General features: G+C 33.2%; 3 protein-coding genes across 3 annotated transcripts; all 3 read right to left on the bottom strand.

Annotated features, from left to right (window-relative positions):
- Positions 1–7,694: 7,694 nt before the first annotated feature.
- Positions 7,695–9,674, bottom strand: LOC120151605 (CASP-like protein 1D1). The gene is made up of 3 exons (XM_039164002.1): positions 9,397–9,674; positions 8,138–8,255; positions 7,695–7,931 (listed from the first exon to the last, which is right to left on the bottom strand). The coding sequence occupies exons 1-3, from the start codon at positions 9,645–9,647 to the stop codon at positions 7,710–7,712; spliced, it is 591 nt and encodes a 196-aa protein (XP_039019933.1). The 5' UTR covers positions 9,648–9,674; the 3' UTR covers positions 7,695–7,709.
- A 10,942-nt stretch (positions 9,675–20,616) lies between these two features.
- Positions 20,617–34,906, bottom strand: LOC120151594. The gene is made up of 14 exons (XM_039163993.1): positions 34,900–34,906; positions 32,687–32,691; positions 31,005–31,009; positions 23,647–23,797; positions 23,331–23,438; positions 23,087–23,241; positions 22,909–23,002; positions 22,428–22,498; positions 22,232–22,338; positions 21,687–21,808; positions 21,303–21,391; positions 21,149–21,208; positions 20,886–20,990; positions 20,617–20,766 (listed from the first exon to the last, which is right to left on the bottom strand). Exons 4-14 carry the CDS (start codon positions 23,792–23,794, stop codon positions 20,650–20,652), a joined length of 1,176 nt encoding a protein of 391 aa, XP_039019924.1. The 5' UTR covers positions 23,795–23,797; positions 31,005–31,009; positions 32,687–32,691; positions 34,900–34,906; the 3' UTR covers positions 20,617–20,649.
- On the bottom strand, positions 27,603–34,910 carry LOC120151286. The gene is made up of 3 exons (XM_039163797.1): positions 34,829–34,910; positions 33,798–34,001; positions 27,603–27,773 (listed from the first exon to the last, which is right to left on the bottom strand). Exons 1-3 carry the CDS (start codon positions 34,908–34,910, stop codon positions 27,616–27,618), a joined length of 444 nt encoding a protein of 147 aa, XP_039019728.1. The 3' UTR covers positions 27,603–27,615.
- Between the last annotated feature and the right edge of the window lie 37,179 nt (positions 34,911–72,089).

A 72,089-nucleotide genomic window follows, 5' to 3' on the forward strand; every position in this document is an offset into this window, starting at 1 on the left:
CAACGTGATTTAAAAAGAGAAGGCTTGGGGCTGCATAATTTACATCGGCAGAATCAGGCGTTTTTTTTACGAAAGTTGCTTTTCAATTAGTCTCTAGACCGAACAAATTATGGGTTCAAGGTTTTCGCGCTAAGTATAAGTGGGAGGATCCTTTCCCAGCTACTCTCCATAATACAAATGTGTCAACGTTATGTGGGGTCTTCAGTTCATTTGACACGATTTCACGGAGAGTATATCGTGGAATATTCGGGATGGGAAAGGCACTGATTTCTGGTATAATCATTGGCTAGATAATGAGATTGGCTGGTCTTTTCATATAGGGGGAGAGTAACCCAAGCTCTTTACCTGTGTGTAAAATGACACTCCCCTATGGGTCGTGGAATTGGGAATTAATCTCGGAGGTGTTACCCAATCATATTTCCCATCGTATAGCTACGGTTCAACCTCCTAGGTGCCAGTTAGGTCCTGACATTCTGTTGAAAATTCAACTTAACATTCAAGTTGATGGCAACCTTTCGGTGGACAAAACAATCTTTCGGTGCATGTGCATTAATTGGCACCAAATTGTTGATTTTTGGAAAATGGCTAAATCATAATTTAGTCATTAAACTTTAGGGTATTTACAAATTAGTCCTTTGGTTTCAACTATAAATACCCTAGCTCATTTAGCTTCAAAATCATCCCAAAGCATTCTAGCTTTCTTCCAATACTAGAGAGAATTTAGAGAGTTTCTTGAGAGTTGTTTTCTCCTTTTTATCAAGAGAGAATTATCATTGTTTTCTCCTTGGTAGATCGAGAGAGGTTGTAATTCTTATTTTCTCATAGTGAAATTCTTTTACCGTTGTCCGTGGTTTTTACCCTATATTATTTAGGGGTTTTCCACGTAAATTTTGTGTCTTCTTTATTTTCATTTTTATTTTCTTAAATTATCAGTTGCGATTTTGCTCTATCTGATAGCCGTCTTCCGCAACAATTGGTATCAGAGCCAGATTTGAGTGTGTAATATCTGCTTATTGTCTTTGTGGTTGCCACCAAAAGATGGATCCTCTAACATAAGAAAGTAAGAAGGTATTACCCATTCTTTGAAGGTTCCAAAGAACTATTCACGATAGTGAAATAGTGAGAGCTATCTAGAAGCTATGGCAACGAAATTTGATATTGAAAAGTTAAATGGGAGAATTTCTCATTGTGGAAATTGAAGATGAAGGTCATCCTGAGGAAAGACGGTTGTCTAGCAGCTATCAGCGAAAGGCCGGTAGATTTCACAGACGAAAACAAATGGATCGAAATAGACGGGAATGCTATGGCAAACTTTCATCTAGCATTAGCAGATGAAGTATTGTCCAGCATCGAGGAGAAGAAGACAACTAAGGAGATATGAGATCATCTCACCAAATTGTACGATGCCACATCACTGCACAATAAAATTTTCCTTAAGAGAAAATTGTACACTCTCCGTATGCCAGAATCTACTTTAGTGACAGAGCACTTAAATACACTAAACACTTTATTTTTTCAGCTTACATCCTTAAGCTGTAAAATAGGAGAACAAGAACGTGCTGAACTTCTACTTCAAAGTTTACCGGATTCGTATGATCAACTCATCATCAACTTGACAAACAGTAATGTCACCAGTCTAGTCTTTGATGATGTTGCAGCTGTTGTTCTACAAGAAGAAAATCGACGCAAGAACAAGGAAGACAGACAAGTAAATCTGCAACAAGCAGAAGCGTTGACAACGATGAGAGGGAGATCAACAGAAAGTGGCCAAAGTAGCAATCACAAACATGGTAGAACGAAGTCGAGAAGCAAGAGGAATTTAAAGTGCTACAATTGTGGAAAGAAGGGTCACTTGAAGAAGGATTGTTGGAGTCTAAATAAAAACTCCAATCCACAAGGTAATATTGCAAACACTTCAGATGATGAAGATGCTCTATGCTGTGAAGCGTCAACCACCGTGGAAGGCAGAAAAAGATTTGCAGATATATGGCTCATTGATTCAGGAGCAACATATCACATGACCTCAAGAAGAGAATGGTTCCATCATTATGAACCTGTCTCAGGAGGATCTGTGTATAGTTGCAATGATCATGCCTTAGAGATCGTTGGCGTGGGAATCATCAAATTGAAGATGTATGATGGAACAATTAAAGTTGTTCAAGATGTGCGGCACGTGAAAGGCCTGAAGAAAAATTTATTATCCTACGGATTGTTGGATAATAATGCAAGCAAGATTGAAACACATAAAGGAATCATGAAGGTGTTCCATGGAGCGCTTGTGGTGCTGGAAGATGAAAAGATAACATCAAACTTGTATATACTGAAGGGAGAGACTTTGCTAGAAGTAGAAGCCTCTGTTGCCTCATGTAGTTCAGATTCTACAATGTTATGGCATCAGAGACTTAGACACATGTCAGAACAAGGAATGAAAGCCCTTGTGGAGCAAAACCTACTTTCAGGCTTAACAAAGGTAACACTTCCTTTGTGTGAGCATTGCATAACAAGTAAGCAGCACCGGTTGAAATTCAACAAATCAAATTCTAGAGGTAAAACTGTTCTAGAATTGGTTCACTCTGACGTATGTCAAGCACCAGTTACATCCGTAGGTGGAGCAAAATACTTTGTCTCATTTATTGATGACTACTCTAGGAGATGCTGGGTGTACCCTATTAAGAAGAAGTCAGATGTGTTTTCAACTTTCAAAAACTTCAAAGTGCGGGTGGAACTTGATTCTGGAAATAAGATCAAGTTTTTCAGAACAGACAATGGAGGAGAATACACAAGTGAAGAATTTGATGACTTTTGCAGGAAAGAAGGCATCAAAAGACAGTTCACAGTGGCGAACACTCCTCAACAAAATGGAGTGGCAGAGCGGATGAACAGAACCTTGTTAGAAAGAACAAGAGCAATGTTGAGGGATGCATGCCTAGAAAAATCATTCTGGGCAGAAGCAGTCAATACCACCTTTTATTTGGTGAATCGAGCTCCATCAACAGCAATAGAGCTGAAGACACCAATGGAGATGTGGACTGGTAAACCAGCTGATTATTCAAACCTCCATGTATTTGGAAGTATTGTGTACGTGATGTACAACTCCCAAGAAATTTCAAAGTTGGATCCAAAATCCAGGAAATGCAAATTCTTGGGGTATGTTGATGGTGTAAAGGGGTATCGCTTGTGGGATCCCACTACATGCAAAGTGATCATCAGCAGGGATGTTATCTTTGTAGAAGATAAGCTACAAAGAAAAGAAGATGATGATAGCGCTGAAAAGTCAGAGACTACACAGATACATGTGGAAAAGGAGTTTGAACAATGAGATTCTTCTAAAGCAGAACCAGCACATGATGAACAAGAACCAGAGAGTTCTGAAGCTCCAACAACTCATCAATCAGATCGTGTGAGAAGACGTCCCAATTGGCGCTCAGATTATGTTATAGAAGGTAATATTGCATACTGCCTTTTAACATAGGACGGTGAGTCATCAACATACCAGGAGGCAATAAACAGCTCAGATGCTTCACTATGGATGATGACGATGTAAGAGGAAATTGAAGCCCTTCATAAAAATAATACATGGGACCTTGTGCCACTACCACAAGGAAGGAAGCCAATTGGTAACAAATGGGTCTTCAAAATCAAGCGAAATGGTGACGATCAAGTTGAGAGGTATCATGCAAGACTGGTGGTCAAAGGATATGCTCAAAAAGAAGGTATTGATTTCAATGAAATATTTTCTCCTGTGGTTCGACTAACAACAGTTGGAGTAGTTTTGGAAATGTGTGCTACATTGAACTTACATCTAGAGCAGCTAGATGTTAAAACAACTTTTCTTAATGGAAATCTTGAAGAAGAGATTTACATGCTCCAGCCTGAAGGTTTTGAAGAAAAAGAAAAGAAGAACTTGGTTTGCAGGTTGAACAAATCTCTGTATGGTCTAAAGCAGGTGCTGAGGTGTTGGTATAAGAGATTTGATTCCTTCATTATGTTCCTTGGATACAACAAACTTAATGCAGACCCTTGTGCTTATTTCAAGAGGTCTGGTGATAACGATTTTGTTATATTGATGTTGTATGTGGATGACATGTTGGTTACAGGACCCAACAAAGATCATATTGAAGAATTGAAGGTATAACTGACTAGGGAATTTGAAATGAAGGAATTGGGATCAGCAAACAAGATTCTAGGGATGCAAATTCACCGAGACAGAAGTAATAGGAAGATTTGGCTTTCATAGAAGAATTACTTGAATAAGATATTGTCACGATTCAACATGCAAGATTGTAAGCCAATTTCTACCCCTCTTCCTATTAACTTCAAATTATCCTCCAGTATGAGTCCTAGCAGTGAAGAAGAGAGGATGGAGATGTCTCGAGTACCGTATGCATCAGCAGTGGGAAGTTTAATGTTCGCTATGATATGCACAAGACCAGACATTGCACAAGCAATGGGAGTGGTTAGTAGGTACATGGCGAATCCAGGCAAAGAGCATTGAAATACAGTAAAGAGGATCCTAAGATACATCAAAGGGACATCAAATGTTGCATTATGTTACGGAGGATCAAATTTACTAATCCATGGTTATGTAGATTCTGACTATGCGGGGGATTTGGATAAAAGCAAATCTACTACAGGATATGTGTTCAAAATTACTGGTGGAGCTGTAAGCTGGGTTTAAAATTGCAGTCAGTTGTGGCTACATCCACAACAGAGGCAGAATATATAGCAGCTACACAAGCCAGTAAAGAAGCAATTTGGTTGAAGATGCTATTGGAGGAGCTTGGGCACAATCAAGAGTATGTCTCTCTGTTTTGCGATAGTCAAAGCGCCTTGCATTTAGCAAGGAATCCAACATTTCATTCAAGGACAAGGCACATACGAGTTCAATACCATTTCATTCGTGAAAAGGTGGAAGAAGAGACAGTAGATATGCAGAAGATCCATACCAAAGACAACATAGCATATTTCATGACGAAGGCAATCAATGCTGATAAATTTACCTGGTGTCGATCCTCTTGTGGCCTGTCAGAAATGTAAGCAACATGAAGGTACAAGGTAGAAAGAATGGTGTGAAGATATAATTGTTCCAATTAAATCTTCAAGTGGGAGATTGTTGAAAATTCAACTTAACATGCAAGTTGATGGAAACCTTTCGGTAGACAAAAAAATCTTTCGGTGCATGTGCATTAATTGGCACCAAATTGTTGATTTTTGGACAATGGCTAAATCATAATTTAGTCATTAAACTTTAGGATATTTACAAATTAGTCCTTAGGTTTCAACTATAAATACCCTAGCTCATTTAGCTTCAAAATCGTCCCAAAGCATTCTAGCTTTCTTCCAATACTAGAGAGAAGTTAGAGAGTTTCTTGAGAGTTGTTTTCTCTTTTTTATCAAGAGAGAATTATCATTGTTTTCTCCTTGGTAGATCGAGAGAGGTTGCAATTCATATTTTCTCGTAGTGAAATTCTTCTACCGTTGCCCGTGGTTTTTACCCTATATTATTTAGGGGTTTTTCACGTAAATTTTGTGTCTTCTTTATTTTCATTTTTATTTTCTCAAATTATCAGTTGCGATTTTGCTCTATCCGATAGCCGTCTTCCGCAACACATTCCGTGTTGGTGTTGGGAATCAGATAGATGCTTCTTCACTAGCTCTGCATATCGGTTCATTGCGTAAAATGATTCGGGGGAGAGTTCGGAACCATGGGTAGTTACTTGGAAAATGGAGGTTCCGCAGCATATACGGGTGTTTCTCTGGTTCGCTTTACATGATCGGCTCCTCACAAATGCCGAACGAGTTCGCCGCCGCTTATCCTCCATGGATGTTTGTTCGATTTGTAATGGGGGTTTGGAAGATTTGGACCACGTTCTGCGTCGTTGTAATACAGCGATAGAGGTTTGGAACAAAATTATTCCTGCTGCTAATATGCGGATTTCTTTCTCACCCTTTCGTGGGGATTGGTTTGTTGAAAATATCAAGGCCAATGGTTTGTTTCTAACGGAAACATTGGCCTATTTGATTTAGCATCCTTTGTTGGCTTTTGTGGAAGGAGCGTTGCAACAAGATCTTTGATCCAAATTATTTCATGAAGGAAGATATCATTGTTAGGTGTAACCGGTTGGTAGAGGAGACTTTACAGGCCATCATTCCAGTAGGGGTGCGAACCACGTGTGAGCAGTCTTCCCAGGACATTGGTTAAAGCCGACGGCTGGTTGGGTTAAAGCGAATTCTGATGGTGCCGTCCGGTCAAACGATAGTATGGTTGCCGTAGGTGGTGTATTGAGGAACTGTAATGGTGATTGGCTCGTAGTTTGGGCAGATGTTCCGTGCTTGTCGCGGAGCTTTGGGCTGTTCACGATATCCTTTTATACGCTTGGAACCTTGGTTATAGACAGATTGAGATGGAAACGGATAACCTCGAGGTAACCAAGATTTGGTCAAATACATCTGATGCCTTCGTGGTGATTCGTTGGTGGATGCCTTGCTCGAGTTAAAGGAGCGGGATTGGTCTATAAAGATGCGTCATATTAGCCGGGAACAGAATCATGCTGCTGATCGCTTGGCTGCCCTCAGCCGTGGGGCTCCGTTGGGAGTTCAGGAATTCTTAGTGCCACCGAGAGAGTCGGAGGCTGTTTTCCTGCTGGATAGCATGATTTCTAGCTAGTTTGCTTTGTCTGTATTAGCAAAAATAAAATTGCAACAGCCAATTTTTGCAACAATTAAAGATCAAATTCATACATGAATTTGTATTGAGATGTTTAGTTCAACTATCTAATTAGACACTAAAACTTAAATAATAAATTAATTTTTAAAATTAAGTTTTGGACAAAACAATATTTAATTGCCGAAATGAACATTAAAATCAAGTTTAATATCAAAAATATATATTTACGCATTAAAATACAACAATTATATCTTAAATTTAAACGGTGACAAAGTTATGCTCTGTGACGGTGGAGAATTTTTTTTCTTTTTATTAAAAAATATATAGAAAGATAAATAAGATTAAAATTAATACTTATTTAGGCCTCAATTTAATTTATTATGATTTTACTCTTTTTTATTGTTAATTAAATTTTGTTCCTTTAGATTGGCACTCTAACTTCATCTCTGATTTTAAAAGTAATGAAAAGACTAAAATTATATATGAAGTTGATCAAAGGACACGTTTTGTGCTCAATTTGCATTTTTCGATCAACTTTATTTATCTCAACGTCGTAAATAAGAATGACCATTTTACTTAGATTCCACGAAATTTGACTTGACTCGATTTGATTAGATCAATTATTTATTTCAAGAATCTGAGTTCGAATAATTTTCTAAATATCAAAATTAGATAAAATCGAGTTTAGATTTAAAATTGTATATTGTTGCAGATGAATCCGGTAAACAAACCTTTGATCAATATAAGAAGGTTTTATAACGAGGCCTTAATTTTTGTTTTTGGTTTTGTTTTGTATGTGTATGCAGTCGAATACAATACAATACACTTCGTTAGAAAAAAAAACAACAACAAACCCTTGATGGATATTGCATGGCTCATTAAATCATTTTAATTAATTTATCTTATTGTATATTTCATGTCAATAAAATTGACTTGAAATTTCTAGTCCATTTTGAATTCCTACGTGGTTCAAAAGATGAACACGCGCACACAGTAAAAACCAACATTCTCAAACATTGTTGAAATTCAGACACAGTGAAGATCAACGAATCTTTCTGTAAAGTGTGGAGGTTGAGGTCATACTGAGCAGCACCAGCAAGATGGCGGCGAACAACGAGAGCGCCACCGCGCTCCCGATGTTCCGGCAGAACGTGTCGAAAGTGTTGCAGATCTTGTTCCACCGGACGTGGTTGTTACCTCTTAATCCGATGTAGGCGACAGCTCCGGCCGCGCCTGTGGCCGAGGCAACGATCCCCACAAACACCTGCATCATATGATCAGAATCGAAAACAAACTATCGAACCGATTTAATCGATTCAACCGGATTAAACTTGGCATATGCAGTTAATTCGATTATCTTCTTTTTCAATGTTTTTAGTTCGATCAACTTTTTTGTATCGAAATTTTAGAATCGAACTAACTGAATATTACATATATATGTAAATTTTGATTAAAACTCTGTGAGCTTACCACGTCCAATAATGCAAAGAGGAGCAAGATGGATTTGGTCTTGCGAGAGGCCAAAATAGATGCCACAGTCGTAATAATGCTGTATAAGCCCGTTAGCGATAATGCTGCTACAAAGTATCTGCACAAACATTATTATTATTATTATTCAATATCAGCAATCCAAGGGTAGTTCTGATGTACGACAGTTTTTAATATACGGCTAAGGAAATATTTTATCGAAAATGTTAATAATTTTTTTAACATTTCTGGTAAAGCGCTACCTAAAACAATATTTTTTAACCGGAAATGTTAATTTCGCTAACTAATTTTCGGTAGAACCCAATATTAACATTTCCGGTAGAAAAAAATAATGTTTTAGGTAGCGCTTTACCGGAAATATTAAAAAAATATTAACATTTACGGTAACGTCTTTTCTTAACTGTATATTAAGACTATCGTACCTGAGACATCCCATAATCTAATATTATTGTATATTATATATAATTAAACTTGAATATGAGCAGAGGTAAGCAAAATTTGATTCTAAAAAAATCAATTTTCTTGATTGGAGTTAAAAATTTGATTCAATTCGACTCAATTTCTGATTTTATAAATTCGATTCAAAATTTTAAAATAAAATTTAAATTATAAAATAGGACTTTCAATAACTCAAATTTTTTAGTAAGTGGATTAGGTTTTAAGTTCGAGTTATATATAGATGAACAAATATGAAAAAAATATGTATATTGCATTTGAAAAATATGAGAAAATGTATACCATATATGGTTATAGAAAACCATTTAAATTGAAATCTATTAATATGGTAACATTATAAATATTAATAATTAAATTTAAACAATTTTATTCGACTGAAATTTTTTTAAATGAAATTTAATTACTTCAAGTTTTGGGTAAACTACACGTTTAGTACCAAAACTAGTAGTTTTTGTCTGTTTTAATAACCAAACTTTTATTTTTTTTCAAAATTATACATAACATGTAGTTTTTGTTTCATTTCAATACCTGTTAAAAACTTAACGTAAAGTTTTTTTTTAAAAAAAGTTGAAAGTTTAAGTATTAAAATAGACAAAAAAACTAATAATTTAGATACTAAATACGTTAAAATTTTAACAATGAATATTAAATGAAACAAAAATAAAAGTTAGATATAATTTTTAAAAAAAAATAAAAGATTAAAGATATAATTTACATTTTTTAACTCTACTCAACTTAATCAAATATTCAGTTATTATTCAGCTCGATTCATAAATTAGACTTACATGAAGGCAGGTGAATGGTTGAACTTGGCTGAGAAAGGCACCCGAATATTAGGCGGTAAGCCTGGCACCGGAACCATCTCCGATTGCTTGCTGGTAACCATCACCACCACAGCACTCAAGGAGGCGGCAAACAACAACACCCTAAGCACAACGTCGAGAGGAGAATACCTGGCGGCGTCCGCCACTGGCTGCAGAGGCGCCGCTTCGGATGCCGGTGTCGAGGCGGTGGTGTGTTTATCTGTGGATTCCATTTCTTTAACTTCCCAGAAAGTCGGCAAATGGAGGGAGGGGTTGACGAAAACAGATGAAGATATGATATTTATATATGAAATTTGAGGAAAAAGAAAGAAGAAAATGGTTGTAATTGCCTGCACGCAAATAAAAATTGATTTATGATTTGGAGGGTTGAATATTTGAACAGCATGTTAGCTGTTCGGCTGGATTTTCCTTCGTTTTCTCACTGCAAATGCTTTGTGGATGATTAATTTATTCAACGTTGTTTTGTCATTGTATTTGTCTGCATTTGCATAACTTGAAGGACTATTCGGATACCACCGGACTTTAGGTGTTGTATCGTTTATATCACTGTACTTTTAATTTTGTTAATTATAGCATTAAACTTTGATTTTGTTTTAATTATACCACTAAATCGTTAAATTGTTAACGACATGATGATGTGACTGATGACTACCAACGTGACTCACGGCTACCGATGTAGACACCTTACCAAAACAACATCATTTTTTATATGATTGTTAGCGATTTAACGGTCCATTGGTATAATTGAAACGAAAAATTAAAGTTTAATGCTATAATTGATAAAATTGAAAGTTCAGTGGTATAAACGATACAACGTCTAAATTTTAGTGGTATAAACGATACATTTTCCCTTATTTATTATTAAACTTTCATTTTTTCTAATCATAATACTAAATTTTAGTTTTGTTTTTAATTATGCTACTAAGCCGTTAAAATTCAAATGGATTGGTGACGCGATTATTGATGCATAAAATGACATCATTTTAGGCACTGGACTATAAGATGATTTAAAGAATTCGGGGTATTTGTCTGAAAGTTTGAACGGTGAGAAATATTATTTCAAAAAGATGAACAACATACATTAAAAATAGTGTCATCGAATGGCCATCAAAGGAGATCAAATTATTAGCACGTTAAACTTTTAAATGGATTCTCGTCAATTTTGAGTGTATTTTGTGAAAACCAATCTTATAATAAGAAAAAGAAGTGAAATACATACATTTTGATACTTGTTATAAAAGACGACCGCTGTTGGACGATGGTTAGTTGACAATGGTGACCGAAAAAGTTTAGTGTCAAAAAACTAAATTTTTTTAATGATAAATTCAATATATCTTAAAATTCAATGTCTAAAACGACTTTGTTCTGGACACCAATAGTCACACCAAAACGATGTTATTTCATGATTTTGTTCATATCATCATAGTTATGAGAAGATCCGTCTACGTCATCGTTCCTTTAAAATTTAACGACTCAGTGATATAATTGAAATCAAAAATTAAAATTTAGTGCTATAATTAAAGAAAATAAAAGTTCAGTGAAATAAGTAATACATCACCTAAAGTTCAATAGTAACTTGTGCAATTTATTATAACTTTTTACTTTAAATTTAATTATAAAAGTAAATTCTTATTTACAAATTTTTTAAAGATAATTATATTGTCCAAATAATTTAATTGAAATGTCAAGATTTTAAAAAATAATAATTAGTTTTAATGATACACAATTACTCATAAAAAATAAAGGGTGAACTATGCATTTTGTACCTAAATTATCAGTTTTAGTCTGTTTTACTTCTTAAACTTTTATTTTTTAAAATCATACCTAATATTTGGTTTTCATTTCATTTTAGTACCCAACATTAAAAACTTAACGTATTTAGTACTTAAACTATCAGTTTGCCCGTTTTAGTTCCTAAACTTTCATTTTTTTTCAAAACTTAACTTTAAATTTTGAACGGGACACTGAAATGAAACAAAAACAAAGTTTTTTAACGACGTGGTACTAAAATGAAACAAAAATTATACTTTAGGTTTGATTATGAAAAATCTAAAAGTTTAGGAACTAAAATGAGTAAAAATTGATAGTTTAAATACTAAATACGTAATTCACCCAAAAATATATCATTGGTATAAATTTATACATGATTGGGGAAAAAGATCAAAAGGTAGATCATAGGCAGAATGTTAGGATTTGAAGAGGCTCAATTTGAACAAACGAGAGAGTTGCAAAGGGGGTGAATAAATAAAAATGAGTTTAGGGAGTAAGGAGATAAAAAGATAAGACAATTGACACAAGGATTTATAGTGGTTCGACTTATCAACCAAGTCTACATCCACTACCTCCTCACTTAGGATTTTCTAAAAAAATCCACTAATTTGTTCTTTCTTTTTAAAGGATCAAGAGATAACCTTTACAACTCCATATCTTTTGAATTGGCTAAGATAGAACCAAAACCCCTTTACAAAAGGTAAAAAGAAGTAAACAAATAAACCTCTCAAAGGTAGGGTGTTTATAAGAATTCAGCTCACACAAACACAATATTTACAAGAGAAATAAAAATAAGAATGAAAAACTCTTCTCTTGTGTTTGATTGCTTGGATAGGTGTTTCTAACCCTTCTTCAAGTGTCCTCAACTTGTATTTATATGTTGGATTGTTGTTGTGGTCGTTTCTAGCCGTTGGGAGTGTTTTGGAGCCGTTGGGGATCAAATTTCGTGCAAAATAAAGCTGCCCAGAACATAGGGTATCAATACTCCTAAAGGGAGTACCGATACTACCTTTGTTATATTTAAATCAAATAGCTATTACTAGCCGTTTGGGGCCTAATGGTATCGATATTATGCCTATAGTATCGATATTACTATGTAGAGTAGTATTGGTACCCCTTTGGGTATCGATACCATTTTTTGCATTTTAGAATTTGAGTAATGCTGGTAATATCGCTACTACCTAGTGAGTATCGATACTTTCCTTACCTTTGATATCGGTACCATATGAACAGTATCGATATTGTTCATTAGGTATCAATACTGTAAGAACAATATCGGTACTACTTGTCCAGAAAAATGTTTTGTGCTCAATTTTCAAGATAAGAGGATTTGAATTATTTTTGAAAGCTTTGAATAAATTCAATTCAAGTCCAAAAACATTTTGCCTTAATTGTTATATCAAAATATAGTTCAACAATCTCCCCATTTTTGATATAACAAAACATTTGAAAAATATTTTTTGGCAAAACTCCCTTTTAGTAAAATATTTAATGAAAAAGATATCAATTGTTTGGAAATATGTGAAAATGTTCAGCTCCCCCTTTTTCATTAAGAAATTGAATTTTGCAAATCCATTGATCACTTGGAAATGTATATATTAAGGCAAGCAATTATGTGCAAGTATACACAATCGAATCAAGTAATAAAGGGTAAGTGAGTTATCGTCTCCTCAGGAATTGGTCGGTTCTTTTTAAGTTTCACCACAACCAAAACTAGTTGTCACAAGCTAATTCCTGAAGTCTTGTCAAACTAGAAAATTGTTAGTAATAAAATAAAGCAAGAAAATATTATAAAGTATGGTTGCAGAAAAGTTTAGTCGAGGCTAAATAAATATGAAAAACTATCGAATAAATAAGGCAAAGACAAGCGTTGATTTAAATATATTCAAAACAACCTCACATATTCAGACTTTTCATGGAGCACTCATGCTAATCTTTTGTTATGGAAAGTAATTATTCTAAGTCTAGAATGAATTGTTATGATATGCTTAAGCTGTCCGACAGGATTACTGAGTTTTCTTATATGGTTGTTATGATAATAATACTCAGCGTTAACTACAACCCTTGGTTTGTCAGACTGTTGTTGTAGCAATACCTCTCAACGTGAACTATAATCGTTGTCTATCCTACTATGGTGTCTATCCCTTTTAGTCGATTGAAACCCTCTCCTTATCTCTAAGGTAGACAAGTTAAAACATCATCATCCCAGATCAATTCCATTGTTCATGTAGATCTATCTTAATTCTCTCGAATCTAAGAATTAATATCTAGACAAACGAAACTCTCTCGAAGCTCTTACATTGTCAAGACGTGTTTCACCTAGACCTCAGGCAGTCTCTTGAAGCTCTTACAGTGTTAAGGAAAATTATTTAAACAATGAACAAAACAGACATGAGCAAAATCATAATTCATCATTCATAAAACATAAAGTAATTGTTTCAACAAAACAAAGATTAACACCAAGTAAAGCAGTTCATGGTGTTGTCAAAAAGTCAACCAAAGTATCATCGTTTTACTACAACCCCAAACAAAGTAAAGAAATTAAGAACAAATGAAGAACGACTCCCAAAACCAGGGGCTCTGTCGTGATATCTCTGATCAACACTGTGCCTGCCCTGGCGGCCATCCTCTCTCGAGGCCTGACTGACGCTCTGCTATAGCCTAGCTATGGAGGACAATAAGAACGGTCAGTTGGAAAACAGTGGAGAAGTACTACAGTTGCTTGCTCACGCTTCAGTTAAAACTCTTCTTACTTCCTTACCTTCGTTGTTTAGCGGCTGTGGCTGGGTATTTAAAGGGAAATATCCTAGGGTTCCGTATAAGTGAAGATTCCCTAAATATCCGTTATTTTCTTGTCCGGGCTAAAAAAGGAAAGTCGGCTAGTTGTTGTCAGAATCTTGAGGGCTTGCTTGCACGTGAGGGTAGTCATACAGCTGGCATGTGACATAGGCAATTCGTTATATCTGCTTCAGACTTGCAAGATAAACCTTGCCTTGATGAGATAATTTTGCTCCTCGCTGTCTTTATATTCCCCATTCCACTGGCTCTTGCGAAATACTTTGTCGCGACTGAAATGTTATTCCTTAGCTAATTTTTTGCACATACATAATCCACACAGGCCCTTTCTCCTCGGCAGCATCAGTCAATCCAAATAAATGTTGCCTAAACAACACTTATCCACGACAAACAAATATAACCTAAATGCAACTAATATGTTGTGTATACTTTATTTAGACGAGCAATAACTTAAGTAAAAAGACTAGAAATAGAGTCTTTTTATGGAGTTATCACCCATACTTCTCCCCCCTTTTTGTTATATAAAAATAATTCAACTTTAAAGTTCTAAAATAACTTTGGAGAGTAAGTGTTAAATTTTATAATAAAATCATTTGAAAAATCAAAAGCTCCCCCTCAAAAAGTGCATTCCAAACAAAAATTAGCTTTAAAATCTTGACACTTGAACAAAATTGAATTTCAACAAAGAGTAACAAACATGTTAGTAGCACATGAAATTCAATATATCGAAGTCTAAAATACTTTATGCAATACCAATAATTGAAATTAAGTATATGTGCATAAAGCTTTCAAAAATGTTATGCATTTGAAGAATTTGATATCAATTGTTTCAGAGATATATTTAACATTTAAAACATTTAAATTTAGGTCAAAAATTTAAAATTTATAAAAACAAAGCTTTGAAAAGTTGATATCAATTGTTAGAGAGATGACATTTTCATTGAAAATCAATTTTAACTAAAATTCATTATGATGAACTAAAAATTATGAAAAATCATTAAAAATTTAAAATCTTCATCATAAAACGTTTTCAACATACATGAGATGGAAAAAAACATTATTTAAGATCGAAACTCATGTATGCTTAAAACTAAATGAGCAACCAAATAATCAAAATCAAAAGCATTAAGCTTAGAGGTTACCCATTCATTTTCAAGTGTGGGTAGAGCATCTCAATTTCTTCATTTTCATCACCATTGCTCCCACACACCTACAAGAGACATTTATTTGGATTTTGGTATCCAAATTCCTTTGGATCCTTGGACGTTAGTTTCAATGCCCCTTGTTCACTTAGGAACCCATACTTGTCTAATTTTAAAAGATTTTAGTTTCTTTATGGGACAAGTATGTTCCAAATGACCATAAAAATGACAATGTGAGCAGTTTTCCATTTTTAAACATAATGAGTTGTTTTTAGAAATTAATTCTTTTTCTTTTGTTAAGCTCTCAAGCTTAACTTTCAAATCAAAATTTTCTTTTTCTAAATCATTGATTTTGATTTTTGAAATTTCTAAATTATTTTTCTTCATTTTGATTTTCAAAATCAACTTTGGTTTTCAAAATCAAATCATTTTCAACTTTAAGTTTTGAAATTAATTTCTTATATTTGGAATTTATGGTCTCAAATTCCAAATACAACTCATTATAAGCATCTTATAACTCATCAAAAGAATGTGAATTTAAATCATTTGAGTTAGAAGATACCATTGAATATCCTTCAATGGCAATGAGACATAGGTTGGCTACTTCACCTTCATCATTGGAGTCATCTTCATCACTCTAAGCTGCCACAAATGCCTTTTTCTTTGATTATCCCTTCTTCTTTAGGAGACATAGGTTGGCTACTTGACATGCCTCGTTCTTTGACAATTGAAGCACACCGGGGGACCCTTATTCTTGGTTGATTCATGCTTCACTTCCTTGGAAGACATGAATCTCTTGAACTTTTTGAAGAGCTTGGCCATCTCTTCTTCTTCATCGTCTTCATCCACCTCTTCACTTGAATCTTGATAACTCTCATTGGTGGACTTGAAGGCAATGCATACCTCATTCTTCTTCTTGTTTTGCTTCTCTTCATCTTCCTTCACCATCAACTCATGAGTGAGAAGAGAACCAAATAACTCGTCGAGAGTGAGAGACTTTAGGTCTCTAGCTTTGATAATAGTCTTCTTCTTCGATTGCTAAGACTTTGGAAGAGAGTAGATCATCTCCCTCACAAGCTTCTCATTAGAGATTACTTCTCCAAATCCCTTGAGACCGTTGACAATCATGAAAAATCTATCCGTTATAGCTTTGATGTCTTTATCGGGTTTCATCCTGAAATTCTCGTACCTATGATTGAGAAGACTTATCTTGGTTTCCCTCACTTCATCGGTTCCTTCATGAGTGACTTGGAGCTTATCCCATATCTCATTGGCATTGGAACAAGATGAGACTATTCCATATTCATCTGGGCCTAATGTACAAAAGAGAATGTTCACGACCTTAGCATTGAGTTGGAAATTCTTCTTCTCTCCATCACTCCAATCGTCTATCTCACCGGTTGGAATTGTATGACCTTTCATGATAGAGTTCCAAGCTCCTAGATCGTTGGCTTGAATGAAGAGCATCATCCTATTATTCCAATAGGAATAATATTCTCCATTGAAGTAGGGTGGCTTGTTGAACGGTTGTGAATCTTCAATATAGTAGGCACCGGAGGTTGAAGCCATTTTTTTGTCAGTTGTGTCAGGAATCGGAAGAGCTTCTTCGAGGATCGTCTCAAGGTAGTTAAACCTTCTAATGAGCCAAGTTCTGATACCAATTGTTAGGATTTGAAGAGGCTTAATTTGAACAGCCGAAAGAGTTGCAAAGGGGGTGAATAGATAAAAATGAGTTTAGAGAATAAGGAGATAAAAAGAAAAGACAATTGACACAAGGATTTATAGTGGTTCGACTTATTAACCAAGTCTACATCCACTACATAAGCTCCTCACTTAGGATTTTCTAACAAATCCACTAATTTGTTCTTTCTTTTTAAAGGATCAAGATATAACATTTACAACTCTCTATCTTTTGAATTGGCTAAGATAGAACCAAAACCCCTTTACAAAAGGTAAAAAGAAGTAAACAAATAAACCTCTCAAAGGTAGGGTGTTTACAAGAATTTAGCTCACACAAACACAATATTTACAAGAGAAATGAAAATAAGAATGAAAAACTCTTCTCTTGTATTTGATTGTTTGGATAGATGTTTCTAACTCTTCTTCAAGTGTCCTCAACTTGTATTTATATGTTGGAATGTTGTTGTGGTCATTTCTAGCCTTTGGGAGTGTTTTGGAGCCGTTGGGGATCAATTTTCATGCAAAATAAAGCTTCTCATAACATATGGTATCGGTACTCCTAAAGGGAGTATCGGTACTACCTTTGTTATATCTAAATCAACTAGCCATTACTAGCCGTTTGGGGCCTAATGGTATCGATACTACTATGTATAGTAATATTGGTACCCCTTTGGGTATCGGTACCATTTTTGCATTCTGAAATTTAAGCAATGCTGGTAGTATCGATACTACCTAGTGAGTATCAATACTTCCCTTACCTTTGGTATCGGTACCATATGAACAGTATCGGTATTGTTCATTAGGTATCGATACTGTAAGAACAATATCGGTACTAGTTATCCAGAAAAACGCTTTGTGCTCAATTCCAAGTTAAGAGGACTTTGAATTGTTTTTGAAAACTTTGAATAAATTCAATTCAAGTCCAAAAATATTTTACCTTAATTGTTATATCAAAATATAGTTCAACACAGAATTTGTGAATATTATATTTGTTCATATTTTGTGTAATTTCTTCGCCGGTACAAGTTGGCTGCTGCCTATCATCAAACCATTGACTTTGACAGCACGGGAAAGTTTAGTTTGCACGACTGAGATTGCGTTCAAATGCTGAAACCATTTTTATAAACCAATTTAATCTCATTTCTTTATTCATTTAATGTTGTTTAGGTTTGATCGACCGATAAATTACCCCTAATCTATTTAAATTCGTAATTGAAAGAAATTATATATTTTAAACATTTCCAAACTTATGTTTTTAAAATTAGTATGACAACAATATCAATTAAGAATAGTCGTAGGTTAGATTAAATCGAGTTTTGGACCAATTTGAGACGATTCAAGAAGTATATCCTATTCCTATTAGTCTAAAACATGACCATGATTCATGTCTAAAAGAGTTTCATTCGACTCAAAAAGCATATCTCATCCATCCAAAACTCGATACGACTTGTATTTAAAGAGGTTTCACCTAACTCGGTTTCTAGAGTGAAAATCTTACTTAATACAAATATAAAAAAAACTCATTTTTTTCAGTAAAATATAAAGCTAATTTTTTTAAAAAAATATATAGAGTAACACTATAATAATTATCTCTAAAAATAAAAGATAATTATATTCTTTTTTCAGATCAGAGATTTCTTATCCCGAGTGTCGCATTAACCTAATTTTAAATTTATTTTTTTTTTAAAAATAATCTTATAGAATTGAATGAAATTAAAATTTATTAAATTCTAATAATTTGCATATCAATTAAATTAAGACAGTCTACTATAAATTATCCACAACTTAGATACTTATAGACATTCAAAAGCCAATTAATTCATATCCTTTCACACTATGGATGAAATCAAATTCTCCCTTTCACACACACGTGTATGTATACATATACACATACGCACACTATGTTGCTTATTTTTATAGATAATTATTAATTTTTTTATTATACAATAAATATAAAATAATAATTGTTTAATTTTTTGAATTATTTAACTATAATAACTCAAATATTTTTATGGAATCTCAAACTCAAAATTCTATATAATAATAAAAAAATTTAATCATTAAAATTAATTGATTCGTGAATTAAATATATAAATTATAATAATTTATAATTTAGATTAACTTATAATTAAATCAAGTACATAAAATTATAAAAGAAAACTGAAATTTTCAAATATGTATATTCTAAGATGAAAAAAGTAGATTAAAAAGAATAGTATAAAAATAAATGAAAAATCAGCAGCCTTGTTCTTAAATAAGGTTTTAGGTGATAATTAATGAATACCTACCATTCAATTGAAAGTCTTATTTTTCTTTTCCCCCTTTCTTTTATTACCTTGATTTTTTTTGTTGATAATCAATTAGGTGTTTAATTTAATTATATTTTAATTAATATTCTTTTCATTATTTTTTTTATTGATGATTGTAGTACAAGAGAGAGCTTGAAATTGCAATCTAAGTATTTAATCTTCTTGAAAGTGATATGATAAGTATCTTAATCCTTTCTTAATTCGAATTAGTTTGAATAGGATTCCTCTTTTAAGGAAAACTTGAATAATTTATATCTTATTAATGTGATAGTCAGATATTATGTTAAAGAAAGTTATACATGTAACGTAAAATTTTATTCACTCCGTCTTATAAAGACTGTCTCTTATTAACTTTTAAAAAGTTAGTTTTTAAACTTTGACATTGATTATTTTAAATAATTAAATTTTATAAAATATATATTTGAAAACTATTTGATTAAAATTTTTTAAAATATATTTTTACATATTTTTATTAATTATAAATTTTAAATAATAATTAGTCAAAAATTTAAAAAAATGACAAAAAGTCAATAATAGACTATTTCAATAAGACAGAAGTAGTTAATAAGCCCAAGCCAAGTTACTTCAATGGTTAAATAAATTATTATTTTTTGGTTACCCTCTTGATTATGAGACTTCGTCTTGATTAATCTAGAACTACTCGCGTCATACACCTAGTTTTAGTAGGTGAATCTTCCAACAGAGATTTTCTGCATAGACAAGGACTAGAACTCAAGACCTTACTTAAACAATATCAAATTGTTTACCACTTGAACCAACCCATATTGATAATGGTTGTTATTTTTATGAGCATTCATTATTAAAAAATTAAAAATCTTCAAAACAATACTATCATTTACAAGCACTCTAAATAAATAAATAAAAATTAGTTAATAAAACAATAACAAATTCTTCGATGATAATAGAATTTCAACTAATCATATTTATTCAGAAAGGTATTATTCTTATCAAAATATTATTTTTTTTCTTTTTAAGCTTTATTGTATTTGGATTTTAATTATATTATTTTATATTACTTGATCAATATTTTTTGTGTAAAAAAGACAATTATAATATAATACGTATTTTTATTTTTTTTAAGTAAAATTTAATATTATCTCATTTTTATTTTATTTTTCTTTATTCAATAAAATTATCAGTTATTATTAAATTAAAAAATATATAGCTAAATCTCAAAATTTAAAAATTTAGTAAAGTAGTAGAGGGATACAAATCATAATTTGACATACCATACTAGTAATAATAACGGGAATGACAGAGATCATAAAAAATAATTCCTAATTAGAACATAATTTATCAATCTTAAAAGTTTAAGAACACTTATTTTATAATTTAAAAAGAGAAAGAAAAAGGGGTTTAATTAATCTTTAAATTAATAAAAGGAAAGTGCTTAGCTTACTTTGTGAAAACAATTCTCATAAATGTCCACCATTGTTGAAGGAAGCTCTGTTGAAACAAGGTGCCGGAGTTCGGATTTTCAGGTCCGATCTTCCGTCCTACGATAGAATTTCTTTCTTCGTCAAGTCTTCCATATTTACGCTCCTTGCCAAGCCAATGTTTAGTAGACTAGCAACCATGGTAGAAATATCAGATTTCAAAGCAGCCGCCAATGCCTGGCCGATTGATTCAATGACAAACGGCGATTAGGCTTTAGATAGTTTATGCATGATGCCAAAAGAAACAACATGGTTCATGCATTTAGGGAGGAAAAATGATCATGTAAGTAGTATACCTTCCTATCTTCCTCTTTTTGATGCTTGAGAACTTCTGATGGCCATTCATTTACCAACTTTTCAACTTCAACCGTGATACCCGGCTTCTTTGCATCGGATAGAGTCTGGAACAGATAGAGTTAAAGTTTAATCTCGTGGACATTGTAGACTAGAATGCGTTCAACACTCACACTCGAGAGCGAAAAACATAGAGTAATCAATAGGAGGATAACCTAGATTACAAAATATAACAAGGCACAAATTGATATGATATTGGATTTACCCCATTAAGGACCTGAATAAGAGCTGCAGCATCCTCGGGCTTGCGTTCTAGTAGTAAACCCTGAAAATGAAGAAATATTAAAGATAAATAAATGGTGATCAAATGATCGTGTACCGAAATAAAATTTCATATTCAGCCATAGAAAGAAAATTACCTTGGCGCATGCAAAACCAGTGGTGAGAGAGTGCTGCTTCATTGTCTCGGATCTCAATTTCTCGATATTCCATAGCGAGTCAGTGTCTCCTATAACAAGAAACGATACATCAATTCCAAGTATTAGGGTAAGTCTGGAAGTAGTCTGCGCTTTCTTTCCCTCTCTCGGTTCTCCTAATTTCCCGACCCTAGAGTAGAAATTCAAGGATGAAGACTATCAAATATGTATATCTTGTAAACCGAGTAGCTTTGCGTAGGTCACACAAACAGAACATAATATTACAAACTACCACCACCACTTGAAAGAGAGTTAAAAGATGTAAATCACAGGGAAAATCTGAAGATATACAAAAGAAAGGAACTAAAAAACATGGAGATTAGAGACCTCTACGAGCAGCAAATTCCATCCATGCGTCAAATGTAGTCTGTCGTAGTTTAACACTAGCCTTGATAAACCTCTTCGAGTACTTAGAGATCAACTCCCAAATATTTGTATTGGAACAAATGCTGCAATGTTTAATCCAAATTAGTTGAAGTCAACTTAAAGGAAGCACGAAGTGAACAACATTCCATATCCCTTCTACCAAAAAGAAAATCGACATAGACCAATCTGTTAAGTTTCGGCAGGTAATGGAATAAAATAGAACATTTTAGAAAGTTAGTCAGGGATAGCAGGTCATTTATACATATCACATTCAAACATCTAGGATTTGATTGTGTTAAGTGTCCTGAGGAGAGAAAGTTGAACAAGAATCCAATGTGAATTGAATTATATATTTCATAGACAATAATCCTTTCATGTTCGTCAATCATTTCATATTAACATCAAAATTTATTCTGAAAAGGAAAACTATGTTCTTAAGACTGGAGCTGTTAGGGCATTTAGCAAAGAGAAAGAGAAACATGTGCCATAACTAAAGATCAATTCACCTGAAAACGATATCTGCAGTCCCAGCTTGTAAAGGTAAGTTATTCCTTTTCAAAAGCCGCATCACCTCCACCATGAGTTTAGCATCATTATGAACCTTAGCATAAGACTGCACTCCAACAATGAATTAAATGTTCAAAAACGAAGAAAAGAAAAACAAATCAGAATTGAACAACTTGATTGATGAGACAGTTATACCAATAAATGATGCGCAGATGCAATACTAGGAGTCAGTCCGTACACATTGTGTAGACACAAAGCTTTCTTTCCTGCAAAAGTTATCAAGCCAAATCATATTGATATAATTACATTACATATATCAGATGGTACTCGCAAATCTTTTAAATAACAAATAAATTTCTGCAAACCGGTAATAAAGAACTAGCAGTGTCAAACCAAATGATATTGTCCGGAGCCTATAAAAAAAGAAAACTAAATAGCAGGAAAAACCAACTGCTTAACATTGTTGTTCTGACTCTTCAGTTTTCTTGGATTACCCGTGTCCGAAGTATATCCAACATGGATATGCATATATATATATCCATCCAAGAACTTTCCAAACTCATAGAAAAACTTTGAAAAAAATTGAACATGCCAGAGTTTGATACAGTAGTATGAAAAACTCATAACTGAACTGAAGTAAATGCGCTAAGGATATGAGTAACAATAAGGCACGTACCAAAATCAATTGCTCCCACAAGAGCACAAGCCCTGGCAACTTCTTGACAGAGATTGCAATTAAAATTGGAATGAATGTGTAGATTCGATAACCGCTGAAAGTAAAAACCAGAGAATACATCTATAAATGACAAATGCTTCAAGCTAAGGATACAAGATGGTAAAGTTAAGGAACATACAAATCTTCGGAGATTCTGGAGAACATCAAAGAGAAGCTTAATATCTCCATGATTTTTGCAGTTACCAATCATTGACCATAGAGAAGCATTTGGAGGCATCGTTCTTTTAACATTTACGGATTGAAGCATGTTATCGTAGAGTTCTTTAACGGCCTCTGTATTCAACAACACAAACCAAGCATTGAAAATAAAACAAAAAGCTTCGAACCTAATCTCAAACTAAACTAAAGAGAAAATCAAGTACCAGTCGGATTGTTATCTGTGGTTCCAGCTTCTGTGGAAAAACTTGTCCTTGAAATCATCGGATAAACCGAATGCAGTGGCATCAGATAATAACAGCTTCCACACATCCCTGTAAAATTAGCTAAATCAATATACACACAATCGATTTGATTTTCTTATTTCTATGAAAAGAACTAGAGCTTTTTTCTTTCTACTTCTTAGCTAATAATCTAAACAATTAGTATTGAATTAAACAGAGAAGTACGGTACACTAAATCCTTTCCTAATTTCTTTTAGTAACAGAACAAAGTAACTAAAAAAAGAAAAATTTACGGTACCTGAGGAAGCCTCACCGTAAAGTTGGCATTGAAGAAAAGATCTATGAGATTGAATCAAAGACGAGGAGAAACGTTGATTTGAAATGAAAAGAACTGTCCGAGCTCCTAAAACCCTAGCGAGATTGCGAGCGTTCGAAATCACTTGCATCTTCTTCTTTTCTTCGAGTTAGGGATTGAGTGGTAGATGAGTCAGGGGACCAAACGGGTTAACTCGGCGGGTTTATATACGAAAACTCGCTGGAATTTTCCTTTTTGTCACTGTGGCTGATCAGGGTTTTAGGAGAGGGAAGGAGGAAGGATTTACTTACGTGAAGTAGCAGCCCATGTTTCTTCCATGGACTACCTTTGATTTTATGGTAAATTACGCATTTAGTATCTAAACTATCAGTTGTGATCTGTTTAATGCTTAAACTTTCAATATTTTAAAATCATACTTAATGTTTAGTTTTTGTTTCATTTTAGTATCTCATCGTTAAAAACTTAACGTGTTTAGTGCCTAAACTATCAGTGTTGGTCTGTCTTAGTATCTAAACTTTAAATTTTTTTCAAAACTTAACGTTAAGTTTTTAACGTGGTACTAAAATGAAATAAAAACTAAAAATTAGATATAACTTTGAAAAAAATTAAAAGTTCATGTATTATAATAAACCAAAACTGATGGTTTAGGTACTAAATACTTAAAGTACCCTTAATTTTTATAGTATTTTCAACATTTTCTATTAATATGATTCAATTTTATTTTTATATTTTATTTAAAAGTGATTGGTAGTGTCAATATCTTATTATTTTAACATAAAAAGAGTTTCCATAAATATTATTTAATTATAATTTTAATACTTTTATTTTTTTACATTTAAAATTTATTATATCATAATTCAGACATTTTATCTCTTAAAGTTGTCTTCCATTATCACTTGTATGCCAAGAGTACTTTGAATCAATTTAATTTCTCTATTTTTTGATCGTGGCATATATTGCCCTAGAGATCGCAAATAAAAAATATATAAATTTCGGTAAAAATTCTAAACGAAAAATGTTATGAGCAATGATAATAATAATAATAATAATAATAATAATAATAATAATAATAATAATAATAATAATAATAATAATAATAATAAAAAAAAAAAAAATTGATTATATTAGCCGCAAAGGTATAGATCTTCGTTATAGTTGTACGAACACAAAACTCTTAATTTATTAAAATTATAATATACCCTAAGGAGGTGTTTGGATGGAGGATTTTAACATTACCGGTGGGAATATTTTTTTCCTACTTGTGATTCTCATGTTTGGATAGACAATATTCCTAATAGGGATAATAAAATATGACCAATAGTAACTTTTTTTTTTTCAAATATTACCGAGAATCTTAATCCCATAGTGGGCTTAGATATTTTTTATTTTCCTACAACTTGGACTAAAATGTCTTTGTTCTAAAAGATTTATTTCAAAAATACCCTTACTTTTATTTCAAAAGCTATAGTATATTAACATAAATTTATTAGCATAATTTTATTTCAAAAATATTCCCAACGGGAATTTTATTTATTTATTTATTATCATAATTTTTTAAATATTAATTAAGATTAAAAGAATATAAGTTATATTTACTCTTTTAATCTACACATTTATCTTTTAAATTTTGTAAAAAAAATTATATAAATTTTATGAATTTAAAATTTAATAAAAAATATATATAAATTGAAAATAATACAATAATATATTTTCTATGAATTTTTATATAAATATTTTCATTTGAATATTTGGAATTCAACTTGTTAAAAAAATATCATAAGGACAATTTAATAAAATATGCATTCTAGTAATCTTTTATTCGTTTAAACAAACATTGTAATCATACATTCATGTCAAACAAACCAAACACAATAATTTAACATTCCCAGTAATGTGTAAGGTAATGTAACATTCCGGTAATCTTATTCTCGGAGGTAATGTTACATTCCATGAACCAAACACACCCTAAGGGTCTGCATCCACCCTAACGAAACCGATGAAAACATAGAATCAAAGAGACCTATTGAAGAAACAAACGAAACCGATGAAAACACAAGCTTAATTACGAAAGGAGAAAGCAAAGATGTCGATCTCGATGGAAATGACAGGGTTGAAGTCATAGAATCGAAGAGACCTATTCGAATGGCGAGTGAAACCGATGGAAACAGAAGCTCGTTAGCGAAAGGAGGAAGCGAAAACATCGATCAAGATTCTAGTGTTGATGAGAAGGACATGGTTGAAATCATAGAATCGAAGAAACCTATTGAGGAAACAAGCGAAACCGATGAAAACACAGGCTTGTCAACTAAAGGAGGAGGTCAACATATCGATCAAGATTATATATAATGTTGATGGAAAGGACATGGTTAAAAGCATAGAATTGAAGAAATCTATTGAAGAAACTAGTGAAACCGATGATAACACAATCTCATTAACGAAAGGAGAAGGCAAAAAAGTCGATGAAGATTCTAGTGTTCATGGAAATCGCATGGTTGAAATCATAGAATCCAAGAGACCTATTGAAGAAACGAGCAAAATCGATGAAAACGAAAAATTATTTCATGGACTTGGCTCACCATGCTATCTATGGTCTCAGTGAATCACATCCATTAATTTTAAAATAATTGTCAACCTCTTATTTACATAGGAAAGAGGTGAAGATTCACGTTGGAAAAAAATAAGACGGAACAATGTTATTAGTTGGGACCATAGATGACATGGTGAACCGGATTCATCTAACAATTTTTCTATGAAAACACAAACTTGATAACGAAAGAAGAAGGCAGAAATGGCATGATTGAAAGCATCGAATCAAAGAAACTCGTAAAGAAAACGAGCAAAACCGATGAAAACATAAGCTTGTTAATGGAAGAAGAAAGCAAAAATGTTGGCCATGATTCCATTATTGCAGACTATTCTAACATGTTTGATATCATATACTAAATGTTTTATTTTTTTTAAATATACCCTTCCTCACTGTACTTTACTTACTCTAGTTTTAATTTTTCTAATTTACTCATTAAACTTTTGAACTACTCCTATTTTGATCACTCTGAATTATTTTATTAGTATTTTGTATTATGTGACATTTATTTATTTCTACTTAATATAAACATAATTTAAAATATAAAATAAAGCCAGAAGGTGGTCGAACACCACCGTCGTCCTCTATCGACCATCGTATATGGTGGTTGTTAGATCTCAAATTTCATGGGTCGATTCACCTCAAACCTTGAGTCTAAATTTGGACGTTGTTTCATCCAAAAATATCTCAAAACCAATGAATTTCGATTGAAACATTTCAGCTTCCTCAGTTTTGCTCTCCAATTTGTGGACTTCAGAGTATGTTTCGACAAAATAGAGGTCAGAATCGAACTCAGGGTGTCGAGACGAAGCAACCCATAAAATTTGAAAATGAACGGCCACCATTTATGACGGTCGACAGTGAGCGACGATGGCGTCCGACCACCTTTTATTTTTATTTTTTATTTTAAATTATTTTTATATTAAATGCCACCATATTATAATAATAATAATAAATGTTACATCATATGAAAATAATAATAAATAATTAAAAGTGATCAAAATATGAGTAATTTGAAAGTTCAATGAGTAAATTAAAAATAATTGAAAGTATAGTATGTAAAATAGAAGAGAGAGTAAAGCTTAGTGAGGAATGATATAAATTACTTTTTTTAATAAATTGAAAATATGTAACCGTTTATTTGTTGAAAACAAAAGTAATAGGAGAAATCGAAGTCACAACAACAACGTATGAATCTTAAATTTGAAGTAGTATAAGGACCGCCGGTGCATTTAAGTAAGCTGCGATGCCTTTTGGAGGCGGTGATCCCTTTACTCACGGCATAAGCCGTCGCAAGAGGAACAGTAGCAATCGCATCGACAACCGGAAATATAAACGTCGGTCGTTCAATATGGCCCATGATCTGTTTACTTAAGGCAAAGCCCGTCTTGCAATGCACGGCGAAGTCCTCGCAGTTGTTCGATAAGAGGTTGTAGCTGCCAAAGCCGCCGTGTTCGAGCAAATGGGCGGCGGAGGCGAGGACTTCGTGTGGTGGCCTGGCGGCGCGTATGCAGCACGTACCGTTCTTTTTGAATTTGTGATTGAAATAGGAAACGCCATACTCAGAGACCTTAAGCTTTTTGACAGCAATGAAGCAATAAATGCAGATTTTTGCTATTTCGCCATTGATAACCCCCTTGTTTATGTATTCCTCGCATGTATACGGTTGAATCTTCTTTGCCTTTCCAGCCAGATGAATCACCATATTGTCACCCACATAGATTCCTGAGGACTCAATTGAAAACATCTAAAAATTGTAGGTTTAAAATGTAGTTATAATCTAGTTAAGATATTATTTTTAAAACGTGAGATAGATATGGTAAAATGATTCACTTGAATCAAAGGAACATGAACGTAACATTGTTTTTGCCTTCAGAATATCAAGTTAAAAAGCTCACATATGAAAGTTTATTGTGTTCACATAACGTGAGATAGGTATGGTAAAATGATTCACTTGAATCTAGATGTTTCTAGATGAAACTGGAAAATAATAGACAAATTAGCAAAATAATATACATGAGTTAGGATCATTTGCATATAATATAAATTTCTAAAATTGTTGGAGAAATGAAAATAGACAATTAAGATTATTTTTTATTTTTCACTAAATATCTTCTTATTATTCTCATACTTTTATTTATTTTTGATGGGCTCATACTTTTATTTTTACTCATCTAATGACATAAAAAATATAAAATTAAAATTCGATTGAAGAAATCCTTAGTGTAATAGATGATGTGGTTAACATAAACTTAGTCTAGAAGTCGAACAACCCTAAAATTAATACTTAAATATTTTTATGTTTTCAAGCTTCCAGTAAAAAGTTTAGTAGTCAATGCACCCCCTCTTAACAACTTTCTATTGGATTGTTCGAGTTAATAGAAATTAATCACTATGATAAGTTAGACATCATGTTCTGATTTATATGGGCCAATTGGTTGTGAATGAACGAAATTATTTTAGATAATAAAAAGTTTTCAGTTGATCAGATGTTTGATCTTGTAACGCCCCTCTTGAATTAATAATTTGGGTCAACCCGAAACCTATAATTTGAACACAACAGACCTATTAAAATAGCTTGGAAGTTTAGTAGCAATTGGCCTTGAGTTGGGCCCAAGAGAATTTTTAAAGATTGTTGGGTCTGTTATGAAATGGAAAGTAGAGGGACTAAAGGTGTGAGATGTTTTCAAAGCTGAAACCCCGTTACTTTATGGTGTTTACGTGAACTACTCCAATCATCATTCACCAAACTTTCTTCTTCTTCATTTCATCTTTTTCTCTTCCTCTTCCTTTCCAAAACCAAGATATCAAGCATTTCAAATCTAGTTTGGCTTAACTAAGGTGAGATTATAAACCCTCATTCTCCTAGCTTGAATTCAAGCTTCATTTCTCAAGTTTTTAGTCATGGAAACCAAAATGGGTTATTGAGAGGGTTATAAGAATTTATGGATTCTAACTCATTTTGGGTAGATTTGAGTTTAGAGAGTGTATTTAAATTGTATACAACACTCAGTTGAGTTAGTAATTTATTTTTCTACCTTGTTGAGTTTTTCGAGTTTTTAAATTGTATGTAAAAGTGTTGGTCATGATTCTATTATTGCAGACTCTTCTAACATGTTTGATATCATATACTAAATGTTTTATTTTTTTTAAATATACCCTTCCTCACTATACTTTATTTACTCTACTTTTAATTTTTATAATTTACTCATTAAACTTTTGAACTGCTACTATTTTGATCACTCCGATTATATATATATGAATAAAAAATATATGAGAAGGAAGAGAAGCTCACAAATCAACTTTTTCCCCATTTAGTATTTTTTGTGATTTTAGCTATACAACTATTTTCTATTTATAGTCCTTGTGAAACGTGTGATTTACAAAATGGAATTTACCAAGAAATTAAGTTGTGGAAAGAATTGCCAATAAACATTAGCCTCCGTTTATTTTGAATCTTCTAATTTGGTCCCCCCCAAATGATTTTTGCAAGGAAATTACTTCCACTTTTGCAATTTTCATTATTATTTTCTTCAGTCAACCATCGGTCTTGTAATGGGATGTCTTTCGGATACTTTTAATACTCTATAATAATTACATGATAGTATAAATAATTTTAATATTTTTAATCATTAATAATATGTACACATCTTACAAGTACGCAAGTATTCAAACTTCACGTCTGAAGACAAGATAATTCTTACAACATTTGACAAGAACCAAAATCTTTTATTTTTCTTGTTTTATAATAGACTAATAAAAAAATAGAATTTGTATTGGATTTAGGATTATTATTTGATATACACGTTTTGAAAATTTTATTTTAAAGAAAAATTTATTTTAAATAATCTATTTATTTTAATTTAAAGTTAAATAAAACACATGCCATTGAATAAAAAAAATTGTATAAATCTATATATTATATATTTAAAAAAAATTAAATACGCGTCATTAAAAGAGAAGAGTTTTGAAAGGGATGAAGAATTTTACAAAAATCCAATCTTTATCATCAGAGTCAACCAATTAGTGTTGTCTAACGCGTAGATTTCCCCAAGTGGGAACTTGTTTCCGCACGTATATGATTCAGGGAAAAAAAGATTTAATACCAAAAAATAATTAATATATAATTCAACTTTAATTAATTATGTTTTTATAATTTATTTGAATCTTATATTTAAATTTTTTTTCTTGTTGTAATTTGTTTTTATTTTAATATCAAACATGGATAATTTTTTAGAAAATAAATAAAGAATCAAAGGAACATGAATTATAACATTGTTTTTGCTTTCAGTATATCAAATTAAAAAGCTCAAATGTGAAAGTTTATTGTGTTCACATAACGTGAGATAGAGATGGTAAAATGATTCACTTGAATCTAGATGTTTCTAGATGAAACTGGAAAAAAATAGACAAATTAGCAAAATAATATACATGAGTTAGGATCATTTGCGTAAAATATATATTTCTAAAATTGTTGGAGAAATGAAAATAGACAATTAAGATTATTTTTTATTTTTAACTAAATATCTTATTATTATTCTCATACTTTTATTTATTTTTGATGGGCTCATACTTTTATTTTTACTCATCTAATGGCATAAAAAATATAAAATTAAAATTCGATTGAAGAAATCCTTAGTGTAATAGATGATGTAGTTAACATAAACTTAATCTAGAAGTTGAACAACCCTAAAATTAATATTTAAATATTTTTATATTTTCAAGCTTCCAGTAAAAATTTTAGTAGTCAATGCACCCCCCCTTAACAACTTTCTATTGGATTGTTCGAGTTAATAGAAATTAATCACTATGATAAGTTAGACATCATGTTCTGATTTATATGGGCCAGTTGGTTGTGAATGAACAAAATTATTTTAGACAATAAAATTTTTTCAGTTGATCAGATATTTGATCTTGTAACGCCCCGAATCTCGGGTTAGTACTTTGGGTCAACCCGAAACCTATAATTTGAACACAACAAACCTATTAAAATAGCTTGGAAGTTTAGTAGCAATTGGCCTTGTGTTGGGCCCAAGAGAATTTTTAAAGATTGTTGGGTCTGTTATGAAAATGGAAAGTAGAGGGACTAAAGGTGTGAGATGTTTTCAAAGCTGAAAACCCCTTACTTTATGGTGTTTACGTGAACTACTCCAATCATCATTCACCAAACTTTCTTCTTCTTCCTTTCATCTTTTTCTCTTCCTCTTCCTTTCTAAAACCAAGATATCAAGCATTTCAAATCTAGTTTGGCTTAACTAAGGTGAGATTATAAATCATCATTCTCCTAGCTTCAATTCAAGCTCCATTTCTCAAGTTTTAAGTCATGGAAACCAAAATGAGTTTTTGAGAGGGTTATAAGAATTTATGGATGCTAGCTCATTTTGGGTAGATTTGAGTTTTAGAGAGTGTATTTAAATTGTATACAAAACCTAGTTGAGTTAGTAATCTATTTTTCTACCTTGTTTAGTGAAATAGGTAAGAGAGAGTTCCAAAGCAAAGGGGAAAGAAAAAGTGACTACTAGTTGATTCGGGAGAGGCTTTAACAGCAAGGGAAATCAGGTAACACACTCACAACTCCTTCATACCTTTAATGAGTTAATAGAAATGCAAGATATCATATGAGTTGAGTTTAAACCTTGATGATCGTTTCCACAATATATTTCATGATTTGTGTGTTTTTTCATGTGTTTTAAAGCCTTATTTATAGCCCTTATTGATCACATAAGAAACTAATAACAATTGGGAACCTCAAAGTAGTAATGTAAGTAAAATTGAGTGAGCAAATAGGACCATCTCGAGCGAGGATATTTATACAATAAGAACAGTACTGATATTATTCTTTAAATCAACCTGAAATTGTTTAAGTTTTAAAAGCAATATCAATACTCATTAAAGGAGTATCGATCCAGGGTCCAATATATCGATACCCCAAGGGTAAGTATCGATACTAGAATATTTTTAAAAACATCGAAGCCAATGGTATCGGTACTTATGAGAGTATCGATACTCAGGGTAGAAGTATCAATACTCCCCATAAGAGTATCAATATTGGGCGTATTTTCAAAAATATCGAACCTAAAATTTGTATCGATACTCAAGGGGAGATACCGATACTAAAGGACCAGCATCGAAACCGAATGATCAATATCGATACATGCATATATTTTCGGGCTTTATTTTTCTAGAAATTTTAAGAGGACTATGAGGTTTCCTTATAACTCGACAATTACTTTCAAATAAGATTTCAAGTGGAAACATCAATAATAATTAATCACACTTAGAAAACGAGCAAAATCGATGAAAACATAAGTTTGTTAATGGAAGAAGAAAGCAAAAGTGTTGGTCATGATTCCATTATTGCAGGCTATTCTAACATGTTTGATATCATATACTAAATGTTTGATTTTTTTAAATATACCCTTCCTCACTATACTTTACTTACTCTACTTTTAAATTTTCTAATTTACTCATTAAACTTTCGAACTCCTCCTATTTTGATCACTCTGAATTATTTTATTAGTATTTTTGTATGATGTGACATTTTGATTACTATTTAATATAAACATAATTTAAAATATAAAATAAAGCTAGAAGGTGGTCGAACACCACTGTCGTCCGCTATCGACCACCATATATGGTGGTTGTTATATATCAAATTTCATGGGTCGATTCACCTCAACCCCCTGAGTACGAATTTGGCGGTTGTTTTATCCAAAAATGTCCCAAAACCAATGAATCTCGACTGAAAAAATTCAGCTTCCTCAGTTTCTCTCTCCAATTCGTGGACTTCAGAGCATGTTTCGATAAAATAGAGGTCATAATCGAACTCAGGGTGTCGAGACGAAGCGAGCCATAAAATTTGAAAATGAACGGCCACCATCTACGACGGTCGACGGTGAGCGACGATGGTGTCTGACCACCTTTATTTTTATTTTATAGTTTTAAACTATTTTTTATTAAATGTCACCATATGAAAACAATAATAATAAATTCCACATCATATAAAAATAATAATAAAATAAAAGTGGTCAAAATAGGAGTAATTTGAAAGTTCACTGAGTAAATTAAAAAAAGTGAAAGTATAGTATGTAAAATAAAAGAAAGAGTAAAGCTCAATGAGAAATGGTATAATTTACCTTTTTTAATAAATTAAAAATATGTAACCGTTTATTTGCTGTAAACAAAAGTAATACGAGAAATCGAAGTCACAACAACGTATGAAGTTTAAATTTGTAGTAGTATAAGGACCGCCGATGCATTTAAGTTAAGCTGTGATGCCTTTTGGAGGCGGTGATCCCTTTGCTCACGGCATAAGCCGCTGCAAGAGGAACAGTAGCAATCGCACCGACAACCGGAAATATAAACGTCAGTCGTTTAATATGGCCCATGATCTGTTTACTTTCGGCAAAGCCCGTCTTGCAATGCACGGCGAAGTCCTCGCAGTTGTTCGATAAGAGGTTGTAGCTGCCAAAGCCACCGTGTTCGAGCAAATGGGCGGCGGAGGCGAGGACTTCGTGTGGCGGCCTGGCAGCGCGTATGCAGCACGTACCGTTCTTCTTGAATTTGTGTTTGAAATAGGAAACGCCATACTCATAGACCTTAAGCTTTTTGCCAGCAAGGAAGCAATAAATGCAGATTTTTGCTATTTCGCCATTGATAACCCCCTTGTTTATGCATTCCTTGCATGTATACGGTTGAATCTTCTTTGCCTTTCCAGCCAGATGAATCACCATATTGTCACCCACATAGATTCCTGAGGACTCAATTGAAAACATCCAAAAATTATAGGTTTAAAATGTAGTTATACACTAGTTAAGATATTATTTTTAAAACGTGAGATAGATATGGTAAAATGATTCACTTGAATCAAAGGAACATGAACGTAACATTGTTTTTGCCTTCAGAATATCAAAATTAAAAAGCTCACATAAATGTTAAGATTCAATAAAAATGATAAGATATTCACGGAAAAAAAATAAAAAATTAATCTCAGTGGTTGATTTCCCTCAATCCAATAGTCCAAAAAAAAAATACAAAAATTACATTGCGTAAAATTCTATTAGTTTTACACCTTTTTATGACTTTTATTACACTGGATGTAAGTAGACCCTAACATATATATACATATAAAAGACCCTTACACTCGAAATATAAGGTGCGAAGTAGGGGATGGATGTTCAATTGATTTTTGGGAGGATCTTTGGACTGATATTCTGCCCTTAAAAATGGCATTTCCACGTATTTTTGCTCTTTTACCTCCAATTAGATATAGAGAGGTTATTTAACGTGGTCCTGCTATAATATCTTGGTCTACATATGCTTTAATAATAACATACTAGACGTATCTTAATAAAAAGAAAGACATAATTCATTCATAATTATAAAATTTTTAATTTTATATTTTTTTAAGATTATTGGATGAGCAAAACTAGACGAATGAGATTAATATTATAAAATAAAAAGATGTCTACTAAAGAAAAAAAAAACAAATATGTAATTTTAACCGTATATTATTATTTATCCGATTATATATATATATATATATGAATAAAAATTATATGAGAAGGAAGAGAAGCAAACCATGGTGATCATAGAGGCCTCCCCTTCTTTTGCAGTAGATGTGATCGCCTGCTTGAAGCTCACAAACCAACTTTTTCCCCATTTAGTATTTTTTGTGATTTTAGCTGTACATCAATTTTCTATTTGAGAAGATTAATATCTTCATGATTTTTGCAGTTAGCCAGTTACCAATCATTGACCATAGAGAAGCATTTGGAAGCATCATTCTTTTAACATTTACGGATTGAAGCATGTTATCGTAGAGTTCTTTAACGGCCTCTGTATTCAACAGAACAAACCAAGCATTGAAAATAAAACAAAAAGCTTCGAACCTAATCTCAAACTAAACTAAATAGAAAATCAAGAACCAGTCGGATTCTTATCTGTGGTTTCAGCTGCTGTGGAAAAAACTTGTCCTTGAAATCATCGGATAAACCGAATGCAGTGGCATCGGATAATAACAGCTTTCACACATCCCTGTAAACATGGACTTGGCTCACCATGCTATCTATGGTCTCAGTGAATCACATCCATTATTTTTAAAATAACTTTTAAATAACTGTCAACCTCTTATTTACATAGGAAAGAGAAGAAGATTCACGTTGGAAAAAAAATAAGACGGAACAACGTTATTAGTTGGGACCATAGAACACATGGTGAACCGGATTCATCTAACAATTTTCTATGAAAACACAAACTTGATAACGAAAGAAGAAGGCAGAAATGACATGATTAAAAGCCTCGAATCAAAGAAACTCGTAAAGAAAACGAGCAAAACCGATGAAAACATAAGCTTGTTAATGGAAGAAGAAAGCAAAAGTGTTGGTCATGATTCCATTATTGCAGACTATTCTAACATGTTTGATATCATATACTAAATGTTTTATTTTTATTAAATATATCCTTCCTCATTGTACTTTACTTACTCAACTTTTAATTTTTCTAATTTACTCATTAAACTTTTGACTGCTCCTATTTTGATCACTCTGAATTATTTTATTAGTATTTTGTATTATGTGACATTTATTTATTTCTATTTAATATAAACATAATTTAAAATATAAAATAAAGCCAGAAGGTGGTCGAACACCACCGTCGTCCTCCATCGACCATCGTATATGGTGGTTGTTAGATCTTAAATTTCATGGGTCGATTCACCTCAAACCCCGAGTCCGAATTTGGTCGTTGTTTCATCCAAAAATGTCACAAAACCAATGAATCCACGAAACTGTAACCGTTTACCATCCCTACATGTACGCAAGTATTCAAACTCGACGTCTGAAGACAAGATAATTCTTACAACATTTGACAAGAACCAAAATCTTTTATTTTTCTTGTTTTATAATAGACTAATAAAAAAATAGAATTTGTATTGGATTTAGGATTATTATTTGATATACACGTTTTGAAAAATTTATTTTAAATAATCTATTTATTTTAATTTAAAGTTAAATAAAACACATGGCATTGAATAAAAAAATTGTATAAATCTATATATTATATATTTTTAAAAAATTAAATACGCGTCATTAAAAGAGAAAAGTGAAAAAATATTTATTTATTAACCATTTGGGATGAAGAATTTTAGAAAAATCCAATCATTATCATCGGAGTCAACCAATTAGTGTTGTCTAACGCGTAGATTTCCCCAAGTGGGAACTTGTTTCTGCACGTATATGATTCAGGGAAAAAAAGATTTAATACCAACAAATAATTAATATATAATTCAACTTTAATTAATTATAATTTTATAATTTATTTGAATCTCATATTTAAAATTTTTTCTTGCCGTAATTTGTTTTTATTTTAATATCAAACATGGACAATTTTTTAGAAAATAAATAAAGAATCAAAGGAACATGAACGTAACATTGTTTTTGCCTTCGGAATATCAAATTAAAAAGCTCACATATGAAAGTTTATTGTGTTCACATAACGTGAGATAGAGATGGTAAAATGATTCACTTGAATCTAGATGTTTCTAGATGAATCTGGAAAAATAGACAAATTAGAAAAATATAATATACATGAGTTAGGATAATTTGCATATAATATAAATTTCTAAAATTGTTGGATAAATGAAAATAGAGAATTAATATTATTTTTTATTTTTCACTAAATATCTTCTTATTATTCTCATACGTTTAATTTTTTGATGGGCTCATACGTCAATTTTTACTCATCTAATGACATAAAAAAATATAAAATTAAAATTTGATTGAAGAAATCCTCAGTGTAATAGATGACCTATAATTTGAACCCAACGAACCTATTAAAATAGCTTGGATCAAGTTTAGTATCAATTGGGATTGAGTTGGGCCCAAGAGAATTTTAAAGGTTGTTGGGTCTGTTATGAAATGGAAAGTAGAGGGACTAAAGGTGTGATTTTCCTATTGATGTTTTGAAAGCTGAGAACCCCCTTACTTTTTGGTATTTACGTGAACTATTCCCATCATCATTCACCAAACTTTCTTCTTCTTCCTTTCATCTTTTTCTCTTGCTCTTCCTTTCCAAAAACCAAGATATCAAGCATTTCAAATCTAGTTTGGCTTAACTAAGGTGAGATTATAAATCCTTATTCTCCTAGCTTCAATTCAAGCTCCATTTCTCAAGTTTTTAGTCATGGAAATCAAAATGAGTTTTTGAGAGGGTTATAAGAATTTATGGATTCTAGCTCATTTTGGGTAGATTTGAGTTTTAGAGAGTGTATTTAAATTGTATACAACACTCAGTTGAGTTAGTAATCTATTTTTCTACCTTGTTTAGTGAAGGAGGTAAGAGAGAGTTCCAAAGTAAAGGGGAAAGAAAAAGTGACTCCTAGTTGATTCAGGAGAGGCATTAACAGGAAGGGAAATCAGGTAACACACTCACAATTCCTTCATACCTTTAGTGAGTCAATAGAAATGCAAGATAACATATGAGTTGAGTTTAAAGCTTTATGAGCATTTCCACTGTATATTTCATGATTTATGTTTTAAATATGTTTTAAAGCTTTATTTATGGCCCTTATTGATCACATAAGACACTAATAACAATTGGGAGCCTCAAAGTAGTAATGTAAGTAAAATTGAGTGCCCAAATAGGGCCATCTCGAGCGAGGATATCAGTATTGGAAGAACAGTACTGATATTATTCTTCAAATCAGCCTGAATTTGTTTAAGTTTTAAAAACATTATCGATACTTATTAAAGGTGTATCGATACCCAGGGTCCAGTTTCGATACTCCAATGGTAAGTATCAATACTGGAGTATTTTTTAAAACTATCGAATCCAAGATTGGTATCGGTGCTCATGGGAGTATCGATACCCCGAGTAAAAATATCAGTACTCCCCATAGGTGTATCAATATTGGGCATATTTTAAAAAATATCGAACCTAAATTTTGCATTGATACTCAAGGGGAGGTACACCGGATGACCAATATCGGTACCACATACATTTTCAGGCTTTATTTTTTGAGAAATTTTAAGAGGACTATAAGGTTTCCCAAGAACTCTACAATTACTATCAAATATGTTTTCAAGTGGAAACATTAATAATAATTAATCACACTTAGAAACGATATCAATTAGGGCGACATAAAGCAAGCCTTGATTGATGCTCAAGAAATAATTAGAACACCCGAGTTCCTTTAGCAAAGATACCAGTGTCTAAGTATAGAATTAGTCCATATATCCTTAGGTAGTGTGTAAGGCACTTTAAACTGACTAACTAGGGCGTAAGGTCTGACATTCGTAAGGGGTGAGTTAGTCGAGGGTGTTATGTCCAATGTAGAGGTTATGAGCATCATCCTCGGTATTTTAGAGAGGTGTGAACACTGCGATACAGAATCATTCAGCCACACCATGGTGTATACCATATATTAGAGAGTGGGTATACGAGTATACCCTCTATTGCATTTTTATCAGTTAGCTTGAGCATGAAATGAACAATTTTAGTATGGTTTAGTTGTTAGCGTGGCACTGGTCTAGTTATCTCAGCGTTTGAAATTTGTTTCCTTACGGATATTCATAGATAGAGCTGTTGAGTAGCTTTTGTTCAAATTAGATCTAGACCAGATTCATAGCAGAATATGTCTCGAGTTCTTCTTTGAGGGCATGTATATTTGTAAACCCTATTTTGTATATTTAAGTAAAAAATAATTTAAATGATGGTCTGTATATTTTGATTTATTATTTTGGGAGCTCTCAATTGTAAACTGATTTATATAAATGTTGTTGTTTTATTTCATGATGAGTGTTCATAAATGATTGTTTTAATTGAACTAGTATAAAAAAAAATTGTAAGCCACTCCGGTGGTTCCATGTGGCACTCTGATCGGTCGAATGTGGGTTATACTTGTTTAGGGTATTACATTTAATGGTATCATAGTGTCAGGTTTAGACGTTCCTAGGGCCCGTGGGTTAAAGTCAGAAAAAGTTTATGAATATACATGTCTTTAAGGATATAAAGAGTACTTCTGCTTCTGAAAATGTGATAGTAACTCCTCTATTGTTTAAAATTTCAGAGTTGAGACATGGAGGAGAGCCTATGCCACAGTCAAGAGGGTAAGCACGAGAGTAGGGCTTCCCTTGTAGGAGATTTAGGTGATGATTTTGTCTCTCAGACAGATTTTGAGGAGCCTAGGAAGGCATGGATCGAGGAGGTGACCTACTTTAGAGATCTTACTGATACCCTGAGGCGTATAGCTAGAGCCTTACTTCGGATCCCCCCACCTTACCTACCCAGCCAGTTGAACCAGCCCACCCGCCGTAGTATCGTAGGAGTCTCCTGTAGAGAGGGTTTAAAGGTACGAACCATAAATTTCTTCGACATAGGAGACGATGACCATGTAGTGGCTGATCAGTGGTTGAGAGAGACTCTTAAGACTCTTTGATAGCTACACTTTACCCTTGAGGGTATTTTGGAGTGCGCTACCTCTTTACTAAAAGGTGACATTATAGACTGGTGGGAGACGATAGAGATGTCTTTGGAGCCTGAACGACCTACCTAGGAACGATTCTTTGAGGAGTTTCTCCAAAAATACATAGGGAGGATCATATGGATACTTTGAGAGATCAATTTACCCAGTTGACTCAGGGGAACCGTTCAGTGTTTAAGTATGAGGTTAGAGTTTCTCTGTTTGAGTCAGTATGCACTAAAGCTGGTTTCATCAGAGTACAACTATTGTAGGAGGTTCAGGCAGGGCCTCCATTTAGATATTCTAACTCACCTAGCTGTTGATCCACCAAGAGTGTTTGTCGAGTTGGTTAGTCAGGCAAAACCAGTAGAGAGGGTATTAGGTTGAAAAGCTGTTGAGGTGGAAACTACTTCTAGTTAGACCCGAGGGGTGGTAGGGTCATCAAGACCTTAACAGTCATCAAATAGGAGGAAGGATTCTCAGGGGTCTTAGAGGGCCTCATCAAGTTTGTCTAGCAGGTCTACTTATAATGCGAGCAGATGTAAAGTTCAATCTAGTCAGCGTAGGAGACTGTTGGCCACCCTATCATCTGGAGGTTCTTCGAGAAAATAATTTCATCCCAATTGCCCCACCTATGGTAGAAGACATCAGGAGGTTTTCCGACAGGGGTATAGGGGTTGTTATCATTGTGGTTCCCTGGACTACATCGTGAGAGATTGTCCATAGGCACAGGACGTGACCCCAACCTTGACTTAGAGCTCAACACAGTTAATCCAAAAGGGTAGAAAACCCCAGAGAGGTGGGAATTTTGCATCTGATTAGATTGTTACGGGTACAACCCGATCTGGGGCCAGTGTCAAGCTTAGAGTTACCGCTCGTTAATATACAGTCCGAGCTCAGGAGGATTACGATGCTGTTGATGTAATCATAGGTACCTTTAGCATATTTACTCTTATAGTCACTACTCTAGTCGACATATGATCTACCCAGTCCTATATATGGTATGACCTAGTTCAACAAAAGAATATTCCAGTTAAGAACCTTGAAATAGGAGTTTGAGTGTCCAGTCCTTTAGGATTAAATGTCCTAGTAGACAAGGTCAATCGTAGATGCCCTGTCGAAATTTAAGGTGAGACCTTTTTTGCTGATATTATGAAGTTGCCTTTTAGAAAATTCAATCTGATTTCGGGCATGGACTGGTTATCAGAGCATGATGGGAGTCTGAGGTGTAATTTTTTATGGCTTAAACTCATAAAAGATTATGAAACTAGGATCATTATGTTTGGCAAAAAGCCAAAGGGTGCAAGGATTGTGTTTAGCTTTTAAGGATCAAATAATGTTTGAATAGGGTTACAAAGCCTTCTTGGATCATATAGTTGACACTAAAATTATAGTGTCGAGGATTGAAGACATCCAAATCATTAGAGACTTCCCAAATGTGTTTTCGAAGGAGTTACTAGGATTACCGTCAGATTAGAAGTTAGAAGTTTGACATAGAGGTAATGCTAGGGTCCACTTTAGTGGCCATTGCTCCTTATCGCATGGCACCTATATAACTTAAAGAATTGAAGTCACAATTCAAGAGTTTCTCAAGAAAGGGTTTATCTAGCCAATCATTTCTTCTTTGGGAGCGTTGGTTCTCATCGTTAAAAAGAAGGATGGGTCCATGAGGCTGTACATCGACTACCTTCAGTTTAAAAAGTTGACCATCAAGAACCGTTATCCCCTTCCCATAATCGATGACGTCTTTGACCAGCTTAAAAGAGCATGTTTTTTCAAGATAAACCTGAGGACTGAGTATTACCAGTTAAAGGTTAAAGAAGTTAATATAACAAAGACAACATTTAGAATAAGATACAGTCACTATTAGTTCCTTGTAATACCGTTTGGACTCACTAACGTCTCAGCGGTATTTATGGACCTTATGAACAGGGTCTTATAAGCGAAATTGCCCCACCCACGATCTAGAGCTTGCAGCCGTAGTCTTTGTGCTTAAGATTTGGAGGCACTACTTGTTTGGGGAAAAATGTCATATCTTCACGGATCACAAGAGTTTAAAGTACATGCTTCCTCAAAAGGAGTTAAACTTGAGGTAGTGTAGATAGGTAGAATTGTTAAAGGACTATGATTGTGTTATCGACTATCACCCGGGAAAAGCAAATGCAATAGCTGATACACAAAGTCAAAGAAAATATCAGAGTTAAGAGCCTTATTAGCACTCTTGAGCATATCTAGCTGATACACTGAGTCAAAAGTCGATATCAGAGTAGAACGTGAGTTAGTGAGTGAAGTTAAGAGACTGCAAAGTTCAGTTAGTCGCTTAAGAGCTCAAGTGGAGCAAGTCCACCGAGGTGAAGCCTAGCGTTCGAATTGTGAGATGGTTGTTGTTCTTTAGGGGATGATTATGTGTACCCAAGGTCGAGCAGTTGCTTAATAAGATCCTTCACGAGGCCCATTTTAGTCCACTTCTAGTTCATCCGGGAAGCAATAAGATGTACCAAGAGCTTCAACATCTTTAATTTGGTGAGGTATGAAGAGAGAAGTTTTCGAGTTTATTGCAAAGTGTCTGGTGTGCCAACAAGTTAAGGGGAAACATGAAGTTCCTTCGGGGTTGCTTTAACCGATTCAGATACCGCAGTGGAAGTGGGACAGAACAACTATGAGTTTCGTGATCGGATTACCAATGACGAGACGTAAGCATGGATTTGTTTGGGTGATAGTAGATTAGTTGACTAAGTCTTCTCACTTCTTATCAGTCAAGATGGACTTTACTTTAGAGAGGTTAGCGAAGCTCTACATCCGTAAGATTATGAGATTGCATGGAGTTTCGACTTTGATCATTTAAGACAGAGATCTGGGGTTTACTTCTCGATTTTGGGTAGCTCTTCATGATTCTCTAGGCACCAAGCTCCACTTTAGCACCACGTTTCACCCTTAGACAGATGGTTAGTCAGAGCCCATTATTCAAGTTCTTGATGATATGCTTAGGTACGTCATCATTGATGTTGAAGGTAGTTGGGAGGATCATTTGCCTTTGGTGGAGTTCACATATAATAATAATTATCAATCAAGCATCCAAATGGCCGTACGAGGCTCTTGCTTTTTGAGTTTACGATTTTAATTTCTCATGTTACGTGTGTTATAGTTTGGTCACCTTGAATTATTTACTTTTGCTTATTTTAATTTCCAGCATGTAATTTTAAATATTTTCATTTTGGTCCTAAATATATGTGGGTTTATTACACTTTCAGTGTTTGTAATGTATGATTCTTGTATTATATGTTATGATATTTATTTTACTTGTGACACTAAAAATTCCATTTTTATTATTTAACCCTATATTTGCATAATACAAAAAGTATGTGCATTGAATATTATTAATGTATAAAATATATATCGGTATCATTAAATATAGATATTTGTGTAATTTGTTGCATATAGGTGTAGGGTTTAATTTAAATTAATTTGCATGTAATTGGTAAGCTAATTTACTTTCCATATATTTATTTGATTATAATATTCATATATATATATATATATATATATATATATATATATTCAATTATGGGTTTTGTGTATATATGGTCTAAACGTGTACTAAGATTAAAAATCTATGTTTTTGTTACTTATTGTATACTATATTTAATACGTGTAAGTTATATATGTTGAATTCTTTAAATATATAATTTATTGTATGTATAATCTCGTAATATATTAGTTCACTAATACAACAACTTTTATTTTTTTATTTGCATTTATTAGATTTGATAAGTAGTCTTATTTTTTAGTACTTTCTTAAAATATGTATGTTACATTATTAATTCATAAATACCTATTATTAATATTAAATATTTTTTTTTGAAAATAAATTAGATTACTTAAGTTTCATCCATCTTTGAACTTAATCATTTTTTATTAATATATTACTTTATATTTTGATTATATTTGTGTGTATATATTACACGTAAACATATCATATACTTATGTTTATACTATATTTTTATATATGCATATTAGTTGGCATTTTAGTTGTAGTGTATTGTACTATGTGTTATGTTTTCCATGTAAAACATATATAGTACGCATTTTAAATGATGCATATTTTTTTATCTTTTAATATTTATAATTTAGGTGAATGTACAATTAGAATTAATTACATGACATCATTTTTGTAAAATGTATGAAACCCTCATAAGCATAACTCGACTTAATTCAAATAATTGGACTAAGGGTAATACATTTTCATTTTAAGGTCATTGTGAAGTGATTGTTTTAACGTATAGAAAGTCATTTTCGATAATTTTAAAATGAAAGTGTGCCCCATCAAGTGAAACCCTAAAATTTGACCACACCTAAAATTTAGGAATGAGAGAAAAAGAAATGTCCATCTATTTAAATTCTTCGAGAAAAGATCGTTAGAACTTATAAAAGGTCCGATCTCGACATCTTTAAACAATTGAATATTCTTCTTCTTTATAAAAAATAGGTAATTTTTAATTTAATTTGTTTTATTTTATCATTATACATGCAATTTAAATTAATAATGAATTTTATAATAAAATAGTTGTAACACCCCCAACCAGCATCCAACCTGGATCCGAGTCCGAGGTGTCATATTGACTTTTCAAAACGTTTTCTTTACCATCCAGCTCAGTTGGTAGAGCACAAGGTTCTTAACCTTGAGGTCGTGGGATCGAGTCCCATGGAGGGCATTTTATAATTTGGAGGTCTCTTACGGAAGCTGCTCTCAACCTGGTGTTGGGGGTAGCCTACTATCTTATCTCCCCCTTACCCCATATGTATGGGAAAAAGGGACAGCCATTTTTTTTAAAAACGTTTTCTTTACAAATTGGTAAAATTTTGTATCCATAATTAAAAAAATGAATAATTTTCATTAATTAAAACATTTGGTTTTAAAAAACCTATCAGAGTATAACTAATACAATTTTCTTAGTACATGCCAACAAAATATAACAATCAAAATTCTTTACTGATCTGAACTTCGTAAAGGAGATTCTGATCTGTCTTGCTCCACTTTGCTTCTCTTCTCGCTTTCCAGAACCTACGTGTGAAACACCCACACGCTAAGTCGATGACTTAGTGAGGCATATAAACATATAATGGAAACTTTAACTTATAATCATGTATGAACAATTACTACTATCATGTCATACACAAGTATATATCCATTCATATATCAAATCCATACATGTACATATATAATTATCTTCTTTCTTATCATTATCATATACTTATTATCATTGATACCTCTTATCGTATAATCATGTACTTATCATTTATACACATCATATATTACATATACCATGTTACAAAGGAATACATATATTATCATACGATTTCTACAGTTCATCTCATGTCATATAAGCATATAGAACATACTTATATAAAGTATTTGTTTTTATCTCTATCTTAGCCTATGTACACATATGAGAACTAAAGTTATGCGAGTACTTTGAGGTTGTGTACGCATATGTTGTCACCACAGCTCGTATAAAATCCACTAAGTGGCATACGAAATCTGTGTCCCGAAGAACATAGGTAACTGTCCATATGTCCCGAAGGACATAGGTAAACTATCCATATGTCTCGAAAGACATAAGTAACCCTCAACTCTTGGCATACCAATTATACCTTTAGCTCTCCTGACACTTAACATGGGCATTCTCTTTTATATTAGTCATATCTCATATGCTCATAGCTTTTATCATATAATTCACATCGCATAGCTTATCTTTTGTGATCATGAAATCACATAACTTTGAATCATATTTTCATATAACTCATATAATCCTTTCATATAGTTCATATTTTATTGTCATATTTTGCATATCACATATACTATATTCACATACTTCAATATCCTTGAACTTATTTCACTTTATTATATTAAAACATATATGTTTAGTCTTATGCCTTATCAATACTATCCGTTCATATAATCTCATTTTACCTTATAAGTAAATACTACTTATTTTATCTTACTTTTCTATTTATTCACTTAATTATTTATATCAGTTCACATGGTTTATTATACAACTTATATCACCTTTTCATGTATTACACATATCTTATATCACATAGCTCTTAGTCATAATTTTATATGTTCATATAGTCACATAGTTCATTTCACATAACCTCTTATATTCATATTATATAAAATATAAACTACTAGTTTCTTATCCAGAATATCATATAATATACTGGTAAAGTCTCATAATCCACTTAAACATATCGACTTTCCTATATAACTTATTTGACACATTTGTATACTAATTTATGCCAATATCTCTTAAAGTATATTCTATTCTCATTTTTCATTTAATCACTCAGACTTAATTCATATAATTTATACCTTGTTATCATATAACTATTTATATATCCTTATTCACATGACTTATTACACTAACATATACTTATACAAATCATATAACATACCTAATAATATGTTAACACATATACTCATGCATACATATAATTCATAGCAAACACACATACTACTATCTATGAATTCATGCATTTTACTATTGGAAATAGACTTATCGCAAGTCTTATTTCCCATTAAAGATCATATAATAAATAATGTGCACTCACCTTGGCCTCACTTTCTATCAATTACCCCTATGACTTTCTTTCGTTCGATTAAATTCTAACTCAGTAGTCGATCTGGAACTTGCTTACACTTGATGTCTACATAATCATACATTGATACATATTAGTATTTCAAATGGCATACTCTACTGTTTCATTTCTTAACTAAAGGAAATGTTGCTTTCATTTCTCATTTAAAATAGGTATCGGTATACTATATAGGGTATCGATACATCCCTTAACGTGTGTATCGATACCCTACCTATGTATCGTACACAAATTACATTTGAAGTTTTCATTTTAAGGGGGTATCGATACACTGCCTATGTACTGGTACCCTTTGAATATCTTTTTTGTATTTTACTCCTGATGTATCGGTACCTATTGAATGGGTACTGATACACCCTAGCCCAGAATTACATTTTGAGCACGAAAATCACTTCATTCTAGCTCAATTGTGCCATATTTCAACCCCTTTCATATCCTTAACTTACATACACTTACTTAAACCAATTAATACTTATTCAATACCTTTTTAACTTTAAAATTCAACCCTCTATATAAAATTCAAGAATCATAATCAAATTTCAACATGTTCTAAATCCTATTCTAACACTTCATATTCTTTAATTAGGTCAAATTTAGCCTCAAACTTCAATTACTAATTCTTTTCCAAGATTTCACTTTGAATCCTCTAATCTTTAATCTCTCATAACTTGTTAATCTTTCAGTTTCAACAAACCTTAATCTCTCTTTAAACTTTCTTACTATCCCAAGAATCAAATCCAACTTTAAAACGAAAGAAAATCTTAACTAGAGACCAACTTACCTTATGCATAAACCCACGGTGGAGAGGAAGAAGAAACTAAAGAAGACTCTGGAGAAATTCTCTCATTTCCCACGTGCTTATGTTATTTAAAGGGGAGGATAAAATCTTTCCTTTAAAAAGACCATAATACCCTTCCAATAATCCAACTTTGATATCAAGTCCTAAACAAAATTTCCAAAATAAATGTTTGAACATTTCAAATTTTCTAATTAAACCACTAAACTTTAAATTCTTATAATTATGTTACTGACTCTATTTTTTGGGATGTTATAATAGTAATATTTCTTTATTTAGATTGGAGTGAGAATTGACTACTATAAGGCATGAGATGTAACATCCCAAAAGTTGAGTTAGTGACTAAAATGAAAGTTTTTGAAACTTAGTAATCAATTTTGGAAAAATTTAAAAATTTAGGAGTTTAATTAAAATTACTTTGTGTAGGACTGATTAGTTAAGAATGAAAGATGAGAGGGTATATTGGTCTTTTCCCAAGAAATATTTTTATCTTTCCATTTGGTGGGTATAAAACACATGGAGAAGGAAGATGAAAATAGAAAGAAAAGTCTGGAGACTTATGACTTCAGCTAGCTTCTTCTTCTTCTCTTCCCGTGACTCCTTAACTAAGGTGAGAATGCTTTGAGTTGGTTAATTCTAGTAAGTTTTGAGTTGGTTTTATTCTTGGGATGTTAAGAAAGCTTAAGGGAAGTTTATAGTGGCTAAACACTAAAAGAATTTCAAGTTATGGGTGATTGAAAAAAATGATTTTTAAGTGAATTGATGAGAAAATATTAATAAATGAATTTAGAAGTCATATTTGACTTTTCAAGTGTTTAATTAAGAAGTTAAAAGTAATAGAAGTGAATTAAGAACATGTTAAAAATCTATTAAGATTCTTAGTTTCAAGAATTATTATGAGATAATGAAGATGATGATGTGTTATATGGATATAAAATGATATAAGTATAGTTGAAGTTAATGGTATGAAAGGAGTTCAAAATGAGAGGTTTAAGTAAGCTTTGGTAAATTCTTGGGTTAAAGAAGGGTGTTCTGGGCATGAGGTATCGGTACTGTTCATCCAGTACCGATACTTCAAAGTAAAATAAGTAGAAATTGAGTTTGGGGTATCGATACTGAAGGAATAATATCGATACCATATGATAAAATGTAATGAAATCTTTAAGAAGTATCGATACCTAAAGAGTGGTAACGGTACTAGTTGAAGAGGGTATCGATACCAAGTGTCTAGTATCGATACCATTATCATGTTACAAATTCAGAATGTCAAAATGGTATCGGCACAGAGGAGGGGGTATCGATACCAAAAAAGAGTAGTATCGGTACTGTATTGGGAGTACCAATACTATTGAATATAAAATGTTAAGTTAAATGTTTCATTCAGCTTAAGTTATATTGATTGATTATAAGTAATTCGAACTCCGATATTCAGATAAGTCGTATATTCATGTAGATATCGATCGAAGTAAAGTCAAGAAGATTCGAATCTATAAGAATATACAAGAGTCATAAGTATTCGAATTGGCTAGTGAGGCCCAGGTGAGTGCGTACTAGTAGGAAATATTATTTGATGGAAATTAGACTTGCGATAAGTCTGTTTTTGAATTTTTTTAAAATATGATTGTATGACTAGAATAATGATTATGATTGTCATGTGTGAACATGTCTTGTATGCATTATATGTTATGTGATTATGTGAAGAATAATATAACTTATGTGGTTATGAATTATATGAACACATGTTATGTGATATGATATATATAACTATGAACTAGGAGAATGTTATATGATCTATACAATGATCAGTTATGAGACTATATGTGAAATAAAATGAGTAATATGAGTAAATGTATAAGTGATAAAACAGTTGACTATATGAACATGTGAATATATGTCTATGAGAAGACATAAGAACAAGATAAAATAAAAGTGACAAGAAATATGAAATTACATGAAAAGTTGAAATAAGCTATACGAAAGTGATCTACATGACTATATGTATATGTAATACAAGTTATGTGATATGATAAGTATAAATGATAATGGCCATGTTATGTGATATGAGAGCTAGGGGTATAGTTGGCATGCTAAGAGTCGAGGGTTCTATGTGGTGATTCGGGACATATATGTTATATGAGGTCCTTCGGGACAATTTTATATGCCCCTAGTGGGACTTTATTCGAGCTGTGGTGACAACATATGTGCACAACCTCTATGTACTCACATATCTTTAGTTCTCAGAAGTGTTCATATTCTATTAAAAGACATATTATAAATGAAGTGTATGTGTTCTTCTTGGTGCAATGTATTATATGCTTTGTATAAAGGATAAATATAAGATTATATGATAAATGAGATTAATGATAATGATAAGATTATTGAGTATGACCATGATAATATATGTATATGTATGCATTTTGTTATATGTAATATTATATGAGTGATATGATATGATGGTATGAAATGTTTTTTTGTATTGTTAAGTATTTAAGTTCTATTATATGTTTTATTATGCCTCACTAAGTCAATGACTTAGCGTGTGAGTGTTTCACACATAGGTTTCGAGAAGATGAAAAGGGATAGAAGATAGGCAAGTCAGGTCAACTTCTCATTTATAAAGATCACATCAGAAAAGACTTGAATCATATGTATTTTGTTTTACTGAAAGTAGTTGGCATGTAATTTAAAGATTTGGAACAAGTATGCTCTGATAGGTTTCGTAAAATCATATGTGTTATATAATAGAAATTATTCGGTTTTATTGTAAATGTTTAATTGAATTTTTAGTTATTTTGTAAAAGAAAACGATTTGAAAAGTCAATGTGACACCTCAGATTCGGATACAGGTTGGGGATGTTACATTTAATGGTATCAGATCTAAGGTTTAGCAAATTCTAGGATTAAACCGAAGCCAAACGAGTTTTAAAATATGTACAATCCAACTCGAAGTGAAAATTTTCTGATATGATAGAGTAAGTAGTGTGATGTCTTGTTAATGGAGTATGATTATTATGTTATATTAGAAGCATAGTAATGAAAGTTACGAAGTGAGCGAAAGGTGATAGACCTGATGGTGGTAGTAATTCACCTGTCCTGGTCAGGCAGGATGAAGAACGAACACCTCAGGAAGTTCCTTATAAGATAAATGTTATTTTCAGAAAGTTGAAAACACGTTAGAATAGCGTTAGAGGGTCTCCACTGCTTTGAATCAGAGAAGTTATATGAGAAGCTTCATTATTATGTGGATAAGATAGAATATGGTTGATAAATGTCACCATAAAAATGTTAAAAGATCAAATGATGTGGATTTAGATATGGTGGTGTATTCTGATTATGTAGATGTGATTTAGTCAAAGAGATAAGGACTCATATATCTGAAGGATGCTAAGAATGTAGTAGAAAATTTTGAGATGATAAAAAGAATAAGTGTATTGTGATTCGAACAACGATTTTACTAGAATAAGATTTGCGCAAGAAGTGTGGATTATCAGAATTATAAAGCTATGATAAAGATGGGCAATCAGAGATAAGTATAAGTGATATGAAAAGAGTATGAGAGCATGAAGGAAAAGATATGATTTTTGTTACCAAAATATCTTGATTTTGGGAAGTAATAAATAGATCAGGAAATGAAAGAGTATGTCAAGAGTGATATTGAGGTGAACATTTGTTAGAAAAGTAAGAAAGGTTATATGAAAAGATTGTTTGATTTCGTAAGGTATATGTCGTAATTATATCTGATGAAGATTTAAGGTTGTGTTTATTGGTCAAGTAGAAGTAGTTAGAAACAGATAAAGATTTATTTATATGTATTAAGAAAGTTTAAGATACAGTCGAATGATTATATTGACTTTGATCAAGTTGTTAAGGAAATGTATGTTATTTTTGAAATGAAAATGGATTAAAGGTTGAGTTATTATTGTAAGGCAATTAGAGAATGGTGAAAGAAATCAATTGACTAATGATCGTGAATGGTAAGGATTGAGATTTATGTCTATGTGATGGGTGACATTATATGGATTTATAAAGGTCGAATGTAGATGAAGAATTGAGTGAGGAAAAGGTAAGTATTTTAGAGGTAAACAAGAAAGATTAAGTAAAGGAACCAACTTGAGAACATTAGAAGATATGTGTAGGCAGTGTTCTTATCGATTTGTGCAGTAAAAATTCGAGGACGAATTTCTTAAAGGGAGGGGGATTTGTAACATCCCAAAAGTTGAGTTAGTGACTAAAATGAAAGTTTTTTAAACTCAGTAATCAATTTTGGAAAAATTTAAAAATTCAGGGGTTTAATAGAAATTACTTTGTGTAGGATTGATTAGTCAAGAAAGAAAGATGAGAGGGTATATTAGTCTTTTACCAAGAAAAATTTTTATCTTTCCTTTTGGTGGGTATAAAAAACGTGGAGAATGAAGAGGAAAATAGAAAGAAAAGTCTGGAAACTTATGAGTTCAACTAGCTTCTTCTTCTTCTCTTCCTGTGACTCTATAGCTAAGGCGAAAATGCTTTCAGTTGGTTAATTCTTGTAAGTTTTGAGTTGCTTTTATTCTTGGGATGTTAAGAAAGCTTAAGGGAAAATTGTGGCTTAACACTAAAAGAATTTCAAGTAATGGGTGATTGAAGAAAAATGGTTTTTAAGTGAATTGATGAGAAAATGTTAATAAATGAATTTAGAAGTCATATTTGACTTGTCAAGGGTTTAATTAAGATGTTAGAAGTAATAGAAGTGAATTAAGAACATGTTGAAAATCTAGTAAGATTCTTGGTTTCAAGAATTATTATGAGATAGTGAAGATGATGATGTGTTATATGGATATATAATGATATGAGTAAGTATAGTTGTAGTTAATGGTATGAAAGGAGTTCAAAATTATAAGTTTAAGTAAGCTTTGGTAAATTCTCGAGTTAAAGAAGGGTGTTACGGGCATGAGGTATTGGTATACTGAAGGAACAATATCGATATCATATGATAAAATGTAATGAAATCTTTAAGAAGTATTGATACCTAAAGAGTGGTATCGGTATTGGTTGAAGAGGGTATCGATACCATTATCATGTTACAAATTCAGAATGTCAAAATGATATCGATACCGAAGTGGGCTATCTGTAATATCCTCAATATCGGATTAGTGACTATATTAAAAAATTTTAGAAATTGGTGATTAAAGTAGGATAATTGAATAGTTCAATGATTTATTGGAAATATATGATGAAGGCTATTTAGTAATTATGGAATGAATTAAAGGGTAAAATGGTCAATTGATAAGTAAAATTTTTATTCTTTCTTTATAAGAAAAGGGAACCACGTGGAAAGTGAGAGATTTCTCTAGAGTTCTCTTATTCTCCTTTCTTCTTCTTCACGTGAAAGCCAAGAGCAAAGGTAAGTTTGATTTAGCTGTTGATTTCTTGAATTTTTAAGTTTGGTTTGAGTCTTTGGGGGTTATATAATCTTAAGGAAAGTTTATATAAGTTTAAAACACCAAGAAGAGAAAATTAGAAAGGAATTTTTATTAAGAGTTTATAAATGAATTTTTATTATAAAAAAGTTTTTGAAGTTCTAAGGATGAATTTGACTTGTCAAGGGTCTACTTAAGAAGTTAGAAGCAATAGAATTGAATTTGGAACATGTTGAAAATTTAGTGTAATTCTTGATTTACATATGGAGAATATGATTTTGATGTTAAAGAGGTGATTAATGAATAGAAATGAGTTTGAATATGAGTATGTAAGTTAAGAATAAGAAAGAGGATGATATATGAAGTAATTAAGCTGAAAAGAGTGGATTCTCGGGCATAAATTGGAATTCTGAGCTAGTGTGCATCGGTATACATTCATCATGTATCGATGCATCAAGGGTAAATTTCCAGAAATTGTTCAGTGTGTATCGATGCACAGGAAGTGCATCGATGCACCCCATAAAAATGGAAACATCGAATGCAATTAGTGCATCGATGCATAAGGAGTGCATCGATGCACATGTTAAGGGATGCATCGATACACTGTAGAATGCATCGATGCACTTCAAGGGGAAATAGAAATAAACCTTTATTTTGGTCTAAGAAATGATAGATTAGAGTATATTATTTGGATACTAATATGTATCAATATATGATTATGTAGATATCAAACACGAACAAGTTCCGGTTTGATCATCAAGTTAAGATTCGATCGAAAGAAAGGAAATCATAAAAGGGGATCGAAACTTAGTGAGGCCAAGGTGAGTGCATATTCGATAGTATATGATGATTGATGGAAATAAGACTTATGACAAGTCTATTTCCTATAGTGTTGCGTATGAATTTATGAATAGTAACTTGTGTTTAATATGAGTGTGTGTATGCTTGTTTATATGAACTGATTTGTTCTTGTATGTGCTATGTGATTTCTTTAAAGAAACTATTAAGTGATGATAAGAAAATATAAAATAAGTTAAGAAATTAAATAAGTATAAAGGATAAGTTAAGTGATAAGATCTATGTGAATATGAAAATGATCTATGTACATATGTGATATATATATATGATATACAGGAACATATGTGAACAAGAGATAAAAATGATATACATGTTATATGAATACATGGGAAGTGTTATAAGATAAGTGACATATGAATATGAAATCATATGAATAGTGATATGTACATGTGAATATGTGACATGATAGATTGCTAATGCCCATGTTATGTGTAAAGAGAGCTAGAGGTATAGTTGGCATGCCAAAAGTCGAGGGTTCATAGGTCATTCGGGACATACAGTGGTCCTTCGGGACATTTCATAGTGGTCCTTCAGGATAAATTCATAGCCCCTAGTGGGACCTCATACGAGCTGTGGTGACAGCATAGTGCACAACCTCAATAGACTCACATATCTACAGTTCTCACATGTATACATGGGCTAAAATAAAGGATATAATATGAGAAAAATGCTATGTGATACTATATGTTTGTTTGGTAAAATGATGTGTATGTATGTGAAATTATGATAATAAGATGATAAAGTTATGAAGTGAGGGATGACATGTGCGCATATGGATAATTAATTTATAGATGAATATATGAAATGTGCATAGTAGGAATTAGTGTATATATATATGTGGGTGTGATGCTTGTATGTGATATGTTAGTAGAAATTGTTCAAGAATGATTATGAGTTAGAGTTTTATTATATGTTTTATACCTCACTAAGTTAATGACTTAGTGTGTGATTGTTTCACACGTAGGTATGAGAAACGAGAGTGGAATAGCGAGAAGCAAGACAGATCAATATTTTCCTTACGATGATCATATCAGAAACATATTGAACATATGCATTTTATTTATAGAGTTAGTTGACATGTAGTTACAAGATTTTAAATTGAATATTCTCTGATAGTTTTAAAGAAACAATTTGATTGTAATTATTAATGTAAAATACTCATTTTCTTAAATGATGAAATTAAGATTTTAGTGGATTTGTAAAGAACAGAGTTTTAAAAAGTCAATGTGACACCTCGGACATAAGAACTAGGTGAATGTTTATATGATCTATACAATGATCAATTATGAGACTACATGTGAAATGAAATGAGTCATATGAGTACATGTATATGTGATAAAATGGTTGACTATATGAACATGTAAATATCTCTATGAGAAGACATAAGAACAAGATATAAGAAAAGTGACAAGAAATATGAAATTATATGAAAAGTTGATATAAGCTATACGAAAGTGATCTACGTGACTATATGTATATGTGATACAAGTTATGTGATATGATAAGTATAAATGATAATGGCCATGTTATATGATATGAGAGCTAGGGGTATAGTTGGCATGCCAAGAGTCGAGGGTTTTATGTGGTCTTTCGGGACATATATGTTATATGTGGTCCTTCGGGACAATTTTATATGCCCCTAGTGGGACTTTATTCGAGCTGTGGTGTCAGCATATGTGCACAACCTCTATGTATTCACATATCTTTAGTTCTCAGAAGTGTACATGTGCTATTAAAAGACGTATTATAAATAAAGTGTATGTGATGTTATGTGTGCTTCTTGGTGCAATGTATTATATGCTTTGTATAAAAGATAAGTATAAGATTATATGATAAATGAGATTAATGATAATGATAAGATTATTGAGGATGACAGTGATAATATATGTATATGTATGCATTTTGTTATATGTAATATTATATGAGTGATATGAAATGTTTTTTGGTATTGTTAAGTATTTAAGTTCCATTATATGTTTTATTATGCCTCACTAAATCAATTACTTAGCGTGTGAGTATTTCACACGTAGGTTCCAAGAAGATGAAAAGGGATCGAAGATAGCCAAGCCAGGTCAGCTTCTCATTTCTAAAGATCAGATCAGAAAAGACTTGAATCATACGTATTTTTTTTATTGAAAGTAGTTGGCATGTAGTTTAAAGATTTGGATCAAGTATGCTCTTATAGGTTTTGTAAAACCATATGTTTTATGTAATAGAAATTATTCGGTTTTATTGTAAATGTTTGATTGAATTTTTAGTTATTTTGTAAAAGCAAACGATTTAAAAAGTCAATGTGACAAATTGGATTCAGATCCGGTTCGGATACGGGTTGGGGGTGTTATATGAGAGGTATTTTCTTCTCAATAGGAAATAATTAAATATTGTCATTTTTTGTCCTAAAGTTCAAAGAATATTATTTGAAGGGATATTAATTTAAATTGAATTTGAACTTGTAAGATTCATTGCAAAGACAACTAATTAATTGACTATGTATCGATTTAGGACGCTGTGGGGGTGCTAATCATTCCCCACGCGTAATCAACTCCCGAACTTAATTTTTGATAAGTAGACGTTAAAATGTTGTTTTAATAAATTTTAATTTAAATGTTATTAAAATGACAAAATGTTTTGGGTGCCCAATCACACCCTAATTAAAAGATTTGTGGCGACTCATCAAACCATATTTTATTTTGATTTTTAAAAGGAAACGCAAAATTAATCCAGCTAAGAAATTTATTAATCACTTAAAAATTAAATTTGCTTTCTAATAAATCATTTTGACAATAACACAAACTTGATAATGAAAGAAGGCGAAAATGACAAGATTGAAAAAAATCAAATTAAAAAAACTCGTTAAGAAAACGAGCAAACCCGATGAAAACATAAGCTTGTTAATGGAAGAAGAAAGCAAAAGTGTTGCTCATGATTCCATTATTGCAGACAATTCTAACATGTCTGATATCATATACTAAATGTTTGAATTTTTTTTCTAAATGCACCCTTTGTCGCTGTACTTTACTCACTCTACTTTTAATTTTTCTAATTTACTCATTTAATTTTCGAAATGTTCATATTTTGATCACTATAAATTATTTTATAAGTATTTTCATATGACGTGACATGTTTTATTACTATTTAATATAAACATAATTTAAAATATAAAATAAAGTCAGAAGGTGGTCGAACACCACCGTCGATCGCCATCGACCTCCGTATATGGTGGCTGTTAGATCTCAAATTTCATGGGTCGGTTCGCCTCAACCTCCCGAATCCGAATCTGGCGGTTGTTTCATCCAAAATTTCCCAAAACCAATGAGTCTCGACTGCAACATTTCAGCTTCCTCAGTTTCACTCTTCAATTTGTGGACTTCAGAGCATGTTCCGAAAAAATAGAGGTCAGATCAAACTCAAAGTGTCGAGACGAAGCGACCCGTAAAATTTGAGACTGAACGGCTATCATCTAAGACGGTCAACGATGAGCAATAATGGCGTCCGACTACCTTTTATTTTTATTTTATATTTTAAATTATTTTTATATTAAATGTCATCATATGAAAATAATAATAATAAATGTCACATCATATGAAATAATAATAAAATAATTAAAAGCGGTCAAAATATGAGTAATTTGAAAGTTCAATGAGTAAATTAAAAAATTGAAAATATGTATCCGTTTATTTGCTGTAAACAAAAGTAATATGAGAAATCGAAGTCACAACAACAACGTATGAATCTTAAATTAGAAGTAGTATAAAGACCGCCGATGCATTTAAGTTAAGCTGTGATGCCTTTTGGAGGCGGTGATCCCCTTGCTCACGGCATAAGCCGCCGCAAGAGGAACAGTAGCAATCGCACCGACAACCGGAAATATAAACGTCAGTCGTTTAATATGGCCCATGATCTGTTTACTTTCGGCAAAGCCCGTCTTGCAATGCACGGCGAAGTCCTCGCAGTTGTTCGATAAGAGGTTGTAGCTGCCAAAGCCGCCGTGTTCGAGCAAATGGGCGGCGGAGGCGAGGACTTCGTGTGGTGGCCTGGCGGCGCGTATGCAGCACGTACCGTTCTTTTTGAATTTGTGTTCGAAATAGGAAACGCCATACTCATAGACCTTAAGCTTTTTGCCAGCAAGGAAGCAATAAATGCAGATTTTTGCTATTTCGCCATTGATAACCCCCTTGTTTATGCATTCCTTGCATGTATACGGTTGAATCTTCTTTGCCTTTCCAGCCAGATGAATCACATATTGTCACCCACATAGATTCCTGAGGACTCAATTGAAAACATCAAAAAATTATTGGTTTAAAATGTAGTTATAATCTAGTTAAGATATTATTTTTAATTTCGAAATACTAATGTTTGTCTTGATCTATATTCAATTTTATTATTAATGGTTAATATATATATATATATATATATATATATATATATATATATATATATATATATATAGGGTTGGTCCATTTGGCTGTATAGGAATGAGGTGCTGCTTAATAAGAAACCCTGCTGTGTGAGTCATTTGTTTGCGACTACCATGCTTAGGATTGGGTTGTGTTGTAAATGTAAATGGCCGTCATCAATTTCAAACATTCTGGACTTCACTCGGCGTCCTAACCTGCATATTGTTTCAAACTGAAGGGGCAGATAGCCATTTTATATGTCAGAATTTTGTATTCCTACGTAGTGGATATACCATGTCCTGTTGTACATGTTGGTGAGGGGTAAAGGAGTGAGATTCTGATTAAGTTATATCGTTGAGCATTGATAATAAAGTGCGTCATTTTGCTGGTGTGAGCGCCTTAAAAATAGATTTTGGAGAACTCTGGAATCCAAGAGGAATGGTTTCTTGGAGTATTTCAGGGGAGAGTTTCGATTGACAAATACATAACTTTAACCGTTTATTATTATTTATCCGATAATATATATATATATATATATATATATATGAATAAAAATTATATGAGAAGGAAGAGAAGCAAACCATGGTGATCATAGAGGCCTCCCCTTCTTTTGCAGTAGATGTGATCGCCTGCTTGAAGCTCACAAACCAACTTTTTCCCCATTTAGTATTTTTTATGATTTTAGCTGTACAACTATTTTCTATTTATAGTCCTTGTGAAACGTGTGATTTACAAAATGGAATTTACCAAGAAATTAAGTTGTGGAAAGAATTGCCAATAAACATTAGCCTCCGTTTATTTTGAAACTTCTAATTTGGTCCCCCCCAAATGATATTTGCAAGGAAATTACATCCACTTTTTGCAATTTTCATTATTATTTTCTTCAGTCAACTATCGGTCTTGTAATGGGATGTCTTTCGGATCCTTTTAATACTCTATAATAATTGCATGATAGTATAAATATTTTTAATCATTAATAATATGTACACATCCTACATATACACAGCTATTTAAACTCGACGTCTGAAGACAAGATAATTCTTACAACATTTGACAAGAAACAAAATCTTTTTTTTTTCTTGTTTTATAATAGACTAATAAAAAAATAGAATTTGTATTGGATTTAGGATTATTATTTGATATACACGTTTTGAAAAATTTATTTTAAATAATCTATTTATTTTAATTTAAAGTTAAATAAAACACATGCCATTAAATAAAAAAATTGTATAAATCTATATATTATATATTTTAAAAAAATAAAATACGCGTCATTAAAAGAGAAAAGAGTTTTGAAAAAATATCTATTTATTAACCATTTGGGATGAAGAATTTTAGAAAAATCCAATCTTTATCATCAGAGTCAACCAATTAGTGTTGTCTGACGCGTAGATTTCCCCAAGTGGGAACTTGTTTCCGCACATATATGATTCAGGGAAAAAAAGATTTAATTCCAAAAAATAATTAATATATAATTCAACTTTAATTAATTATATTTTTATAATTTATTTGAATCTCATATTTAAAATTTTTTCTTGCCGTAATTTGTTTTTATTTTAATATCAAACATGGATATTTTTTTAGAAAATAAATAAAGAATCAAAGGAACATGAACGTAACATTGTTTTTGCCTTCGGAATATCAAATTAAAAAGCTCACATATGAAAGTTTATTGTGTTCATATAACGTGAGATAGAGATGGTAAAATGATTCAATTGATTTCTAGATGAATCTGGAAAAAAATAGACAAATTAGAAAAATAATATACATGAGTTAGGATAATTTGCATATAATATAAATTTCTAAAATTGTTGGATAAATGAAAATAGAGAATTAATATTATTTTTTATTTTTCACTAAATATCTTCTTATTATTCTCATACGTTTATTTTTTATGGGCTCATACGTCAATTTTTACTCATCTAATGACATAAAAAAATATAAATTAAAATTTGATTGAAGAAATCCTCAGTGTAATAGATGACCTATAATTTGAACCCAACGAACCTATTAAAATAGCTTATATCAAGTTTAGTAGCAATTGGGATTGAGTTGGGGATTCTTGACTTTTGTCAAAATCCCCATACCCCTTTTCTATTCGCTTCATTTATCCTTTCTACTTCATCGCTAATATCTTCTCCGATTGCTTCTTTCATTGTTGTTGCATTTCAAATTTAGTATCTGAGCTACAGTGATTTGTGTTTGTTATCATCCCAGCCTCGTCGTTCGTGTCGATGCTCCTTCATTTTTCGTTCGTGACTTCTCAATCGTATCTTGCTCGTCAATTGCTGTTACATTTGGTCCACATTATTCGAGTTTTCACAAGAAAAAAACTTGGAACCTTGAGACTTTTCTTCTTCTTTTTTCATTACCCTTTCCCCCCAGCAGACTTTGGCTGTTTTAACTTTAGGATAGTATTATATTAAATCAGTTGACGTTTTTTTCTTCCGGTTCTAGTTTCGCCGGTATTAGCGCTGAAACCACCTTTGATTTTCTAACTTCCTTTTCCTTGGGATCCTGGTTTCTCTTCCTCAACTCTTCTTCCTCGTTCCTCTTTGGTGCCACCGCCATTGTTGGCTCTGAAATTCCAAGTGGTGGTTTTAGCTACGCCTTCCAGTTCTCCAAAGGTTCTGATCTGAATCGGTTTGTTTGCTCATAATCCCTCTGTGGGTATTTCAGATTTTCCCTTTTTACCTCTGGGTTTACCTTGATTTATCTTGCAATCTAATGTTCGGCTAGTTTTGGGTTAGTTTTAGTTTAGAGTTAATTGGTTGATAGCTTTGTGATCTGGATTCTTGAATTCTTGAATTATATTCGATTCTGTTGCTTTCCTCCTTTAATTCTTTAATCTCTCTTGGTTTGTTTTGAGACCCATAAAGCCTAAAATCTTGACTGTGATTTTGACTCTTTTCACTTCAATTTCTGATTTTGTTTTAACTTTGTTTATAGTTTCCGTTAAATTCAATCTGTGATTTTCTTGAAGTTTAATCCGAACTGTATATTTAGAATCATCAATTAGCTTTACTGTTTGGTAGTTAGAGGCTCTTTGATTACCAAAGACTAAATTTTGTGCTAAATACCCTAGCAACTTTTTTAGCTCTGTTTCCATCTCCTTTTCGCTTCAGAATTTAGAGGTTTTTGGTTTATTTATTTTTCTGGGTTTGATTCGATGTTCATCTTCATCTTCAGATGGTAGTTTAGAGTTTTTTTCCCCTGGGTTTGGTCTGTTTAAACTCTCAAGAACAGTGAATACCTCAATAGTGATATATATGCTTGCTTATTATCATTTTCTCTGCAAAATTTTTTGGGTTTGATGTTCATCTTCACTGGTTTTGTCAACTTATAGTTTCTGTTACTGGATTTGGTCTATTTTACTCTCTGAAACAGTAAATACCTCAATATTATTTGATTAGATTTTGTTGGAATTAACTTAACTTCTGCTCTTTATTTTCCAGTCTGTTATTATCTTCATCCAGCTAAGTATTCTTATTTGTTTTCTTAATCTTTCTTCTTTCTTAACCTAGGGCTAGTTATCGCGTAGTGCTTAATTTTCCAATTAGTAGTATCATTTTTTTTATCTGAAGATAAAAATCATTTTTATTCTATTTCCTCCCCTTTTAACACTAGGCTTTTAGCAATAATAATAACAATAGTAACCAACTAGTAATAAATTAAAATCCTACTTAGTAACCAACTAGGCTTTTTAGTACCCCTCAATTCTCTAGCGTTTTATTGGTGCGTCTTCTTTCTTCTTTGGATTCATTTTTCATAGTTTCTCATAGCTTCGACTATAGATGATTTCTTGAGGTCATGTCCTTCTTTTAGAGCCCATGGGGCATATAGAGGGAGGGCTCGACAAAGTGGTGACAAGGAGACTAGACTTAGAGTGTCCTCGTTGAATGTAGGCACATTAAATGCTAGGCTTCTGGAGCTGACCGACGCACTTAATAATAGGAAAATAGATTTTGCATGTATCCAGGAGACTAGGTGGAAAGGGGCTCGCGCCAGAGAGTGTAATGGGTACAAGTTGTGGTATTCAGGCGTAGATAACGCTAGAAATGGGGTGGGTATCTTGGTTTCCTCTAGGCTCAAGGAAAATGTAGTTGAAGTTTGTAGATACCGGGATAGGATCATGCTGATTAAGGTTATTATAGAAGAGTAAGTGGTGAATGTCCTTTCAGTGTACGCCCCACATGTTGGCCTAGGGGAGGGGGAGAAACGTTGCTTCTGGGATCAGTTAGATGATGTACTTAGGAGCATTCCGGAGGACCAAAGAGTTTTCATAGGGGGAGACTTCAATGGCCATATAGGTAGTACAACCGACGGGTATGACGGTGTTCATGGGGGTTTCGGTTATGGTAGCAGGAACGATGAGGGGCGTACGTTGCTTGAATTTGCTACTGCTCACAATTTGGTGATCACTAACTCCTTATTTAATAAGAGAGATGCGAACTTGATTACGTTTCATAGCGGGGGACATTGTACCCAAATCGACTACATCCTGGTCCGAAATCGGGATCGATGGGCTTGCATTGACTGTAAGGTATCCCCTGAAGAGGCATGTGCATCGCAACACAAATTGTTGGTTTTGGTGTTCCGCGTACCGCACGGGCGGAACACTCATAGGAGGGCTAAACTGGGTAAACCTAGGATCCTTTGGAAGAAGTTACATGGAGCGACAGCTGATGACTTTAGGAGTAAGGTTTTGTCTAATACAGGTTTTGGAACTACAAACTCAAATAATGCAGATTTGTTATGGAAAAATATGGCAAATTTCATCAGAGAGGTGGGCAAAAACACCCTGGGGTTGTCGACAGGGAAGGCCAAGGAACATAAAGAATCATGGTGGTGGAACGACGATGTCCAAACTAAGGTGAAGACAAAGCAAACTTGTTTCAAGGAGTTTCTACAATGCAATGACGACGAAGAAAGGTCGAGAGCTAAACAAAGATACAAGGAGGCAAAGCGGGAAGCCAAGAAAACGGTGGCTAAAGCAAAGGATAAGGCATACGAGGGAATGTACAAGAGATTAGACACCAAGGAAGGACAAAACGACATATTCAGGCTTGCAAAATCTAGGGAGAATAAGAAAAAGGATCTAGGTAGCATTAGATTTATTAAGGACAACAATGGTGTTCTTATAGCGAAAGATCGTGATATTAAGAGGGTTTGGGGTAATTACTTCTTTGATTTATTTAATGACGGTGCCTCTCCCTGTAGAGAAAGTACCGTTGATGGGTCATCCGACCATCATACATCGGCCAATGACTGCCCTACAAGTAGGATTGGGTTTGAGGAAGTCAAAATGGCTCTTAGAAAGATGGGAAGGGACAAAGCTGTCGGTCCTGATCAAAATCCTATCACTGTGTGGTTGGCCCTAGGAGAAGAGGGAGTTAAGTGGTTGACCAACATCTTTAATATTATTTTAGAGACTGCCAAGATGCCAGAGGAGTGGAGAGAGTCCACGGTGATACCAATCTATAAGAATAAAGGAGATCCCCAACGTTGTGGTAACTACAGAGGTATTAAACTACTCAGCCATACCATGAAGCTATGGGAAAGGGTGATAGAGGCTAGGTTGAGACAAGTTACTAGGGTTTCGAAAACCATTTTGGCTTTATGCCAGGCAGGTCTACCACGGAGGCGATTCATCTACTTCGACGACTTATGGAGAAATATAGGGAAAAGTCTAGAGATCTTCACATGGCGTTCATTGACCTTGAGAAGGCTTATGATAGCGTTCCCCGCGATACGATCTGGAAGACTTTGGAAACGAGACGGATCCCAACTATTTATATCCGGACGATTCGTGATATGTATTGTAGATCTACTACATACGTCAGGACTACAGTTGGCGACACCGAGGCATTCCCGGTGGAAATCGGACTCCACCAGGGGTCGGCTCTTAGCCCTTACATCTTCGCCTTGATTATAGACGACATCTTTTGTGCGACACCAGACGGTGTATCATGGTGTATGCTTTTCGCTGACGACATTGTCCTAGTGGCTGAAACAAAATATGAGTTGAATAGTAGACTGGCTACCTGGAAGACTGCTTTGGAAGAAAAAGGTCTAAGGATCAATATTGATAAGACAGAGTATTTATGTTCAAACTTCAGTAGGGACCAAAACGAAGACGATGTAGAAGTATGCATAGAAGGACACGTTCTCCCCTCAAAGGATTGTTTCAAGTACCTAGGGTTTATGATACATAAAGATGGGGGTGTAGATGATGACGTTACACACCGTATTAAGGCGGGATGGCTAAAGTGGAGGGCCGCTACTGGAGTTTTGTGTGACAAGAAGGTGCCTCTAAAACTTAAGGGAAAATTTTATAGAATGGCAATTAGATCAGCACTATTGTATGGATCAGAATGTTGGGCAACCAATAAGGATCATGTAAGGAGGATAGAGGCCGCAGAAATGAGAATGCTTCGGTGGACATGCGGTAGGACTCTGTGGGATATGACAACAAACTCTGCTATTAGGATGTTCTTGGGGGTGGTGCCTGTTTCCGAGAAATTGAGGGAAGGAAGACTACGGTGGTTTGGGCATGTCCTCAGGCGACTACCATCTGATATGGTCAGGAGGGTAGAGTCAATTACAGTCGACGGTGCCAGAAGGAGAGGGCGACCAAGGCGGAAGTGGGAAGACTGCTTGAGATCTGATTTGATGGATTTAGCCCTTACCGAGGACATGACCTCTGATAGGAAAGTATGGAGACTTAAGACTAGGATAGTCGAGTAGTGTGGGTCACATCTCTAGGGTGTATCATTCTCTCCACTTTTAAATTTAGTCGGGTCTTACGTTTCTGTCTATATACAAAGATTACTGCCCATTACAGACGCGCATATGATATCAATGATATTAATGACTGCATATGAATACTGTACAACTATGTATTTATGTATTTATTTATACATGCATTGCATTTTATCTATATTTTTATTTTTATGACTGCCGGAGGTCTTCCAAGGAAGCTACTCTCAACCTGGCGTTGGGGGCAGCCTACTACCCTACCTCCCCCTTACCCCATTGAATATGGGAATTGGGTTTTGTTGTTGTTGTTGTTGTTGTTGTGGGATTGAGTTGGGCCCAAGAGAATTTTAAAGGTTGTTGGGTCTGTTATGAAATGGAAAGTAGAGAGACTAAAGGTGTGATTTTCCTATTGATGTTTTGAAAGCTGAGAACCCCCTTACTTTATGGTGTTTACGTTAACTATTCCCATCATCATTCACCAAACTTTCTTCTTCTTCCTTTCATCTTTTTCTCTTTCTCTTCCTTTCCAAAACCAAGATATCAAGCATTTCAAATCTAGTTTGGCTTAACTAAGGTGAGATTATAAATCCTTATTCTTCTAGCTTCAATTCAAGCTCCATTTCTCAAGTTTTTATTCGTGGAAACCAAAATGAGTTTTTGAGAGGGTTATAAGAGTTTATGGATTCTAGCTCATTTTGGGTAGGTTTGAGTTTTAGAGAGTGTATTTAAATTGTATACAACACTCAGTTGAGTTAGTAATCTATTTTTCTACCTTGTTTAGTGAAGGAGGTAAGAGATAGTTCCAAAGTAAAGGGGAAAGAAAAAGTGACTCATAGTTGATTCAGGAGAGGCATTAACAAGAAGGGAAATCAGGTAACACACTCACAACTCCCCTTTAGTGAGTCAATAGAAATGCAAGATAACATATGAGTTGAGTTTAAAGCTTTATGAGCATTTCCACTGTATATTTCATGATTTATGTTTTAAATATGTTTTAAAACCTTATTTATGGACCTTATTGATCACATAAGACACTAATAACAATTGGGAGCCTCAAATTAGTAATGTAAGTAAAATTAAGTGCCCAAATAGGTTCATCTCGAGCCAGGGTTCAGTGTCGATACTTCAATGGTAAGTATCAATATTGGAGTATTTTTTAAAACTATCGAATCCAAGATTGGTATCGGTACTCATGAGAGTATCGATACCCCGAGTAGAAGTATCAATATTCCCCATAGGTGTATCAATATTGGGCATATTTTCAAAAATATCGAACCTAAAATTTGCATTGATACTCAAGGGGAGGTACCGATACTAAAGGACCAGCACCAAAATCGAATGACCAATATTGGTACCAGCGTACATTTTCAGGCTTTATTTTTTGAGAAATTTTAAGAGGACTATGAGGTTTCCCAAGAACTCTACAATTACTTTCAAATATGTTTTCAATTGGAAACATCAATAATAATTAATCACACTTAGAAATGATATCAATTAGGGTGACATAAAGCAAGCCTTGATTGATGCTCGAGAAACGATTAGAACACCCGAGTTCCTTTAGCAAAGATACCAGTGTCGAAGTATAGAATTAGTCCATATATCCTTAGGTAGTGTGTAAGGCACTTTAAACTGACTAACTAGGGCGTAAGGTCCGACATTCGTAAGGGGCGAGTTAGTCGAGGGTGTTGTGTCCAATGTAGAGGTTATGAGCCTCATCCTCAGTATTTTAGAGAGGTGTGAACACTGCGATACAGAATCATTCAGCCACACCATGGTGTATACCATATATTAGAGAGTGGGTATACGAGTATACTCTCTATTACATTTTTATTAGTTAGCTTGAGCATGAAATGAACATTTTTAGTATGGTTTAGTTGTTAGCGTGGCACTGGTCTAGTTATCTCAGCGTTTGAAATTTGTTTCCTTACGCATATTCATAGATAGAGTTGTTGAGTAGCTTTTGTTCATACTAGATCTAGACTAGATTTGTAGCAGAATACGTCTCGAGTTCTTCTTTGAGGGCATGTATATTTATAAACCCTAATTTGTATATTTTAGTCAAAAATAATTTAAATGATGGTCTGTATATTTTGATTTATTATTTTGGGAGCTCTGAATTGTAAACTGATTTATATAAATGTTGTTGTTTTATTTCACGATGAGTGTTCATAAATGATTGTTTTAATTTAGCTAGTAAAAAAAATTTGTAAGCCACTCCGGTGGTTCCAAGTGGCACTCTGATCGGTCGAATGTGGGTTATACTTGTTTAGGGTATTACATTTAATGGTATCATAGTGTCGGGTTTAGATGTTCCTAGGGCCCGTGGGTTAGGGTCAGTAAAAGTTTATGAATATACATGTCTCTAAGGATATAAAGAGTACTTCTGCTTTTGAAAATGTGATAGTAACTCCTCTATTGTTTAAAATTTTAGAGTTGAGACATGGAGGAGAGCCCATGCCACAATCAAGAGGGTAAGCACGAGAGTAGGGCTTCCCTTGTAGGAGATTTAAGTGATGATTTTGTCTCTCATACAGATTTTGAAAAGCCTAGGAAGGCATGGATCGAGGAGGTGACCTACTTTACAGATCTAACTGATACTCTGAGGCGTATAGCTAGAGCCTTACTTCGAATCCCCCTACCTTACCTACCCAGCTAGTTCAACCAGCCCCAGCCGACGTAGTATCGTAGGAGTCCCCTATAGAGAGGGTTTAGAGGTATGAGCCATAAATTTCTTCGACATAGGAGACGATGACCATGTAGTGGCTGATCAGTGGTTGAGAGAGACTCTTAAGACTCTTAGAAAGCTACACCTCACCCTTGAGGGTATTTTGGAGTGCGCCACCTCTTTGCTAAATGGTGACATTATAGACTGGTGGGAGACGATAGAGATGTATTTGGAGCCTGAGCGACCTACCTAGGAACGATTCTTGGAGAAGTTTCTCCAAAAATACATAGGGAGGATCATAAGGATACTTTGAGAGAGCAGTTTACCTAGTTAACTCAGGGGAACCGTTTAGTGTTTAAGTATGAGGTTAGAGTTTCTCTGTTTGAGTCAGTATGCACTAAAGCTGGTTTCATCAGAGTACAACCACTGCAGGAGGTTCAGGCAGGGCCTCCATTTAGATATTCTAACTCACCTAGCTGCTGATCCACCAAGAGTGTTTGTCGAGTTGGTTAGTCAGGCGAAACCAATAGAGAGGGTATTAGGTTGAAAACCTATTGAGGTAGAAACTACTTCTAGTTAGACCCGAGGGATGACAGGGTCATCATGACCTTCACAGTCATCAAAGAGGATGAAGGATTCTCAGGGGTCTTAGAGGGCCTCATCAAGTTAGTCTAGCAGGTCTACTTATAATACGAGCATATGTAAAGGTCGATCTAGTCAGCGTAGGAGATTGTTGGCCACCCTATCATCTGGAGGTTCTTCGAGAAAATAATTTCATCGCAATTGTCCCACTTGTGGTAGAAGACATCCGGAGGTTTGCCGACAGGGGTATAGGGGTTGTTATCGTTGTGGTTCCCTGGACTACTTCGTGAGAGATTGTCCATAGGTGCAGGATGTGACCCCAACTTTGACTTAGAGCTCAACACAGTCAATCCAAAGGGGTAGAAAACCCTAGAGATGTGGGAATTTTGGATCTGATTAGACTGTTACGGGTACAGCCCGATCTGGGGCCAGTGCCAAGCTTAGAGTTACCGCTCGTCAATATGAAGTCCGAGCTCAGGAGGATTGCGATGTTGTTGATGTAATCATAGGTACCTTTAGCATATTTTATCTTATAGTCACTACTCTAGTCGACATAGGATCTACCCAATCTTATATATGGTATGACCTAGTTCAAGAAAAGAATATTCCAGTTGAGAACCTTAAAATAGGAGTTCGAGTGTCCAGTCCTTTAGGATTGAATGTCTTAGTAGACAAGGTCAATCGTAGATGCCCTTTCAAAATTTAAGGTGAGACATTTTTTGCTGATATTATGAAGTTGCCTTTTAGAGAATTCAATCTGATTTTGGGCATGGACTGGTTGTCAGAGCATGATAGGAGTATGAGGTGTAAGTTTTTATGGCTTAAACTCTTAAAAGATTATGAAACTAGGATCATTATGTTTTGTAAAAAGCCAAAGGGTGAAAGGGTTGTGTTAGCTTTTAAGGCTCAAAGAATGTTTGAATAGGGTTATGAAGCCTTCTTGGATCATATAGTTGACACCAAAATTACAGTGTCGAGGATTGAGGACATCCAAACCATTAGAGACTTTCCAAATGTGTTTTCGAAGGAGTTGCTCAAATTACAGTCAGATTGGAAGTTAGAGTTTGACATAGAGGTAATGCTAGGGTCCACTTTAGTGGCCATTGCTTCTTATCGCATGTCACCTACATAACTTAAAGAATTGAAGTCATAATTCAAGAGTTTCTCAAGAAAGGGTTTATATGGCCAATCATTTCTTCTTTGGGAGTGTTGGTTCTCATTGTTAAAAAGAAGGATGGGTTTAAGAGGCTGTACATCGACTACCGTCAGTTTAAAAAGTTGACCATCAAGAACTGTTATCCCCTTCACATAATCGATGACGTCTTTGACCAACTTAAAAGAGCATGTTTTTTTCAAGATAAACCTGAGGTCCTAGTATTACCAGTTAAATGTTAAAGAAGTTAATATAACAAAGATGACATTTAGAGTAAGATACAGTCACTATGAGTTCCTTGTAATACCGTTTGGACTCACCAACATCTCAGCGGTATTTATGGACCTCATGAACAGGGTCTTCCACCTGTGATTGGACCAATTCGTAGTGGTTTTCATTGATGACATCTTGGTCTATTCGTGATCAGAGAATGAACATGACCGCCATCTCCACATAGTTCTTCAGACTATTAGTGGCCGAAAACTATTTGTAAAGTTTAGGAAGTGCGAGTTTTGGTTGTTAGAGGTTTCTTTTTTTTGAGGCATGTAGTGACCGCAGATGATATTTGAATTGGTCCTTAGAAGTTTCATGCGATACTTGAGTGGAAGCCACTAAAGGGCGTAAAAGAGGTGCATAGTTTCTTGGGTCTTGCGGGCTATTATTGTCGATTTGTTAAGGGTTTTTTATGATAGCATCCCTAATGACTATGTTGCTTCAGAAGCGAGTGTCATTTGTGTTGGGTGAGAAGCAACAAAGAAATTTTGAGTATGTATAATGATGTTTCGCTAAACGACCTAGGACACGTGTTGATGCAATAGAGAAAGATAGTGACTTACGTGTCCCTTCAGCTTAAGCCTTATGAGCGGAATTACCACACCCACGATCTATAGCTTGCAGTCGTAGTCTTTGTGCTTAAGATTTGGAGGCACTACCTGTTTGGGGAAAAATGTCATATCTTCACGGATCACAAGAGTTTAAAGTACATGCTTCCTCAAAAGGAGTTAAACTTGAGATAGTGTAGATGGGTAGAATTGTTAAAGGACTATGATTGTGTTATCGACTATCACCCGGGAAAAGCAAATGTAATAGCTGATACACAAAGTCCAAAGAAAATATCAGAGTTGAGAGCCTTATTAGCACTCTTGAGCATATCTAGCTGATACACTGAGTCAAAAGTCGATAACAGAATATAACGCGAGTTAGTGAGTGAAGTTAAGAGACTGCAAAGTTTAGATAGTCGCTTAAGAGCTCAAGTGGAGCAAGTCCACCGAGGTGAAACCCCAGGGTTCGAATTGCGAGATGGTTGTTGTTCTTTAGGGGACGATTATGTGTACCCAAAGTCGAGCAGTTGCTTAATAAGATCCTTCACGAGGCCCATTATAGTCCACTTTCAGTTCATCTGGGAAGCAATAAGATGTACCAAGAGCTTCGACATCTTTATTTTTGGTGAGGTATGAAGAGAGAAGTTTTTGAGTTTATTGCAAAGTGTCTGGTGTGCCAACAAGTTAAGGCAAAACATGAAGTTTCTTTGGGGTTGCTTTAACTGATTCAGATACCACAGTGGAAGTGGGACAGAACAACTATGAGTTTCGTGATCGGATTACCAATGACGAGACATAAGCATGAATTTGTTTGGGTGATAGTAGATCGGTTGACTAAGTCTTCTCACTTCTTATCAGTCAAGATGGACTTTACTTTGGAGAGGTTAGCGAAGCTCTACATCCGTAAGATTATGAGATTGCATGGAGTTCCGACTCTGATCATTTAATACAGAGATCTGGGGTTTACTTCTTGATTTTGGGTTGCTCTTCATGATTCTCTAGGCACCAAGCTCCACTTTAGCACCACGTTTCACCCTTAGACAGATAGTTAGTTAGAGCCCATTATTCAAGTTCTTGATGAGATGCTTAGGTGCGTCATCATTGATGTTGAAGGTAGTTGGGAGGATCATTTGCCTTTGGTGGAGTTCGCATATAATAATAGTTATCAATCGAGAATCCAAATGGTTGTACGAGGCTCTTGCTTTTTGAGTTTACGATTTTACCTTCTCATGTTACGTGTGTTATAGTTTGGTCACCTTGAATTATTTACTTTTGCTTATTTTAATTTCCTGCATGTAATTTTAAATATTTTCATTTTGGTCCTAAATATATATGGGTTTATTACACTTTCAGTGTTTGTAATGTATGATTCTTGTATTATATGTTATGATATTTATTTTACTTGTTGTTGTGACACTAAAAATTCCATTTTTATTATTTAACCCTATATTTGCATAATACGAAAAATATGTGCCTTGAATATTATTAATGTATAAAATATATATCGGTATCATTAAATATAGATATTTGTATAATTTGTTGCATATAGGTTTAGGGTTTAATTTAAATTAATTTGCATGTAATTGGTAAGCTAATTTACTTTCCATATATTTATTTGATTATAATGTTCATATATATATATATATTCAATTATGGGTTTTGTGTATATATGGTCTAAACGTGTACTAAGATTAAAAATCTATGTTTTTGTTACTTATTGTATACTATATTTAATACGAGTAAGTTATATATGTTGAATTCTTTAAATATATAATTTATTGTATGTATAATCTCGTAATATATTAGTTCACTAATACAACAACTTTTAATTTTTTTATTTGCATTTATTAGATTTGATAAGTAGTCTTATTTTTTAGTACTTTCTTAAAATATGTATGTTACATTATTAATTCATAAATAACTATTATTAATATTAAATATTTTTTTTGAAAATAAATTAGATTACTTAAGTTTCATCCATCTTTGAACTTAATCATTTTTTATTAATATATTACTTTATATTTTGATTATATGGGTAAAGTATAGTAATGGTCACTGAACATTTCTGAAGCTTGCATTTACGTCCCCCAACTTTTAAAACTTGCAATACAGTCCCTCAACATTTATTCTGTTTGCAATATGGTCCCTCAACTTAAACCACCGTTAGAAATTAGGGTAAATTATATAAAAGGTTATTGAACTTTTCAGACACTTGAATTTAGGTCCCCCAACTTTTAAAACTTATAAAACAGTCCTCAATTTCATTCTAAACCCTAATTTCCAAAGTAATTCAATTTC

The sequence above is a fragment of the Hibiscus syriacus genome, unplaced genomic scaffold (genome assembly GCF_006381635.1).
Source record: "Hibiscus syriacus cultivar Baekdansim isolate YM2019G1 unplaced genomic scaffold, ASM638163v2 tig00002799_pilon, whole genome shotgun sequence".
NCBI classification, from domain to species: domain Eukaryota; kingdom Viridiplantae; phylum Streptophyta; class Magnoliopsida; order Malvales; family Malvaceae; genus Hibiscus; species Hibiscus syriacus.

Coding starts and splice junctions, on each gene's coding strand:
- LOC120151605 (XM_039164002.1), bottom strand. CDS start 9,647: ATGGAATCCACAGATAAACACACCACCGCCTCGACACCGGCATCCGAA. Junction 8,256..9,396: donor AACCATTCACCTGCCTTCAT/GTAAGTCTAATT, acceptor ATGTTTGTGCAG/ATACTTTGTAGCAGCATTAT. Junction 7,932..8,137: donor TCTTTGCATTATTGGACGTG/GTAAGCTCACAG, acceptor CATATGATGCAG/GTGTTTGTGGGGATCGTTGC.
- LOC120151594 (XM_039163993.1), bottom strand. CDS start 23,794: ATGCAAGTGATTTCGAACGCTCGCAATCTCGCTAGGGTTTTAGGAGCT. Junction 23,242..23,330: donor CACAGATAACAATCCGACTG/GTACTTGATTTT, acceptor TGTTGAATACAG/AGGCCGTTAAAGAACTCTAC. Junction 21,392..21,686: donor GGAATTTGCTGCTCGTAGAG/GTCTCTAATCTC, acceptor TTCTTGTTATAG/GAGACACTGACTCGCTATGG.
- LOC120151286 (XM_039163797.1), bottom strand. CDS start 34,910: ATGGGGAAAAAGTTGGTTTGTGAGCTTCAAGCAGGCGATCACATCTAC. Junction 34,002..34,828: donor AGGCCTCTATGATCACCATG/GTTTGCTTCTCT, acceptor TTGAGTCCTCAG/GAATCTATGTGGGTGACAAT. Junction 27,774..33,797: donor ACACAAATTCAAGAAGAACG/GTACGTGCTGCA, acceptor AAATTCAAAAAG/AACGGTACGTGCTGCATACG.